The sequence below is a fragment of the Pezoporus flaviventris genome, unplaced genomic scaffold (assembly GCF_033815535.1).
Source record: "Pezoporus flaviventris isolate CSIRO_AGI_PZ_B2104156 unplaced genomic scaffold, CSIRO_AGI_Pfla_v1 ptg000054l, whole genome shotgun sequence".
NCBI classification, from domain to species: domain Eukaryota; kingdom Metazoa; phylum Chordata; class Aves; order Psittaciformes; family Psittacidae; genus Pezoporus; species Pezoporus flaviventris.
Window position 1 is genome coordinate 3,096,434 of NW_026892602.1, and position 72,089 is coordinate 3,168,522.

The 72,089-nt window shown below is 39.7% G+C and overlaps 1 long non-coding RNA gene across 1 annotated transcript; it reads left to right on the forward strand.

The window, feature by feature from the left end:
- The first annotated feature begins 12,810 nt into the window (after window positions 1–12,810).
- On the forward strand, window positions 12,811–51,401 carry LOC133277213 (uncharacterized). The gene is made up of 3 exons (XR_009746121.1): window positions 12,811–12,916; window positions 14,914–15,035; window positions 50,943–51,401. It is a non-coding gene; the product is annotated as an uncharacterized LOC133277213 (long non-coding RNA).
- The last annotated feature ends 20,688 nt before the right edge of the window (window positions 51,402–72,089 follow it).

Here is a 72,089-nt window from a genome sequence, read left to right on the forward strand (position 1 = left end):
CAGGTTTTGCTAGTATTGAGACTAAAATGTAACTATATTGCTATGTTTTAATGAAAGGTTTCTTGGCTTCATGGGAGCATTGATTTCACAGGGAAGATTCATAGATCTAGTCATCCTTGAAAAAGACCATTAGTCATTCAGGCTTAAAAACTGCTTAAGAGAGTAGGGACTTCATGCACAAGCCCCTTCAGATGGCTGTAATGATTCCTCAGTATTATAATTCCAGTAGAAATGCCAAGTGTAAGCATAGAAAAATGCCTTTTGCAAGCCACAAATGTTAATGCTGACATAGAGAACTTTGTCCAAAACAGTAATGATTTACGTAAGTATTGGAGAACAGCGATATCATTTACTTTGATGCCACTTACATATACTTCAAGTAGCTAATACTTCTAAAACATATCCGCAGTTATTACTTATGCATGTGGTTATACTCTGAGAGTTTCAAAATATTTTAGCCAAGATCAGGACTCCATGTCTCTCTTAATGAAGAGGAAGATGCCTGCCTAAAGCAGTATTTCATTCAAATATGTTGATGTTAGAGAAATGCAGCCAATGCTGTTCAAACATGCCTCAAAATTGAGGGAGATTTTCTGTGTTACCCTGACTCTGTCGAACTTGTACCATTATGACCAACTAACTCAGATGTAGGTTGATTTTCTTGTGGTTTGGGAAATCCCTTTTTAGTTCTCTATTAACAATTTCCAGAAAACCCACTTAGGAAATACATTCGCATCCAGGACACTCTCAATGGAAACAGAGAGTATTTTAGATGGGGACTTTTCAGTGGGAGCAGCGGGACCTCTTTCTTCACAGATCCTTCCTCTGCTTGCAGTGTGCAATGTGGGTTACAGTCCTGACCCATGTGCGAGGAGCAGTAGTTGGAACATAGCCATTGGCTTTGGTGCAAGCAGAGACAGGCCTGCGATGATTTAAAAAATGGTCAGGTTGGAAGGGAGCAATCAACTAATAAAAGTTCATAACCGTGCAATTATGGCACAGCAACTGTGCAAGCTGAAATTCATTGGCCATTTGAGGCTCTCCAAGACACATACCAGCCTCTAGGAATTTCTTGTTGTTAATTTTTAATTTATTTCAGTCTCTTACTGAAGGTTCAGCTTTTGGCATGTCTAACTCTACAGCACAGAGCTTCAAAGAGCACACAGTGAGAAACTTTACTGGGTTGCCCAAGACTTCCACTATATATGTTCATGTATGTGCATACAAATTCACTCAGCTTGTAGCACATGCACTTCAACTTTCTAAATTAATTCATTTGACAAATAGTGGATTTTCATGTAAGAGTCTGGAACATAACTATCATGAGGAAGAGAAATGCACAGTCATGAACATCATAGCTGCAAACTTATCTCGCTGACCCAGCTTATTCTAGACACTGGTGGGAGCTGAAAATAATATGGGAAGAATTGTTAGTTTTGGGAAAGGCAGAAGTGGCACCCCCAGTACCAGCAGAGCCTAACAGGATCTTTATAACATGAAGTTAGTGTTGAAAATTGTGTCTTACAGGTGGTAATAGAAAGGAATTTAGGAACAGAGAGAAAGAATAAGAGCAGGAAAAGGCATTCATGGTGATTACTTCTTCACCTCTCAGCCTTGTATGAGCGGCTTCAAAATACTACACTGCATGCTGCATTTTTTTAACTTTCTCAAACTCTACATAAATCTTGAATTATCTTTCAGGCACAGAAAAACCACTGAGATCTTGACAGGACTGTTTGTTTTAAAAATCAGAAAGTGAAAGAGAAAAAGCTTCCAGACTACCTTATTGACATTTTATTTGGGATACCTTTTTGACTTTTTTTAATGCAATGTCCTGCACTCTGCCTGAGCAGTAGCAGAAGAATCAAAGGAAGCAGCTAATAGGTACTGGCTTACGCGGCTTCATCTGGGCCCCATGCTGTTCAACCTGTGCTTACTGATTGAGCACCAGGATGTGTGGGAGTACCTGTCACTTGGATTTACTGTTACATTCACATTTGTAGAAAGAGAATAGAAAGGCTGAAACATTTCTGTCATGTTGTTGATGTTCAGTACCAAAACACAGCTCAGCCACAACAAAACCATACTGGTAATGAATAATGCCTACTGTACAACAGAAGGAAATTGTGTTTATTTTATCAGCCTTAAAGTTATTCTGTCTGCTCGGTATGAGACACCCTAAATTCTCAGTATTTTCTTTTTATTGTCATTTGTGCTGACTCTCAAATTCTAGCTTTGGTACTAAAGCAAGCAGGTGCTGTTCTTTCACTCAGGCATTTGTGATGTATACTGTAGAAAACAGTTCTTCTGATACAGAAGGTAATGAAAAGTCTCCCAACACTGAAACCAAAATGCGTTACTAGAAACAATGACAGCTTGTCAGAGTGAAAAGTAGGAGAACTTTCAGAGATGTGAAAGAGCAAATGCCATGTGAATTGAAATATTTATGACTTGACTTAGTGCTGGAAATATACTTGGTGACTTGGTTTTTTGTTTTGCTGCTTTGTTCAATATTATAAAGCTGCATTTGCATGGCCATGGGGATTTTGTGAGAAATTTAAGCAAAAAAAAAGTATCAACTGAAAGATAACCATACTTAAGATTAAGTTATAGGAAGCCTTTCCCAATACCAGACGCACTGACCCTGGAGAACAGTTTGAAACTTTGATACAGCAGGTTAGATCCCATCAACTCTGAATCTTCAGGAAAGGAATCTCTTACAGCAGCACTTTTTCAGTCTGGGCAAAGGCAACTTTAAAGCCACCATTTTTTTAATGAGTGACCTTGAAGCTCACCGTGCAAGAATCTACCTTCATCTACTGACCTAGTTGGCTGTGAGCAAGGCATGAAACTCACAAGCTTTTCCAAGCCTCCTTCCAGAAGTCCTGTTGATAAGAGGAAAAGATAACTCCCCATCAAATATCACCTTGAACATCCCAGTTGCCCTCTGGCAGGTTTTCTGTTATGAAAACTCTTACAATTAGTCACTGTAGGAATAACAATTAACCCTTAGAATTGACCAGCCTGGGCTCAGTAGCCTGCAAGATCAGTGTAGTCTGAGGAAAAGAAGACATTCTCAGGTGTCTTTTCAAAACCATGACAGGTCATAAGCTTGTCTCCCACCGCTGGTCTCTTACTTTCCATGAGGGCCCATACTGGCTGCAAAGGCCAAATCCATGTTTATATATATTCTTAATGAACAATATAGTGCTGATACCTAGTGTCCTTCTTGTCTGGCTGGGCTGACATCCTTCACCCCTTCTTCCACTGCAATGCTGTACCCCTTGGGGAGAAGGAAACTGAGGCTATCACCAGAAACAGAAAACTGCACTAACTGTTCATGTTGATGATGGTTTTGATTCTACCATTCTTTCCCATTTTCTGTTGAGAGGAACCATCTTCATGCTTTACCCGTTAAAATGAATGGAGGTTAAGTTTGCAGAAGGCTTCCTACATGCTAGTTTTGATAAGGGTGTTTTTACATTATCCACCAAGCCCCACAGCAGCTTGTATTCTGCCATCAGCTCTGAAGCATTGTAACAGGTGACAAGCTAAGCCCTAAACCATTATGTCAAAATGTACAGCAAATTTAGTCTCTCTACAAGCAGAATTTGAGAGTTGTAATCGCACTGAAACCTTTGGTTCTTTAAGTCACATTCTATAACGTACAGTTCAATGAACAGCATGTTAATGTTCTGTTTTCTAAATGTTGTTTTGACGTTTAAGTGTTCAAAATTATCTTGAGTTAATTAAATGCAGAGGCTTCTAAGTGAATGGATTGTGCTGACAACTCATCATCTAATTACCCATAATTAGGAGTAGAACAACATTAGCTAATAAAAATAATAAATAATGGTGATAGGGAAGAAAATTCAAACGTGTTGTCCAGCAGCACAGCAATTTTTCTCCCAAGCAGAATTCATACATGAAAGCCCTGAATACAGTTGTATTTTAATCACAGGCTGTACAAGTATAGGCATTATTCAGTGAATGGTTCAAGTTAATAAGAGCTGGTCTGAGGATAGAAAAGACTAAATAATGTTTTAGGCTGATGAATTCCAGAAGCTGGGATATGCTTGTTGGAACAAAATAATAAAGACAAGTAGATCAACAAGGGGTTTGAAGAGCCAGAAAGATATTTTTGCATCATCTACTAGTCTTGTCAACACCATTAAAAGAGGAGAAAAAAAAAAATCAAAGTAGCTAATAAGTCAATTTGGTTTGATTTTTATCATGTTCTTTGCCAGTTGTTAGCTGGCAGATTTTAAACTTGGAGAACTCAAGTGTGGGCAAGTTCAGATTGCTCACTTTACCTTCAGGACAGTTGTTTTCAGTCATTTTGCCTGAAAGTTTATCAGCAGGAGCAGTTTTATTTACTTATGGAAATGTTAAATGAAAAACATCTGTTTCTTGATGACCTAGAAAATAGTGTAGTTGAAACCTAGTTTTCTGTTTGTGTTTAAAGCTAGGAAAAACTTTGAATTTCTGTGCTTTCTTCAGATCCGTAGTTACTAAAGGGTTTGTCTTACCTCAGTCTAATGAGGTATAGACTCTTTGCAGGAATGCGTTCCTTACCACAGGCATCAGTAGTTGCTGCCAATCTTTTTATATGCAGTACTTTATTTATTTTTTTTTAAGAAATGAATTATTTATCCATACCTTAGCTCCAGTTCTTTTATGTTTATTATTGCTATATATGTAATTTTTTCATGTATATATTAGTGTGCTTTGGAATAATGAAAGTTAAAACAAATACTGTGTTTTTAAGCAAGTAATGCATTTAGTTATTTTCTACATTACTCTACATACATTATTCTACATACATTAGCTCATTTCAATGTGCATGCATTTACTATAATTGCTTGCACATAGAGAATTGGGAATAGAAATACAAATGAAAAGCAACTATTGTAGTTATGGCTAATGCCCAGCTTGGGACTACATGTAGAAAAAAAACTTTTAGATTTGTTCAGGGAGATGTAGAGGTAGACGTGACAACAATCTTGGTATGAACACAAGACAATGAATATATAAAAGCACAAATGATAGATGCATATTCAACAGGCTTTCTGGACTGAGAAACAGACCACAAAGAACCTACAGAAAAACTGGTGGTAAAGAAAAAGAAGAAGTGAGTAGAAACATAATATTTTTTATTTTTAAAACTGATTTTAATAAGGAATCTATGTTTGTGGTCACCTTTGTTGTATTTCCATAATTATTCGGGTTATTATTTTTTGCAAAAAAAAAGGAGAATAATTATTATAAAGTATTCAAGTTGTAAGGTTTGAAGACAGCCTTTCATAATTATGTTTCTATTTCCTTTACAACTTTTCATTTTCCAAGATCAATTTTTACTTCAAGAGGTGATCCATAGATACTTCCATGAATATTTATATTTAGAGAAAGAAGTAGGAGCATTTGTAAATCCTTATACCCTTAATTAATGCCAGTCTTCAAGGTTATGTTTCCTAGTGATTGATAATAAAAAGGTTTCAGTATGGCATGGTATCCTTTGCAGCATGAATCATACAAGACCGTAAAATTGTTAGCTACATCATTATGGCTGAGTGTATTGTACTAAACGAGCACATAGCAGAAAATGAAATGAATGTTTTATGTGTTCTCTCAGCTAGATTCAGATAGTGTGCAAAACGTACCTCTCTGCACAATTCATATCCCTAAATGTGTTTTTTAAAGTTTGCATAATTAATTTGAGTTCACTTGTTACTGACTGAACACAATGTACTTAATTCCATGTCTTTATTTTATGCGCTGACTAGCTGGGACCTAATAGCGCAGTCATATTAATAGAGATAGAAACATTCATGTTTTCCTGATTTCAGTAGCATTATTTGTACATGTAAGGATCTATGAAAGCACTGATTAGGCAAGCAATTTTCCAGGCCACCTATCATTAGAGAAGAAAAAAGGTAGACTTTCAAGTATATTGATTTTGTTTCTAAAACAAGTCAGCACTGGGGGGGGAGGGAGGGAGACCCAGAAACCTTTGGTTAGAAAAAAACTGCAGTAGTGTCTCACAGTAATTGCTTTTTTTTTTTTTTTTGATTTCATGCTTACATATACTCCTTTAGTGACTAGACCTCCTGGTCAGACATCTTGCATGATGCATTATTATTTTTCTTTTCCAAATGATGAGGCCCTGTTGCAAGATGGGAGATATCACCCAGGCCAAAAGTGTATTTGCAACATAGGTGAATACAGAGTACAGATAATCCAACACATTATCCATTAAATATGTGAGTGCCACAGCACAGAGGACAATCTTGCTACCTTTTGGAGCACTTTCCTCGGAGTCTGATCCTGGGACCAATACAAGCAAGACCTGTATAAAGCAAGCAGGAATAATCTTAGTGAGATAAGTGAAAAACTGGATAACCACCAAGAATCCTTTTGCCTATTAGTGTCTGATCAGGTAAAAGTGCCCGTGCACACAACTTTTACAAAGGTAATTCTAATAAAAGGTGTAGCTGTGCTGATCTCTTCGTTACTTGTCGGTTTCTCCTGCTGCATCTTTTCTTTACTTCAATGTTCATGTAGGATCTTTAACCATGAGAAGCTAAGAATGGGACTCCTCAACTTTTCTGATGATTAGGTGAAAATTTTTCTCTGTATGCTAGACCTGATGATGGCTGATCCTGACCCTTACAGTATCATAGGAGTAGATCTAGGCCAGCAGATGTGAGACTTCTTTGCTTAATCTGCTGTGCTCTCAGTTCTGCAGAGCCAGTACCTCAAAATTTGCAGCCTCAAGGGATTTGCATTGCTTTTTCTCGTGAGATGGAAGGGTCTAAATGTGAATCTAGAGCTGAATCCTAGAGGTAGTATGAAATGAAACCTTCCCAAATCCTGAGTTATACACTATGAAAACAATAATCATCTATGCTGCATGTGCTAAGCTAAAATTATTTCTGGTGTGACACTTTAGTGTAATCAACTATCAGCCATCAGTCCTCTTTTTGTTCTGAGCAATAATACACCCAGATGGACAATATTCCATTTTATCAACGTTGAAAAAATGAAAATAATTCTGCATAGTTATACTGCATTTTGCAGGGGAACATAAGAAAAAAAATTCACAAAGATCCGAGCATATGGAGAAGGGCCAACTGTGTTGAGAGTAAAATAAATCAGTTTACCCAGTCTAGTGGGATTGGCCCATAGTCACTGTGGGTGCTGTTAAATACTGTGATAAGTATTCCCTCTGTGACTATGGAAACAGGTGCTACGAAAATCCCTCAGATCACTTGTTTGACCTGTTAATTAAGTTTCACTGTTTACCTATGGAAAATTCTGTGTTTTACTTGGTACTACGAGTACCAACATGTTTGGATCCCTCCTGTTCCAAATCGCCATGACTTAAAACCTCCTTAATCTTGAAAGGATTGATGGAGGAAGAATTGCAGAATTATATTGGAGATTTTATTTTTGCAGTGTAATCCAATCTGCTATAGCAGAATCCTCTGGATAGATATTGTTAACTTCCTGTTACTGTACAGGGTTTTTAATAACATCTTGTGTATCATTGTTCCTACTTTTCATTTGGTAGCCAGCAATTTATAATTAGTACATTAGCAAGAACTGTAAGATATTCATTCCCTTGTATTTGTCTTGAATATGAAAGGAGCAGATTAGTACAGAAGGACTGCTTGTCCCTTTAAAACAGAGAGAGGATTTAATTATCATATAATTTTTTTCCTCCCTGGGTTTTGCTTTGCCAAACAGAGAAGCAGAGGAGACTGAGAGCTGTTGGGGTTTTCTGAGGAAAGGCAATCTGCAGATTAATACAGATTTTATGAATGGCAGCAGCAATACGAGTGCAGCTAGGCTGGTACAGGCCTGTTGTAAACAGAGGTGGGGAATTGTTGTTACTCCTTTTTTTGCCTGAGCCAGCTAATTTATTCTTGACAAGCTTACTGAATTGTTTGACAAATTAAAGTAACTCCCAAAACACAGGTCTACTAGAACAACTGTCAGGAAGAAACACAAAGTTTGGATGAACAAGGTTGCCTAAAGTGAGATTTATGCACTGAAGAGCTTGTCTATTTTTCCAACTGTATTAGTCCAGTATAATATTTCACATTTGTCCTTGTGCCTTGCTTTGCTTGGCCTTGGACCACTACAGACGAAGTAGTGGTAGTGCTGAAAAAGTCCAAGTATTCATTATTCACGATTTCAGGAAAGTGTTTTGGAGTGGAGGAATTGCCCTTGCAGGATCCTGGGAAGAGGGAATTGCCACCAATATCATGAGTGCTACAGAAACAGAACGAGAGTGTTGGGCTGGGGAGAAGCTGCTGGGTATCAGAACACTTCTGCCTGTCCCTGGCAGGGAAACAGAAACCTCTTACTTGTGGGGAGAAAGAGGCTTTTAAAAAAGGGATATTAAATCAGGCTTTGGGGATTAAAATCAGAAACTTCTTCACCAGAAGCACTTTAAGGAATTACCAGCAAGGTTTTAGGAGTGCTCTGTAGGCAGCCCTGAAAGTAATTGATTTTGCTTTGGGGCTGTAGGGGAAGAAGAGGAGAATACTTTTCCAGGGCAATTGGCAGAGACATGCAGGGCTGGTTTCTCCATTCCTGGCTCTGGCAGCAACAGGGCTGTTCAGCCTCTCCCAGTTTTACACCTGGGATGGGCAGCAGATTTTCATCTTCACCAGGCTGGAAATGAGAATGGAGGAAATGGATGAAGTTAGTGCCTCAGGCCCTCATGTGTGTGGCGTCCAAGCTAAGCAATCAGGTCATGCAGCCCTGTGTTAGAATTGCCGTACCTGATCAGGCAAGAGATATGTCTCCCCAGTATCTCTCTCAGATACTGTCTGCCATGAGTACCATGGGGAGTTTGTTTCATGAGTTTCCTAAGCAATTCTTAATTTAATTGTGCTGGTTGCACATTTTTTTCTTCTAAGAATTCATCCATTTGCTTTTTGAAGCAATGGAAACTGTTATCATTCATACTGTTCTGTCACAGGCAGTTGTATGACTGAAATGGGTGTTGCATGTCGGGTGTCTCCATCAATCACTGTGAGCATGCTGCATGCCTGATAGCTGCATTCTGTGTCCCTTGCTCATGGGCTGGTGGAAATCACAGATGCTCAGTTCCTGCTCGGTCTGGCCACTACCTCTTCATTTTATCACACTGTCAAGCATCCTCACCAAAAGAAAGCTGATGTTTGTCTTTTACAGAAGTAAAACTAAAATGGGGAGAAGTAGATGCTTTACCATAAAGAATGTAGAGTTCTGAGATAAGAGGGGGATTTCCCTTGTAAAAAATGCTCCTGTTTCAGATTAACTCTTTTCCAGCTACCTATGAGTTCATTGGAAATGTGAACAGTTGCTATTTTTTTTAAATGAAATATGCACTTATCTTGGCGTTTGTATACACCCAAATTAAGCTAACTTAGAATTTGGCAAATTACCATGTACTTTCTTTTTCCTTACCATGTTTCTTGAATATATTTTCTTTTACCTTGCACATGTTTAATGCTTGAAGAAAAGGGTCACTTTCTTATAACAGCCATGTAGAGGTGCCTTTCATGAAGTGATTGATTCACCTTCTATTGGGGACAGTCTCAGAGAGTCCAATTGAATAAGGAGGAGGAGAGTTTCTAGTTTATAGAAGATAGGGCTGTGATTTGAAAATTAATGAACTTATTTTCTTGCTAATACACGAACAGGATTCCCATTGATAGCAATGGAAACTGTGCATCTAATTTTCTTTAGAGGGGTAAACCAAGCTATAGGGGTATTGTCTTAAATGTATTTACATACCATTGATAGCACTCTACAGGCAGCTGTGCAAACCTCAAAGTGTGTTTCATAGGGTGCATTTTTATGCATATGAAATTACAGCAATTACACCACCTTTTAAACTTTTTTTTTTCCTAATTTTAAAGAAGATGGGCCACACCACTATAAATCTTGTAATCCAGAGTGTAACCTCATTGAACAGAGGTGTTAATCTTTCAGGGACCCTCAAGGTTGATGCTCTGGGACCAGCATGTCACCCTCTTGTTCTGTGGTCCCGCATGGGCTCTCCATGTAGCTTTAGGCTGGGGACCAAGAGAGCTATCTGCTTGCTGCTTGCTGCTCCTGAGTCAGAAGATGTAGTGCTGGACTCCTAGCACTAAATAACAGTGTAGGATTCATCTTTGCTCGTTCTTTTTTAATTCAGAGTCTTGTTATATTTAGTGATGTTCTTTGGGACTGGGTCTTGGAATGAAGTAAATGTGACAATTCCAATTTATTTTTCTCTTTCTAAAGAGAAGGCAGGAGAAGAGGAGTGAAATTAAATGATAGTTTCTACCCATCCTGAATGCAGCAAAGATTCAGCATAGGAGGGCAAAAAGCTGTTCCCCTGAAGATAACTTCTCTAATTTAAGTGTTCAGATTTTTTTCTCAGTAGTAATATAAAGGCAGAGAGGAAGTTTCCTACTCTTCTTTTTTTTTTTTTTTCCCTTCCCTCTGGGCCATGATGACTTCTAATTACACAAAAACCCCTAGTATTGACTTCTGCCTGCCTACATGGCTGCTGTATGCAGGAGGCTGAAACATATCAAATCATCACAATGTGAAGGAGCTATTCTTTGAAGGAACTTCCGAGATGTTGGACCAAGATAATGGGCTGCACCAAAAGAAACATAACTGTCAGGTTGAAGGAGGTGGTCCTGTCACTTTACTCTGCTCTTGTGAGACCTCACTTGGAGCACTGTGTGCAGTTCTGGTGTCCTCAACATAAGAAGGACATGAAGCTGTGGGAGCAAGTACAGAGGACACCATGAGGATGATCAGGGGGCTGGAGCATCTCCCATACAAAACCAGGCTGAAAAAATTGGGGCTGTTCAGTCTGGAGAAGAGAAGGCTGTGTGAAGACCTCATAGAGCCTTCCGATATATGAAGGGAGCCTACAAGCGTGCTGGAGAGGGGTTCTTCATCAGGGACTGTAGCGATAGGACAGGGGGCAATGGGTTTAAACTTAAACAGGGAAGTTTAGGTTAGATATAAGGAAGAAGTTCTTTACTGGCAGGGGGGTGAGGCACCGGAACAGGTTGCTCAAAGAAGTGGCAAATGCTCCACCCCTGGCTGTGTTGAAGGCCAAGCTGGAAGGAGTCTTGGGTGACGTGATGTAGCGTGAAGTGTCCCTGCCCATGGCAGGGGTGTTGGAACTAGATGATCTTAAGGTCCTTTCCAACCCCAACTATTCTATGATTCTATGATTTTCTAACTTTGACCAGTGTGGAAGTTTCATAAGAATGAATATTTTGTTCAGGTTAATTTCTCTGCTGCTCTTTTCTGTGTTGCCAGCAGAGTGAACACTATTACAGTACTTTCTTAACAGGAGCACTCTGTGCCAAAGGTTTTAAAGTGTTTTATTTTAATGTCACAGATGATTAAATGCTTTAGTGTGACTGACAAGCTTTAGTAAATTTGTACAAATTAGATATACTAGCTCTTAGTAAAATAGATTTTTTAAACTTGTTTTGTGTGAGAGGAGAAGTAGCAGCTAATGATAGTAAAATACATTAGGATGCTGGCAAATTAAAAAAAAAAAACACATGCAGCTTAGCAGTAGCGATATGGCAGCTCTTTGTGAGAGTGAGGCTGGAGACTACCAGTACAACAGAAACACCCACAGGGCTTGCTGCAATATCATTTTTATTGTTCAGCAATCTAAACTGATGTTTCCTCAGGATTAGAATACTCTCTGAGACTTGCTAGTAGGGCAAAGCCACTGCTCTGCTCTTCTCTTGTCACTTTTCAGGATGCTGGTACCCCTGGAGACACCAGCTGCCAGCAATCTTGGTGTCCAGACTGGGACTCTATGTAGGCCATAGTAAAGCATCAGAAGATACAAGAAGGAAAATTCTGTTACAGGCCCAAATAAAGCTTCTCTGGTATGATTCTTGAGGAGGGAGGAGAATGGGGAAAAAAAACCCAAAGAATCCCAGCACTAATGGTACAAGCTATGCACACGTTTGGGTGCTTTGGCAGTAGGTGTATTACAGCTAATGAAGTTGAATGCTCATGTTCTGCCTGGTAACACATGAATGGCTTTAGGTTTTCCAGGCTCCTAATTGAGCTTTTTTAGAAAGAATCTCAGAAATGCCAGCTTCTAGCCTATGCAACTATTTGATTTCCTACAAAGAGACAGTATAGGGGACTTGCTGGTGTGAGCCTGAGTTGGTTCTGTATGGTTGTAGTTGCACAAGTGTGTATGAAGGAGTGTTTAGGATCTCTTGGTGCTGAGGCATACAGAGCCATGGCTTGAATCCTTTCGGCCTACAAAGGCAGACATAGCTGGGGTCTCATTCTAGTAGTGGGTCCTGCTATTCAACAGGAGGAAAGGGAACAGGCATTTCAACAGCCTTCATATTTTTAACACAATGCTCTGGCTGCTGTATGTGGCAGGGAGCTGAATCTCTCAGTTGGGTACCACATTATGTGATGGAGGATTATGGGAGACAGATTGAGGAGATACCTCAGTTGAACAGATTAGTTTGGGCTTTTTTGTTTATTTGTTTGTTTGTTTGTTACTTTTGAAAAAAGGTGTTGGGTTAATCCTGTCTATGTTGTACCTCTGTTTTCCAACCTTTGTGTGTGAAAGGTGAAACAGAAGCTCCTCACAGAGGAAGCTTTTTATTAGGTGTTTGTACTACGTCCAGTCTTAACAGTGCTTCCATCTGCAGCCACAATTGCTGTACTAATAATAACATATGGCTGATACATGTCAAGCTTGAGCATTAATAATAGCAATGTTATCATCTTATGTTTATATATCATTATGGTGCCAGTCATTTATATTTTCTTTCAATGATAAGCATTTGCCTTAAAAATCACACGTTTTTAAAGAAGCATTTTAAAGTTAACAAAGTCTCTGAATCTCCCTTCAGGATGAAAGGTAGGGAGTGCATTTTATCATTAAATTATGGTCTAATAAAAAGAATAAAGGATTCTTAAGAAAAGAGTGTTATAAACAACATTGTCTTTTTGATCTATGGAAAGATAAGTGTCCTGTAGTTGAAGGTAGTACCCTCTTCTTCTTCTCTTATAAACCTTTGTTCTCTTCTGATGCATATTAAGCACCAGGTGAAAAATTCTGTTTGTCTGTGGTCTAACAATGAAATACCTTGTAGGAAATGAAAAGGTCAGGCTTTCCCTGTCAGTGATTTATTATAAACAGTACCTCCTTCTTTTATTTCCTGATACTTTGCATTTGGATTAGTGATGATACATCACCAGCTGCTAGATAAAATATGAAGTTGGGAAACTATGGTCAAACATTTCTGCTGAGGAATGACCCTGTAATCAGCTCCCAGCACACACAGGTCTCACTTGATTTATCAACCCAAACCTGGGATTCTAAAGAGGGATGAATTAGTTTAAAGATATCTAAGGGATAATAGCTAAAGCCAAAAGCGCTGTAGGAAAGCCGTTTGTCACTGGTCTGCCCTGCCCTCCTTAATTGCAGAAGAATTGAGAGTGGATACGTTAGGCACCTGATATAAATCATTGGTCAAGTAACCAGCAATGTATCAAGCTGGGGAGTAGCCGTCCTTTTTCTTTCGCTCTTTGCAGTCAGGACACTTGCAGTTTTGACACCAGAGGGCTGTTGGGCCAGCGTGGTTTAATGTGCATCTCTCTCTGTGCCGAATTCACCTTGGCTTCATGCATTTTGTTGTTCATTGCAGTTTCCAATGTGCTATTTTAAATGTCACTTTCTGTAGTTTTGCATTTGGGGACAATTTGTCCTACTTTGTCTTTTTTTTAACTGAGGGTGTTACAAAAAAGGAATGCGCAATCGCCCAACACATGTTGTAAATGCTCACTTATTGAAGAACATATTTGAAAGCTCAGTGCTTGTAGAAGCAGTATTACCAAATGAATAAAATATCTGCATCTCACATTCATATTTTTCTTATTCTCCATCTCTTTAACTATGTTTACCTCCCCAGGAAATGCATGTGCTTAACTTTACTAACTTTATACACAGATTAGGTAGAGCTTAATGATAACTGATTTCTAAAATCATGCCCATGGTCTATGAAGTTTAAGCACATGCATGTACACAAATTCACACGATTGTGAAACCTTCTGCTATGAGAATCTTGCCTTCCAGTGCACATCAGGGAACAATTAGGAATTAATTCAGTCCATGTAATCTGTACATTTGAAAAAAAAACTGAAAGGGAATAACAACACATTTTTGTCTGCCTCAATCTAACTGCAGTTGTGAGATTTTTCAGATATATGGTCCAAAGCATGCATACTGGTATGTCCCCTCTGCCAATATTTATTCTCATTCCATGTGGCTGTGCTTGTGTGTCCTGTTTCCTATATGACTTAACGTTGCTAAAAATAAATTTTGCAGTCTCAGTAAAAATCCCCTTGGTTGCTTCTCTGTGAACTTATTTGTCACTTGGATAATGTTGTAGTGACCATGGTGCAAAACCTGTTGTAATCCTATAAACCAATTGGTGTACTGCAAATTCTCTCAAGTGAGCAGGTAGCAGAGCACATAGAATGGGAGAAGAGTGAAGGATAGAGAGGACCTCTGCAGGTCACAGCCCCTTCTTCTGGACCTGGTTAACACTGAGCACATATTTTATATGGCCTTGGCTAGACGGAACACTGGAACAGGCTGCCCAGGGAGGTGGTGGAGTCTCCTTCCCTGGAGACATTCAAAACCCGCCTGGACACATTCCTGTGTAACATTATCTAGGTGTTCCTGCTCCGGCAGTGGGATTGGACTAGATGATCTTTCGAGGTCCCTTCCAATCTCTAGCATACTGTGATACTGTGAAACTACAAAAACATTAAGGAATCAGGCACTTTATTTCTACCCACTTCTAGTCAGTTAGACACTTAACTGCCTTCCATTGCAGTTGTTTTTTCTAGTTTTAAATTTCACCATTATGCTGAAAAGTGGAATATGCTTTAGGAAATTGCTGATTATGGATCAAAATGTCTTCAGAATTGGGCTTTAGTGAATAAAACATGAAAAATATTACTTGCTCAATGTAAGTGTGATTTTTTAAGGGTAAGTTATAGTAACAAAATTTATGATTAAATTGTGTTGTAATTCTTTTAAGCTAATGTATGAAAATGACCTCAAAATCTAGTTAAGAAGGTGATTATGTAAGTCCCTAAATGTTTTTCATCCAGAAGCTCTGAAAGAATAAGACTTCATCCAATCTAGAGAACATGGGCATCATAACTTTAACAACAAAGAAAACCAATCTAAGTAAAAAAAAAGAGAGGGAAACCAACAAAAAACATTTGTCCATGTTAAGTGACTTTTGCCCACCCTTATTAGCATATGTTTTGTGGTGTACTGAGCACTTACTTCCCTGCATGAAGGTGAAGCACTACTGCAAATTGCTACACCAGGAGGAGATTTTTTTAAGATTGAATCACGGGGCACTGAAATTTTTAGTTGAAAATGCTTGTCAACATGCTGTAAAGGATAATGGAATTTGATTTCACAAAGCATATTTCATACTCAAGGTGTCCCAAACCACTCTACAGATGAATGAGTTGAATGCTGGAGAAGTGATGACTGTGTAGGTAAATGTGGTGCCTATTATGTACTTGGTGATAGCTTACACACAGCTGTGGACAATGGAAACAGGTTTTCTCTTTTATTACTGAAGGTCACCCGGGTTAGCCCCTGTTCCTTTTGAAAAGCACTCTGGGATTTCTAATTTCCACCTGGATGATCACTAGAGACAAGCAGAAAAGGCCACAGTTTAATGCTTCACCGAAAGGATGGCTGAACGATTGTTGGATGATTAATGGCTGCTCTGTGCTGAAAGATGACAGCCTGTTATAATGGAGGTAGCTAACGCGTAATTTTCTGCATACTGCAGTTTAACAGCCTCAGCATTCCCATACAGTGGGTGTTGCATGTGGATAAAAGACACAACAATGAAGAAGCAGTTTTTGGTTAGAGCTTGTCCCCTTCTCAACAGAGAGCAATGCGTGTGGTAAAACACACTCCACTCTGCTTGTGTTGGGGTTTGCAACAGACTGATGCTGAGGAGTGCTTTGCAGCAGCTGGTAAATGAATTGGCTTATAAGTGAGCACATCATCAATGAGAATTATTTCAGAGGGGACAGAGGTATCTTTTATCACTGTCGTGGTTTAAACCCAGTCAGGTAACTTGTTCACTCACTCCCAGTGAGTGGTGCCAAGCTGACAACAATCAAGGTCCGTGTTCGTCTCCCCCCCCCTCCCTGCACCGGGGCTCTCCCCTTCCCCGCTCCCGGAGGAACGGGGAGGAGGATCGAGAGAGTGCAACTCCTACGGGTTGAGACAAGAACAGTCCAGCAACAAATCACCACCGCTACTATCAGCTAAAACAATGATAAGGGAAAATAACAAGGGAAGAGAATACGATACCACCGGCCAAGAAAACGAGTTCCACCCGGAAGCTCCTGTCCTTCCGGGTAACTCCCAGTTACCCCTCACCCCGGGCATGACGTGCTGTGGTATGGAATACCTCCCCGGCTAGCCCGGGTCAGGCGCCCCGTCTCTGCTTCCTCACAGCTTCCCCTCCTCCCTGGCAGAGCATGAGCCTCACAGAGTCCTTGGTCAGGGTAAACATCACTTAGCAACAACCGAAAACATCGGCTTCACCAACGCTGTTCTCAAAACTAGAAGTCAAAACACAGCACTGCACCAGCTAACACAAAGGAAAAAACATGACTGCTACTGCTGAACCCAGGACATTATCCACCCCTTATTCCATACCATTCACGTCGTGCTCAGATCCCACATTTTCAATACACCATCGCTCTCCCACATATATACATCCATATACATACAGACCAAGAGGAAAAAAATCATTTTCTTAGTGCATGGACCAATCCCTATAATGCTGCCGAGTCCATTCGGTCCATGATGTTCCAAGTTCATTCTCTGTTGGGATGATGGCTGGAGGGAAGTCAGGGCCAGTCGCTGGTGACCTGGAGACATCTAGTTGATGGGCTATAAAAGCATTACACAGCAGGCAACAGCATACAATTGAGTTCACTAGCTGTTTTCCCCTAAAATCAAATCCCCTTGAGGTATACATCGGACTTCCCCATCTTCCCGCATTACCCACCAAGTATATCCAGGTCCCTGAGCAAAAGCAATCCCACGAGTGGGTTTGCCTTTACCTGAAGCAGGAATAACCCAGACTGTCTTCCCCAGCAAATTCTTCATATGCACCACGGGAACTTTGTCCCCCTCTACAATATGTAAAAGTTCTGACTGGGCTGGGCCGGCCCTGTTGGCAGATCCTCTGGTGTTGACCAACCAGGTGGCCTTTGGTAAATGTGTATCCCAATGCTTGAAAGTTCCCCCACCCATCGCTCTCAGTGTAGTTTTTAACAGCCCATTGTACCGTTCGATTTTCCCAGAGGCTGGTGCATGGTAGGGGATGTGATATACCCACTCAATGCCATGCTCTTTGGCCCAAATATCTATAAGGTTATTCCGGAAATGAGTCCCATTGTCTGACTCAATTCTCTCTGGGGTGCCGTGTCGCCACAAAATCTGTTTCTCAAGGCCCAGGATGGTGTTCCGGGCAGTGGCATGGGGCACAGCGTATGTTTCCAGCCACCCGGTGGTTGCTTCCACCATGGTAAGCACATGGCGCTTGCCTTGGCGGGTTGGTGGCAGTGTGATATAGTCAATCTGCCAGGCCTCCCCATATTTATACTTCAACCATCGTCCTCCATACCAAAGAGGCTTTAACCGCTTGGCTTGTTTAATTGCAGCACATGTTTCACACTCATGAATAACCTGGGCAATAGTGTCCATTGTTAAGTCCACCCCTCGGTCACGGGCCCATCTATATGTTGCATCTCTGCCTTGATGGCCTGAAGTGTCATGGGCCCACCGGGCCAAAAATAATTCACCTTTATGTTGCCAATCTAAGTCCATCTGAGCCACTTCAATCTTAGCCGCTTTATCCACTTGTTGGTTGTTCTGGTGTTCCTCAGTGGCCCGACTCTTGGGTACATGGGCATCTACATGACGTACCTTCACCACCAGATTCTGCACCCGGGCAGCAATATCTTTCCACAGTGCAGCAGCCCAGATGGGTTTACCTCTGCGTTGCCAGTTGCTCTGCTTCCATTGCTTCAACCACCCCCACAGGGCATTTGCCACCATCCATGAGTCAGTATAGAGATAAAGTACTGGCCACTTTTCTCGTTCAGCAATGTCCAGGGCCAGCTGGATGGCTTTCACCTCGGCAAATTGACTCGATTCACCCTCTCCTTCAGCAGTTTCTGCAACTTGTCGTCCAGGACTCCATACAGCTGCCTTCCATCTCCGATGCTTTCCCACAATACGGCAAGAGCCATCAGTAAACAAGGCATACTGCTTTTCACTTTCTGACAGTTTATTATATGGTGGGGCCTCTTCAGCACGCACCACCTCCTCCTCTGGTGACATTCCGAAATCTTTGCCCTCTGGCCAGTCCATGATGACTTCTAGAATGCCTGGACGACTGGGATTTCCTATTCGAGTTCGTTGTGTAATTAGTGCAGCCCATTTACTCCATGTAGCATCAGTTGCATGATGTGTAGAGGAGACCCTGCCTTTGAACATCCAGCCCAGCACGGGCAGCCGGGGTGCCAGGAGGAGCTGTGCTTCAGTGCCAATCACTTCCGAAGCAGCTCGAACCCCTTCATAGGCTGCCAGTATCTCTTTCTCAGTTGGGGTATAGCTGGCCTCAGATCCTTTGTATCCCCGACTCCAAAAGCCGAGGGGTCGACCTCGAGTCTCCCCTGGAGCTTTCTGCCAGAGGCTCCAGGTAGGACCGTTCTCCCCAGCTGCAGTGTACAGCACATTTTTTACATCTGGTCCGGTTCGGACTGGTCCAAGGGCTACTGCATGAACTATCTCGCGTTTAATTTGCTCAAAGGCTTGTTGCTGCTCAGGGCCCCATTTAAAATCATTCTTCTTCCGGGTCACATGATAGAGAGGGCTTACAATCGAACTGTAATTTGGGATGTGCATTCTCCAGAACCCCACTGCACCCAAGAAAGCTTGCGTTTCTTTCTTATTAGTTGGTGGAGACATTGCTGTTATCTTGTTGATCACATCTGTGGGGATCTGTCTACGTCCATCATGCCATTTTATTCCCAAAAATTGTATCTCCTGTGCAGGTCCCTTGACCTTACTCCGTTTTATGGCAAAACCGGCTTTCAGCAGGATTTGGATTATTTTCCTCCCTTTCTCAAAGACTTCTTCCGCTGTATCGCCCCACACAATAATGTCATCAATGTATTGCAGGTGTTCTGGAGCTTGCCCCTGTTCCAGTGCAGTCTGGATCAGTCCATGGCAAATGGTAGGGCTGTGTTTCCACCCCTGGGGCAGTCGGTTCCAAGTGAACTGGACACCCCTCCAAGTAAAAGCAAACTGTGGCCTGCACTCTGCTGCCAAAGGAATGGAGAAAAATGCATTGGCAATATCAATCGTGGCATACCACTTGGCTGCTTTTGACTCTAGCTCATACTGAAGTTCTAGCATGTCCGGTACGGCAGCACTCAATGGTGGTGTGACTTCATTCAGGCCACGATAGTCTACTGTTAGTCTCCATTCTCCATTAGACTTTCGCACTGGCCATATGGGGCTATTGAAGGGTGAGCGGGTCCTGCTGATCACCCCCTGACTCTCCAGTCTACGGATCAGCTGATGGATGGGAATCAGGGAGTCTCGGTTGGTGCGATATTGCCGCCGGTGCACTGTTGTGGTCGCAATTGGCACTTGTTGTTCTTCAACTTTCAGCAACCCCACAGCAGAGGGATCTTCTGAGAGACCAGGCAAGGTGGACAGCTGCTCAATTTCCTCAGTCTCCAAAGCAGCAATACCAAAAGCCCACCGGTACCCTTTTGGGTCTTTGAAGTACCCTCTCTTGAGGTAGTCTATGCCGAGGATGCATGGAGCCTCTGGACCAGTCACAATAGGGTGCTTTTGCCACTCCCTCCCAGTCAGGCTGATTTCAGCCTCCAGCACAGTCAACTCTTGGGATCCTCCTGTTACTCCAGAAATATAGATGGGTTCCAGCCCTTGACAGCTTGATGGCATCAGGGTACACTGTGCACCGGTATCTACTAGAGCCTTATACTTCTGTGGGACTGATGTGCCAGGCCATCTGATCCACACAGTCCAGTAAATCCGATTGTCCCCTACCTCCACCTGGCTGGAGGCAGGGCCCCTCTAATGGTCGTCACAGCATTGGACACTTAAGTCGTGTTGAAAGGGATTATTCTTCGTTATCACAGGAGCTGGAGTAAAATCAGCTCTTCCACTCCATCTGGGAAACTGCTCACCAGAAACTGAAGCCGTAGCTCTCATGGGACGATCAGTCTTGGCCCTTGCTCCCCTCTTCAGTTCACTCACCCGTTCCTCCAAAGCTGAAGTAGGTTTTCCATCCCACTTTGTCATGTCTTCTCCGTGATCCAGCAGGTAAAACCATAGGGTACCCCGTGGCGTATACCTTCTGTATCTCCTCTCTTGAACAATAGGACGTCTTTTGTTAATAGCTGAGACGCGTGTTGGTACACGTGAGGAGCTGGATAAATCAGATACATCGTCCCTCAATTTGTCGAGGTCCTGGGACAGTTTTTTCACAGCTGAGATGATGGAAGGAGTGAGATTGTCTTCGAACTCTCGGAGTTTATGAACCATTTCATCCACTGTTAGTGGTACTATGTCATTCCAGGTCACTGTTGCCAATGAATGGGCATATGATGACGGTGCATTCCGTGTAAGTTTTCGCCACATGGGTCGTGTACATTCAACTTCATCTGGATCTATAGGTGTATCCCCGTTATTCGGCTTGATGTGATAGATCATCTCTACGATGGCCGATTCCCTCAGAGACTGGATGCCTTTGTCTATAGTAGTCCACTTGGCCGAACGACTCGTAACATCGTCCTTGTACGGAAACCTTTCTTTCACAGCTGCCAAGAGCCTCCTCCAAAGGCTGAGGGACTTTTTCTCTCTTGCAATTGCTTTGTCAATTCCCCCTTCTCTAGCAAGTGATCCCAGCTGCTTGGCTTCTGTACCTTCTAGTTCGTGACCATCGGCCCCATTGTCCCAGCATCGGAGTAACCAGGTGATGATGTGCTCCCCTGGTTGACGGGTAAAATCTTTTCGCATATTCCGCAGCTCGGTTGAGGTCCGAGGTCGAGAAGTTACCTCTTCTTCTTCTTCTTCGTCATGTGAGGATGACTCCTGATCAGATTCTGGACCGGGTGGTGAATTCATTGGTTCTTCATCTCGCTTCACCCTTTTTGCCTCCTTTTTGCTTGTTCTCTTGCGTACAGGGGCAACCGATATTGGTACGAATTGGTCCTCTGGTTTGGCTGCAGTGATTATCACTGTGGTTTGAGTAGCGACTGTACTTGTTGCTGGGGGTGGTGTAGCTACCGTGCTTGGAGCTGGGGTAACCGCGCTGTCTGTTGCAGTTGAAGTTTGAGCAGCTGCTGTACTTGCCACTGGGGTAGCTGCGCAGTTCATTGCAGCCAAAGTTTGAGTAGCGACTGTCGCTTTGCCCTCAAATCCGCCGACATTCTTTTCCTTTTGAAGGTGCTGGATAGTGTTGAACAAGGCCCTGTAAGCATAGGCCAAGCCCCAGCACGTTGCCGTGATTTGTCCATCTCTGGTATGGCCAGAATGACCACACACCTCATTTAAGTGTTTTACTAATTCTTCTGGATTTTGCAGTTGTTCGGTAGTGAAATTCCAAAATACTGGGGGGGCCCACTGACCTAGATACTTGCCCATACTATCCCACACACCCTGCCACTCATGGCTGTCCAGCCTCTGGGAAAATCTCTCGGTCCTCCTACATCGTCGTTTGACCCCAGACAAGACCCAAACCTGAATCTGCTTAACTCTTGAAATCAGTAGTGGGCAAAACACACTCTGTATGCGTGTTAGCATGGTGATTCCCATCACCATCAGCAAACAAGTCTCAAGAGCATTAAAAGGCCATTTAAAAAATTCGAAACTCTCAAATGTAAATGGTCTGGGGGGACGACTAGGAGGGTAAAAGGATGTCTCCTTCACAGGTTGAGCACCTGAGAAGGAGAAAAAAGATGTGTAATTGCTAAGCACCTCCATCATATACCTCCCAAAGTATAAAGGTGGTGACCACACTGGGAACATAAGCCAGATCAGTTTCATGATCAATGATTCTATTGTATTACAAGTCATTACCATAAAGTACAATGGGATAAAAACCTTAGCCCAAGCCCCACACTTGAAAAACACTAATACAGCCAATACCGGATGGACGTAAGATATGGTATACTGAAACTGTGAGATCAAGAGGAAAAACCTTGAGAGCCAATAAATCAGCATTGTGACGAGTGACTATCAATCCAGTCAGATCTGTTCTTATCTCAACCCCTAGTGCCCCACGTTGGGCGCCAAAAAGAACTGTCGTGGTTTAAACCCAGTCAGGTAACTTGTTCACTCACTCCCAGTGAGTGGTGCCAAGCTGACAACAATCAAGGTCCGTGTTCGTCTCCCCCCCCCTCCCTGCACCGGGGCTCTCCCCTTCCCCGCTCCCGGAGGAACGGGGAGGAGGATCGAGAGAGTGCAACTCCTACGGGTTGAGACAAGAACAGTCCAGCAACAAATCACCACCGCTACTATCAGCTAAAACAATGATAAGGGAAAATAACAAGGGAAGAGAATACGATACCACCGGCCAAGAAAACGAGTTCCACCCGGAAGCTCCTGTCCTTCCGGGTAACTCCCAGTTACCCCTCACCCCGGGCATGACGTGCTGTGGTATGGAATACCTCCCCGGCTAGCCCGGGTCAGGCGCCCCGTCTCTGCTTCCTCACAGCTTCCCCTCCTCCCTGGCAGAGCATGAGCCTCACAGAGTCCTTGGTCAGGGTAAACATCACTTAGCAACAACCGAAAACATCGGCTTCACCAACGCTGTTCTCAAAACTAGAAGTCAAAACACAGCACTGCACCAGCTAACACAAAGGAAAAAACATGACTGCTACTGCTGAACCCAGGACAATCACATATACATTTTTGCTCCCTGGCCATGTGACAATTAGGACACCATTTATCACAAGCAGGCCTGAGGTTTGCTGACAGTGTGATGCAGCTGGCTTTGCAGCCACTGAGCCATGCAGGGAGTGCGGACACCCAAATCACCACCCTTGGTAGGGCTGGTGTTCCGTCACCTTCTTGCATCCTTGAACAAGACCCTGAGGTTTTGATAATTAGACCACTAACAGAATGGTTATTATGGAAAACAAACTCCAACAACCAAATTTTGCAAGTTGTTTGCTTGATTTGAATATATTCTTTTTTCCACTTCAATATTTTTTTCCCATTTGGTTGATCCAGACCATATTCATACCCAAGTTCTACTATGCACTTGCTTACAGAAAGGCAGTCTCAGTTGTACCCAAAACTGATTTTTAGAACCAAAGTCATAATTTCAGATGTGTGCACATTACTGTAAAAGTGTTCTATGGGTGAGGGCAGAGAAATAAATTCTGGTGGTTTTGTGTCATTTTCACAATCATTAACTCTAGACCTGGGCACTGTTGCATCACCCGTAAGGTCTACTTTGACCTGGGTTTGGTGTGATCTTGTTGCTGTTGAGTTAGTCAAAGCACATTAGACAGGTTTTGTCCTGGCTTTATGCTTTCTTGGTGACTGTAGAAGGACACGCTGTACTTTATCTGGCATAAAATCTGAGTAGTACAGACAGATGATACCTGACCCAGTATGTGCTTGGTAGCACAAAATTATGCCATCAAACAATTTTGATCAAATCTGAACTGGCAGAGTAGGGTTGTACCAGACAAACGCTTTATACCAGGTGGCTATGGCAGTTTTTAGCTGGTAATAAATTGATGTATACTCCTTACAATGGGTTGCCTATTGGAAAACTTGTGTTGAAAATAGCATCAAAAAGTTTTTCTACGTACCTACAGCTATTTATAATCTGCCAAGCTTGGAAAATCAGTTTCTGTATATTTCTCTTATCTAAGGAGTTTTTTGATTATAGAAGAGTCATGTGAATTTTATTTTTAATTTAAGATAATAGATTGTTCAGTGGTATTGATTATTGCTATCTTCGGGTGTTAAAATGAGAGCACAGCAGAACTGATCCTGTTGTCTTAGTTCAGTCAAAGTTTAGTGGCTTTTGAGAAGTGGAAAGAAAAGATAACTTGGCTAACAAGGCTTGATCCTATTGTCACATATATACACAGAGCCATAGGAAATAAAAATACTGAAGCATTGTTTGGAGGCAGAGGCCTAGCAGAGGTTGCTCCATGTGAGTGTTTTTACCTTAGCATGAAGTGAAGGATTCATCGTTTGTAGAAAGATGAGATCTCGGTATTGATGGATTGTGTGTTTCATTTTATTATTTTATTAGTGTTTCTTGGTATTTTGCGGTGTTTCCCTTAGTAGATAAGAACCAAAAAAGGTTAAATTTTTAAAACTGTGCTATTAACTTGAACAAAACAGTTACGATTTAAGAGAGTTCTCTGACTTTTTCTTCTCTTGTAAATTTTAAGTATCTTTCTTGACTAATGGCATCTGATATATATTTTCATTTAATTGAAAAGATTGTGAAGTGCTTTGTATACTTAAAGATGTACTTTCAAATCACTTCCTGTAATGAAGTTTCTCCAGTTGTCTGTGCAGAAAAACAGAAGCTTGGGACACGAGACCAAGACCAGTGCAGGCATTAAGACTGCACCAATAATGCAGGTCAGTAGGATGAAAATTTGTAACCTGACTGAAGCTCCAGAGTTAATATCTCAAATATTCCTAGGGCACTGGAAGGCATGTCAGGTCTTTAACACAGAAGCGTACTGCCATCTAACATCACGTAAAGTGTAAGTTCACTTCATCTTCACTACAGATCAGTCAAGGAATTTTTCCCATATTTTAGACTGTCCATCTAAAGTACTTAAATGTATTTGGTGGGGATCAGAGTTGCTTTTACAAGGGCTAGAGCCAAGCAAACCATTCTGATAGAGGGAATCCTTCTGGGAGCAAACAAGCTCTGAAATTGATTAAATTGTCTCAAAAAGATTCTTAGATCATCTTACTGAGAAGACCTGCAAGACATGTTTCCCTGCCTTGCCACAGACACCCAAGTACCCAGTAATGACAGGCATTCCATCTGGGATGCAGCTGAAGAGGTTGTTGTCTCCCTGTGGCTACTTTGCCTTAAATCTAATAGCAGACTTATTGGTGCATTCTTTTCCTATGTCCCAGGGTTGTTTGCTGGTTTAAGTAATTCAGAAAATAAGTCTTTGGTGAGAAACCTCATCCTGATGGAAAAGGAATAGGGTCTGTTTGTGGGAGCAGCTTGCCCAGCTGAATATGAGGGAGAAGGATAGCAGTCTTCAGAAGTGTAACCTAAAGAAGACTTAAGAGACATCAAAAGGCATGAATGGAAGAAATTACACACTTTACCCTTCTATGAGTGGAAATCTCTCTTGGGGTTCTTGCACTATAGCTAAGGTAATGGGAATGTTTGGGCCTAAGTGGACATCATTCAGGTAAAACCCTTAAGGGATATGCTCCAAAAGTGATGCTTATGATGGTACCAGCACCTCTTCCTTCACACATTTAGAGGTTGTTTGACAATCTCCCGTCTGCTTATTGACACATCTTGACCTGTTTACTTGTAGGATCTAACAGGATCACAGAACTAATGTGACAGGCTGCAACACATTCAAGATAGAAATAGATTCACATTTCTACTTCAGCGCTCAGGTCAATGGAGTCACTTCAGAATTACATTTATGTTGCTGAGAGAAGAATTTGGCCAATTGCCCACTCTGTCCAGCACATTAAATTTAAAAATAATTTCGCTAGCAATTGTGAATACCTGTTTCCTGCCAATAACCTTAGAGTACCACATTGCCAGGAGGTATTTCTGACCCTACTTTGCAAGTCTCACCTCGTAATGGTACTAGCCAGTCAGCCTTTCCTGTGCTTCGTCATTAGCACTTGACATACCAGCTTTACCCATCATGGATTTAGTCATATGCATGATAGAGAAAATTAAAATTAGCCCTTTTAAATATATGCTGTTTGTAAAAAGCGAGTTTGCAGTAATGGGAGATTCTCAAGCTCTTGGATTTTTGGCTGATTGTTTTAGAAGTAGGTTTTAAATATGTTTGAAACTTAAAAGGAAGTTGAAAAATAGCATCTAATTGAACTAAGAATTGGTGTCCCGTGTACATACTCAAAAACATACTAATTTGAAGACATGATTATTTAAGAACAAACAAGCAAGCAAAAGCTCAGAGTCCTTACTCCAATTTTCATCATTGATCATAGATTTGTGCTTGAATTCAGTGGTAGGAGTCTTACCCCAAGGTAAGGTAAGGACCTTACTCTAAACAAGATCAGGGAGCAAAGACTTTGACTTCTGGATCAATGACAAAACTCCTTGCTAAAATACTTCAGAATTAGAACTGGTCCATAATGAAACTCTCTGTGAAGCTGACTGAAAGTTTTAAAATCAGGTAATATGATTGAATTATTTATATAGCAGCTTTTATGTTGTTTTTTTTATCTATGGATTTATTAGTGTGCCAGTTTGTGTGCTGGAAGCCAGATTTGTCTGTATATAGTACACTGCTCAACAGGACCCCTGCTTGGACTCTCAAATCAGAACTTGGCGTGCAACCCTCAGTAGGATTCATAGCATTTTCTTTCCAAACTGTCCAGATTTATAATCTAAGTTTCCTTTTTCAGACTGATGCATTCAGTAGAGGTAATTTCTTCTTTAGGGACTCAGCACAGTGTTCTTCATGTAGCATAGGCAAGAGTTGAGTTCATACATCTAAAATGTTGTCTGGCATCTTCAAGCAATCTATTAGGCTTGTCCGTATTCTTCTATGCTTGGGGGTTTCAGGTCTGGGATGTGACAAAACTTTTACATTCAGAGCAAACTGTTAACATGCCATTTGTTCAAGGGAAACTGCCTGTGACTGTGCAGTCTAACTAAACAAGAGATAAAGGTATCAGTCTGTGTAAGTACAAGTCTGTGTGAGTCGAAGTCCCTTGTCTGCAAAAAAAAATACAGGGATCTTCTCTAGCAGAGACAATGTGCTCCTTACTGCAGAAAGAAGACATGCATATCATAGAGAGAGCTTAAACATGATCCAATGTTATTTTTGTGGGTACTATGACCTAGGAAAGCTTTGACTGAAAATGAAGTCATAGAATGATAGAATGGTTTGGGTTGGAAGGGACCTTGAAGAGTGCCTTGTTCCAACCCACACTGCCACAGAAACGGACACCTTCTACTAGGCCACATTCCTCAAAGCACAGTCCAACCTGGCCTTGAAAGTCCCCAGTGTGACATTTCTTCAATGGGTAAATTGCTCTAGGGTGGGGTTTTTTTTGTGTTTTTCTTCTAAATCTTTCTTTGCCACTTCTTGAGTTATCTGATATGGTGTAGCCTTCATCAACTTTTTTCCCTTATGCTACATCTGTTTCACCCATAGCAATCACAACTCATGTGGCATGGTTGTCCCAGAATGCCTGCTATAATTTTCTATTCTCATTTATTAAAGCTACAAGCAAGTATGTGAATGTATCATTAACGCCACTTTATAAAAATAGTGAAGTCAAATCTCTGCTCTTTGACTTTGGGTTTAGGTCTGACTGGTAAGTCTGACAGATCTACAAATAGATATCTAAGCAACACTGTGATCTTCAAGGTAATCTTCGGTCCAGCTGATATCACTACGACTCTTTCAATCCCTAAAGCCAGGAAGAGAACTGGGGCTTTTTTAATTCTTACTATTTGCTCACTAAGCTGCTTAAGGGTTATGAAAAAATCTTTTTGGGTATTAAACTAGTTGTCAAGCAGCTGAAACACCGAACTGCAAGCAAGATGTCAAACTATTGAGAAACAATGGCACTGCTAGATGTTACCAGCTTGGAAATCTGTCAGCCCATATCAGTAAGTCAAGTGTCTTCATCACTCACAAGATGGTAGTTACGATGATCACACAGTTACAGTAGATTCTACAGTTATGATGGTACAAAATATTATTATTTGAGCATCTTCCTGAATTAATTTTGTCTGTTCTACCTTACTTACTAGAGAGAGTGGAATCCATGGATTAGTTTCTCTTATCCTTTCTGAGAATTGACGGAGTGGATAGAATAAAAATTTTGTTTAGGAAAAGAGGCAGTGTCTGTGGCTTGCAGGCCTTCATCTAATGAAAGAATAGCTGCACTGTGGTGACCAGCAGGTCTGACTGTGTCTGGGTTTCAGAGAATTGTTGATTTTCTAATAGAATATATAATCTTTCACATTATCACCTTGGCTTCACCCACTCAGATGTTTGCCAATAAATTATGGGTAGATGACTTGCTTATATTGGGATAATTTTTTAAAGGTTTGCAAATTTTGAATGTAAATATCCCTATATGTCAATCCTGCATTACACAACATACATTTTGCCACACTACTGATCTGCCCATTTGTATTCTTAATTATACATTTTCCAGGACCACATTTTTCTGTAAATTGTTCATGGCTGTGAATTACATATGCCTCATTCTGTGGAGAGAATATGCTACATTCCTTTCCAGATGCAGCATGAATTCTTTTAATTTGCAATTTCCCATCTGGTTCATTGGGAACTAAAAATTTTAAAACCAAAATCAAACATACTGTTTTAAATGTGGGTTCATAAACTCAGTAGCAATATCTTTATGCTCTTCTAATAAACAATTCCTGCCACCTCAGGAGATAATGTATTTTAAATTTTGTTATAAATATAAATATTGCATGCAAATATGTTTTAAATGTCTTAATCTTATTACTGATGACTTACAAGCTTATTATTTAAAAGAAGATGCAAAACTAAGAGGCATTATAAACGGACTTAGAATTATCACAGCTTTTATGTTTAATGGTGAGATCCTGTGCGTTACAAAGTTTCAGTCATTTGTCTAGGGAAATTATGTTCCTTTGAAGTCTGCTTTCCTGATGTCAAAGGTTGTATGTTGCTTGTTTCTTGAGGATTTCAGACACAAGCATTGCATGATTCAACTATTGTAAAGATTAGATGAAGAACTGACTATCATCCACATTGCTTCTGATGCCAGGTTTACTTCTCATAGGGCATCTTACTCAGTGTTAGCCAGACCCATTTCTTTCCACTCTAAAATAATCAAAGATTGTACCTCTCCTTTGATGAGCACAGGCAGATTATGTATTATACATTCAAGCTCATGGTTGACCTTTGGATATGCATAAATGAAAAAAAGCAGCTCTTTGAATTGCACTTTCGAGTCCCTTAGGATTTGAAATTGGGATGCCATTTAATACATGTTTATTTAGTGGCTGTGATTTGTTAGGCCCTTTCTAAACACTGAAGACAAGAGAATCCTTCTAGAGGATCTTGCAAGCTCTGAGAAGAAAAAGGAGGTAGGTAGAGGTAGAGAGACCAGGAAAAAACAACGGAGACAATCATGTATGATTGAAAAAATCACTGAATATGTGCGCATTAGCGTGTGCATAGAATCATAGAATAGTTAGGTTTGGAAAGGACCTTAAGATCACCCAGTTCCAACCCCCCTACCATGGGCAGGGACACCTGCCACTAAACCATGCCACCCAAGTCTCTGTCCAGCCTGGCCTTGAACACTGCCAGGGATGGAGCATTCACAACTTCCCTGGGCAACCCATTCCAGTGCCTCACCACCCTTACAGTAAAGAACTTCTGCCTTATATCCAATCTAAACTCCCGCTGTTTAAGTTTTAACCCATCACCCCTTGTCCTGTCACTGCAGTCCCTAATGAAGTGTCTCTCTCCAGCATCCTTGTAGGCCCCCTTCAGATCCTGGAAGGCTGCTATGAGGTCTCCATGCAGCCTTCTCTTTTCCAGGCTGAACAGCCCCAACTTTCTCAGCCTAACAATGACTTTAAGTGCTTCCTGCTATTTCTTGTGCTCTCTAGTTCTGACAGATTCCAGATATTTGCAAAGTTTTGTAGGGCTACTCCCTATATATACATGCAACCATTCTGTAAATATTTCAATAGGAAATGTCACTAATGGGTTACATGCCCTCTTTTTTCAACTGTGAAGGTGCTTGTGAGAGCTAATCTGGAAGACCCTGCAAGGCTGGATATAGCAGTGCCATGTGGCAGGTCTGCATTGACGTTTTCTTTGTGTTCTGTGATTCTGTGTTGCTGGGGCTGCAGGGCACCCAGTTCTTCCTGGCATGAGGAGAGCTGCTCAGGGCTTGGTACTACAGTAAAAATAAGTACTGTGGGGGAATTCAGGTGTCTCATCCGAGAGGCTTGGAACAGGACAGGCTGAAGTGGTTAGAAGAGGGTAACTAAAGAAAAGTGAAATACTGCTGAGTTTGTTCCCATATACAAAGGACCCATTTAGCCTGCTGTGTTATATAACATTGCTAAATAATCCTCCTTGCTGTCCCAAACAAGTGTTACTGGGGACTTGTGATCTGATCGCTGGATTTGCCCATCCTGGAAACACAGCGGGGTGGTGTCTGACCTTTATTTCCCAATGACATAGCACAAATGTTTATTTAAATGCCATTTTTATGCTGAAAATAGGACAGCTTGTTGTGGTGGAACATGTAAAGTTAGCACTGCTCACACATTGCCTTCATAATGCGGATATGTTAAGCAAACAGGGCTGGAGACACTGGTGATGGTTCACAGTCACGTAAGTGTCTGATGCACCTTTGTGAGGAAAAGTGGGTTTTGTGGGCTCTAGTTTTGGGTTTTTTTTTTAGTCTCATACAGTAACATTCTCAGTGGATCATTTTACAGAAGTGCAAAGGTTAGAAACCCAGTGAAACCATTTGACTTTTTCCAAAGGTACATTACAGAGCCTCCTAAGCTATAATAATAAGAATCTGAAAACATGGGAGGGTGACCAATTATACTTAAATCTGGTCAATGTTTTATTTTATGTGGTTGTACTCTGGCTATTTTTTGACTTGTTTGGATCATACTGGCTAAGTGTTCCTGTCCAGTAATACTCATTTTACCCCAACCAGCAATTTAAACCAAGTATATGCTGGTTTTGCTATTGAATAGAAGGACAAGCATTTCGATTATGGTTAGTTGTTTTGTGGATTTTGGTTCCCACCCATTTATTTTGGTTTGTCCTAATCTATATTTATCTGTGAATGACAAGATGAACTTGAAAAAAGAACATGTTTAAGGTTGCATACCAGCTTCCAGGATATAAATCAAACTGGGCTTTCAGCTCTTTCAAGCTTTCATGGACAGTGCTTGCTGAAGGACTGAGACATATTTTTCTGTGACTTTAGTTCATGTCAAACATTTAATTTTTAACAACAGTGGTCAGTTTCCTGTTGTGAACACATGATGCTGGCCCCAGAGACTTCAGCTTTCTTTAGGTGTTATCATAACAATTTTTCTTTTTAAAGATATACTCACAGCAAAATTAAAACTGGGTTAAAGGCTTTGAAAGTAGTTCAGATCACAGCGGTCCTAAAGCAATGGTCTCCTTGCAATGAGAGTGGAAACTGTGGACTGAGCCCTGCTCAGCTTGTTTAAAAAACGAAAAATAAGCTAACACATTACTCAGTGGCATACCACTCTGGGCAGTGGCAATACAAAGACTGACCTCTTCTACACTGTTTGAAGGACTAGATCGTCACCTGTTTGTATTAAAACTTACTGTAGAGACATAACAAGAGCTGGTGAAGAGCATGCTCTGAGATCCAGTGCCTGATGGGAAAACTGAAATGATGCAAGGATTTCATTGTGGAGTCCTCCTCCACCTTCTCCCCTTAGGAAAAGCAAAACTCTAACTCAAGCAGGAATTATTTCAGGCAGGACTTGCAGTGTCTGTTGCACAGGGAGGTCAGGCTAGTATATTACAGAGGTTCCTTCTAGCCCTATGTTTAAATATACAAAAGGGAACACAGGAATACATTAAACCTGTTTGATTGCCAGATCTCTCCATTACTTCTAAGGCCCCCTTGCAAATTCCCATTTGCCCCTGCATTTTATGACTATCTGAGAATCAATTCTAAAACTCTCTCCCCATGTTTTCCAATTAGGTTATGCAGAGCTGAGAAGGAAATGGCATTTTACTCCTTCACATACCAAAGGCCTATTTGGAATTCCCTCTCCTCTAGGGAAAAGGGCCAGGCAAGGCACCCTTCTTATTCCCCACCTCTTCCTTCATCAATGCAGCTTCAAAAATGAAGGTAAACAAAATATAAATGGGTGTTAACCATTGATTTGGGGGATTTAGTCATTAAACTCACTGTTTTGGTTTGTTTTTTTTTTCCATTTGAGTCACAAAGCCAATAATGGGCTTTACTAAGAATTTAATACAAAAATCTGTTGAAATTGATTGAAAGATGCCCAGTGGCTCTGAGATGTATCACACCTCAAATGACTGCAGAGTATTGGCAGCTTGCTTGACTTCAAAAAACAAGCAAACCCTCAAACAAACAAAAAACCCACCCTAGCTGAAAATCAGTATCAACTTCTTAACTTTTTATACTTCCAATATCATTGGATTCACTGTAATTGTTTAGGATTTGGATTTTTTTTGGAGAAAGAAATCTTATAAATGTATATAAATGGCAGTAAGTCTTACGTCCAGCTTGAGCTTTTACAAAATGTTGCTGTTTCTCCCAGTGAGTGAAGAAACTCAAGTATAATTTTGCATTATTATATTTTTGTGATTATTCCTTTACAAGCTGGAAAGACGAAGCCCATATCATATGTGCATTTATGTTATGCGTATTTCTCTAATCTTACACTCCTCGCTCATAATTCAGACTTCTCGGTTTGATTTCATGGTAATTTAGACTTCCAACTTTCTATATTTTGTCAATGTTGAAACCATTACTGTAAGTGACATGGAGCCAGATTTACCCTCTTCCAATTCCAAAGTGACTTCAGTAAATCACTGGATTTGTTTTGGTGTCTATGCAGGAAAAGCGTTTACCTTATAATATAGAGTTTTCAGTTTGAGAGCTATCATAATAGTAACTAATCTGCCTCTTCGTGAGGAGGTGGATTTATTTTGAGCGGGTGAAAGGACACCAGTACAGAGAAGAGCTTTTGGCCAGTATATAAATAGATGTAGCTTGGCAGCATAACAATACCTCTGACTTCGCTTTTGCTAAGGGACACCAATATGGGAGAGAGAAGACTGAATTTCTCCAGTACACTTATTTAGTAATCAAACATCCATATAAAGACATCTCACTTTATTTTGAAGTCACGTCTTACACTTATTTAGTAATCAAACATCCATATAAAGACATCTCACTTTATTTTGAAGTCACGTCTTTACATCTTTTTTTGGTCTCTTTAGAACAGTTTTTTCAACAGTTTTGTGCTTGTTGTCTTTTCATCTAAGGCTCACTCCAAATGCTGTGAGGTGCACTGAAGAGTTCAGCAGTTCCCTTCACCAACATTGCATTAACAGATTTCTTTCTCAAAACAATTACTTGGGAGCATGTGGCAACAGAGTCATATCTGAAACCTTTTGTCACTAAGTGGGCTTGTCAGAGACAGTCACTTCTGATCTTCACTTTAACACTGTATTTTGCATTTGAAAGTGTGAGTGTTGGTCTTTTTTTTATTTTTTTTTTCTTAATTCTAACTGTGCAGCCAAAGATTTGATTGTGGCATTTTGATGGTTTTGAAGAGTTATTTTCAGTATGGTAAATTCACAATGATAATTCCACATCCAGGCATTTAAACTGTTAGTTTGGGGGGCAGGGTTGGTTTTGGGTAAGTTTTGGTTTTTCGTTTTTGTGGGTTTTTTTGTTGTTGTTGTGTTTTATTTGCTTGTTTGTTTCTCTTTATTTTTTTTTTAATTCTTTATTTCTGTTTGAGAAAAAAGAAAATAAATAAATAAACTAAACAAAAAACAAACAAACAAACAAACAATACAAACCCAAAAACTTACAAAATTGTCCAAGACACTTTTCTGGTTAATACTAGAAATACTGAACTTTGTGAACTTTATGCTACTGCCCAACATGGGACTTATATTTTCTTGTGACTATTTGATGAAGTTAATCTTGAAAATGACACTGGTGATTTGGCATACCTCCTCTTATTCATCAGTATATGCTATTTCCCCACCACCCAGGAGATCTGTGGAAACAGGGACCCCACATTTCCCACAGATTTAATTTTCTGTGAGTGCTTGAGAAACTGTTTTGTCTTTATTTGTTCTCTGCATCTTTTCAAGGCTCTGTGAGCAGGAAACCTGCTAGCACAGGTATGGGGAACTGGGTAGTTTTAGGAACTACACAGAGGCATTTGCAGCAGATTGGTGCATGTAGTCCTTGAATTCAAGCCTCGTGGCTCAGCAACAGGACTGCTGTGGGGCAAGCAATCACAGGTAAATGGGCAAGCAGGCAAGGCAGGTAAGCTAGCGGGCAACTGAGATTTCCGTTGGAAATCTGTTGTCGGGTTGTGGTCCTTCACCATTCTTTTGAAATTAATGTCCATGCCCTCAGAATGCTTTATTAGTGATAAATTGGCATTTTTGCCCAGAAACATGTTTTGCAGGAAAATTTCTGAGCAACTATCATTATGATTTATAAAGCCCTCAAACCAGGCTACCCAGGAGAGCACCTATGCATTTATACCACAACTGATATAAATGGAAACACCTGACCTGCTCAACCTTGGTTACTGTGTCTCTCCCTTGCACCTCTGTTCACCTGTCCCAGGATGCTGACATCCATCAACCTTCTGGGCATGTTATGCATTTGAATGAGTGCTGGTGGAAGCTTGCACATTGCCTGAGAAATGCGGAATTTGAACTGTAGTGGGTTTCTGGGTGAACATCAAGCAAAATGTGGGAGAAAAAGCTAAGGGTTTGTATTTTCAGGCTACTGTGTAAGTCAAGTGGCTTTGTCTTTTCAGTGTGAATTAAGGCTGTTGCTAGAGAAGGTTTTATGTGTGTATGCATACATAATTCATAAAGACATATAAAATCCTGCTAGTGTGGTATAGAACCTTATAATGAAAATAATTTTTCTGTAGCTCCTGTAGGGGCTGAACATGAAGGATCAGCCCTAGGAAGCAGATCTGTTGAGTAAGCGTGCATCACTTTTCAATAGTCTGCTTTCATGTAACAAGGCAAAATAAACAAGAGTTACCACAAATTGGTCACTCTGTCTCTCTGTTTAATTTTGTTGAGGTAATGCACTTTCCAGCCTTGCACTTCCTTCCACTTTTGATCTTCTTTCAGTTAACGTCCAGTTTTGATATGGAAAAATGGTCCTTCTCCATAGATGGCCACCCACAACTTGCTGTGCATAGACCAGCAGAGCAGGTCATTTCACAGAGGTCGCCCATCCCTCAAGTATAGCCTCCTCTGGGGTCAGAGCAGTTACTCTCCAGTAGCTCTATGCAGAATGATTTGAACCTAGCACATGAACTAGGCTATTACGGCTATGATGCTGTACATGATTACAGTGTTGAGATAAGTATTTTTCTTTGTGGAAAAACATCACAAGCCTGTTTATGGCTGTAAGAGGTTGGCATTTGGGTTCAGAACTGCACCAAAAATTACCTCTAATTACAGAGTGCCCCCTGCTGAGATCCTGCTTATTGATAAGGCAGAGTAGAGAGTGCCATCTGCTGCTCCTTACCTATAAAATAAATTATTCTCCATTTGTGTTTGCAGCGTCTTAGTGTTGCTGTTACCAGTGTTGGAGTTGGGGGACAGTGGCTGGACTGTGTGCTTGCCAGCCTTTAATCTCTGCACTGGGATGTGGAGCTTGCATCATCACTGAAGGCAAAGGATGTGTTATTCGTTGGAGACCAAAGCACCAATGAATAACTAGTCAGCAGTGCTTTGTAGATGTGGGAAAGCTGATGCCCTGCATAAAATGGCATTATCACCATCCATTATAACATACTACAGGCAGCTGTCAGTGATGTCATTGATAGTTCTTCAATCTGGTTTCCTGTAGCTAGCAGTTGGCCTGCTGTGGGTATCAGGGAGGCTGAGTAACTCCTCAGTGTGTCCATTGGGACTAAACACTGGTGGAAAGACCAGAGATCTTGGAAGGAAGATGTGTGTAAATTCAGGGTTGAACAGAAAAGAAAACACGATCTACCATTACCAGTCCCAGAGGTTAGAGCCTCAAAAGTTACTTTAGTGGTTGCTATTCATGTATCTGCAATGCAGAACAAACTACTCTGGTATAAATTGTACACCTCAGGTTGTGTATTCCTCAGCTGTAAATAGATGTATCATGGATTCTTGGTTTTTATCAAACAGGAAAGTTTGTCTCTTTCCTAATCCTTTCCTCACCAATCTAAACACCAGCTTTGCAATCGCGTCCCTCTAGAATGGAACTGTGATGCCAACAGCTTGCAGCACCTTGTAAAATCTTTCCCAGCTTTTCCAAGCAGGGAGCTTTTATCTACTTGCCTGCCACTTGAGCAAGGACTTCAGCTACTTGAACTGGCTGCTTGTCAAATATAGCTTAAGAAAAAAGCAGGACAGAGTTCAGCTTGTGTGAGAGGTTTTCTTGGTTCTTTCACTAAAGTAAAAAAAGAATATTTTATGCTGTAATATTGAATCACTGATTTGGTGGGGTTCACATTGCACATCACATTAGGTGTCTCTCTGCATACATGTGGGATTAGAATATATTAGAAAGTGCTTTATCTCAGTTTAAGTAAGCCTAGAAATTAAATAGAGAAAAATTTTGGTTGGACATTCACAAATGTGCACTGCTAAGAGTTTTTCTTGATACACAGTTTTGAATTCTTTGTCTTATCCCTTTACTGCTCTTGATAGCCTTAGTCTTTGCTTTTAAATGGGGAACAGCAATATACTGATTTCCATGGCAAAAGCCCATTGTCACTGATATTTAAACAATGGTTTTCCTAGACCAAGGAAGAAGGAGAGTAGTGACTGTAAATTGCAATAAGTGGTTTTGCACCATAAATCAAGCAATCAATGAAATTGAATTCTTGCCTTGAAAAGCCAAAAGGTGGGCTCACTTTCCTGAAATGTATTGCTACAGACACCAGAGGTGTAAATCTTCATCATGTTACATTGCAGTGGAACCAGTGGGACATGGGATAAGAGACACCCATCACAAAAAAAGGAGCTCTGTCTTGTCCTTCATGGCCTAATAGGAGAATGTTGTCCTTGCTCAGTCCGGGAAACTGATTTATACTTGCATCCAAATCTGCTGTTCACTATTGTGTTAGTAAAACAATATAATTTTTTCTGTTATTTTAATCTCACAAATATTGGAACCCAGTTTCTCCTCTTTGAATAGAGTTTGAGGTAATTGGTTATTTTTCCATATTTTGCATGAAGTAGGTTGGTTTTGGTTTTGTGTAATACATAAGAAATCCAGAAAGGATGTATATTAGTCTAAAGCTCTAGATATCTGTATGAATGAACACAGGGAAGACTGAAGACAGCATTTAAAGAACACCCAGAAATCAGACTTTTAATTATGTCTTCACATATTCAGCAAAACCTACATTTGTGTTGTGTTGCTATATCACTGTAGAGCTGTTGATATTTAAATGTTACACTGCATACCGCTACCTCTTTGCTGTTTGTTATAATGTGAAATTGTGCTTTAAAGCTGCAGTAATACAGCAGTCCTTTCCTTTTATTTGTGTATTTAAAGTAAATTTCATTGAATGTGTATTTTACTACTTCTGCTGTACTTAACACTATGTGTAATCTAAAAGTAGAATAGTACTCTTCAGCTGATAATTCTTGAAATAAGAGTAAGATCTACCTCGTGTTCAGTCATGTGAAACAAAGACCATTTTATTTTACATGCATTAGAATGATCATAGATATTTAATTTTGATTTTTCTTCTTTCCTAAGGTATACCATGTTTTGCATGTATTCCTAAGTGCATACAGTTATAAACAACTATGATGAAGCTGAAACGCGCTGTTACAAATGCTGTGGCCTTTTTTTTTCTCATTCTGTTTTGTTACACAATGCATATGACTGGCCAGAAAATGATCCTTTGTCCTAAAACAATCAAGCTTTTGAAATTTCTATTATGATGCCAAGGTATGAATGAAAGAGCAGGTGCATGCAAGTGCATCTCAACCTCTTCTGTTGGAATTGTTCCACTTGGTATAAATAACTGAATGTTCAACTGGCGATGGCAGAGAGAGGAGGAATAGAGCCAGTGAGCAAGAATGACCATATAGCCGACTGACCAGAACAGTCATCTGGGCTACAGAGGAGCACAAGTTCAGTTCCTTCCTCTGCATCTTGCAAATATATCCATGATTCTTGCAGGAATGTCCTAATCATTAGGATACGGACTATTTTGGAACCACTTTCACTCGCTTGCATGTGTCTGATAATTGGTATAAGGGCTAACATTTCCTCAGAAGTTAGTGTCTTTTATTTAGGAAAAAGATTTTGGCCACCTCCCATAATATATAGCATTTATAACATTAGTTTGTCATGCTTTCTGATGTATATTGGCGTTAGTCAAGTCTAAGATAAATACAGTGAAATAACTTGTAGGGAACTAGAACCTGAAAATTAAATTTGCAAGAGTAGGGTATATCATCTGTTTCTTACAGCTGCTTAGTTTCTAAATTTAATATCTTAAAACTGTTGGAGTTGTTATAACTTCAGATAAAATGTCTTCCCACAGGCAAAAGATAATTTTTCATAAGCTTTTAAAAAAAACTAATAAAGTAGTAATCTACAGTATTTTATTATTTAGAACCCCAACCTTGGGGATATGATTTGCAACGATTTTTTTTTTTAGATCTAAATTGAGGGTATACTTGGGAGGCGCCTCTGTGAATGTATCTGTTACTCTTTTCTATGGTTTGTTCTTTCTACCAAATGCTGTCTCCATTCGGTCGATAGGAACACTACCACCTCTTTAAGTGGTAATGCTCCCTGCAGAGTTTTTAGCCTGCAAGAGATATGATTAGGGGGTGATAGTGTTAAGCACTCCTCCTGTATCTCCTGGCCCACTATGATAACCTTAGGGTTACAATGCGTGTCTGACAAATACAATTCCATTGTGACTAGCGCCTTATGGCAATTTAGGAGGCTTATTCATCATTTTACAACAGACTTATGTCAGGGATTTTGCTTATTTGCCCTTCACTGGTGTACAGTAGTTGTAGGTTTATCTCTAGGAGTCCAGCCCTAATAACCAGTAACAAAGTGCTTAAGCTCTAAGCTTGTGAGGAATGGACTTGCATTATACTCCAACTGCACCTTCTCTCTTCACTGATAAGACAATGTGTCTTTGAGAGAATGAAGGATTTGTACAAACTGATCCTTTACAATATAGTGTATGCGTTGGAAGAAGATACAGGGAAGTACATTGTTGTTTAACCATTGAGATCCTAGATTTTTACATAAAAAACACATCCTTGCTGTCATTAGCAATGTTTCTTTTAAAATATGAAAATGAAGAGATATCTTGCCTTGGAAATTGCACTACAAAGTTGTTTGTAATGATGATGTGGGATTTGGAAGAACTGAGTTACTTTTGATGAAATCCCCATGATTATGGTTTAAATTACACAGATTTATTCAAGGAACAACAAAAGTGTTTTTTTTTTTTTTTATTATTATTCAGATTCCTGCTGGGTTCTGGATATTAATTAGGTAGTGGCTCCAGATGAAATCCAGGAGAGAGGAAAAAAATGCTACTCACATTTTAATAACCGAGAGAATTTTAAGTGGCTAACCATATTGTTTACTATATATCAGTCTGAAGAATAAAGAATAAAAGCTCATGAATAGACAGGCACACAGCATGGAAGAATAGCACCATACACCCTAGCTACAGTGCATTGTATATTCAAGGTTTAGATCTTCCACCCAGCAGATTTAGAGCATGAGGGGGCAGCATTTGAGAAGTGTGTACTGAACAAACACAAACATGAGGATTGCCTTTTTTCAGTTTTAAGTGTGAAAACATTAGCTCTCCTTCTATGCCTTTGAAGTCTTCTCTTTCTAGCAAAGCTCTGGCAGGAGGGAGGTCTTTCAATTAGTTTCTCACCCATAATGATTTCTTTGAGAAATTTTAATCAGGTTTTCCATCGCAGAGTGCATTTGTTGCTGGTACTTGATCTCTTGGCCAGCTGAAGCTTCTGTGGTCCTTTGTCTCTTGAGCAGTTGGGCCTTTTATAAACTTTCTGGCATAGCTGTTAATCACAGAACTTTTCTACCTTTTTTTGAGGTGCAAAACTGTGCACAGAGGAAAATACCAGTGTACTGACATGAGCTAATTATCTGCAAGGTTTTCAAGATAAGAGATAGCGTGTTAGCAGTAATGCCTACAACGGTGTAATTACTTTCTGTTTCCATTATTTTGTAGTAACCATGTAATTAGCTCACTGTACCAGAAGCTGTCTGCTTTTCATGACAACCTGTACTGCTAATCACTAGAAAAGTTGTGTAAGTGATCTGTAGCCTTTATGCTCATACAGTAGCAGCAGGTAATTTGAAGGGGCAGCTATATGCTAGCCACTTCTGTAGGGGTACGGAGTGAGAAAGACTGGCAAAACTGTAGTTGCAGAAGAACTGAAACCTTTGTTATAACATCACAGAAATATTTAGTAAAGTGTTAGCCACACCATGCAATTTCCTCTGGATTATAATATACGTGTCTGTCCTTATTCTGTTGAACCTGGTCTATATTAAGGAATTTTGAATGATTTGGTAATGGTTGATTCCCTTAAACAATATAATTTATTTTGACTCTCTGATCTTCAAAAGGGATGCCTTCTTATAAAAGCAGAACTTCAGGCAGGAAAGGGCTCAGCATGGTCAGATTATTCACTATGAAAGGGGCATTCTTCTGTGGGGCATTTCTCAGGAATGGTGTCCTCTTGTGAGGAGTTTCTCTCCGTTGCGTGACTTGCCCACTGCTGCCTATGGCAGTTCCCAATGTCAGTGAAAAGAGAGGTCATGGTTGCACCAGTGGTCTCTCAGAGGTGGGGCTACTGTACCCACTAGGCACCAAGTTCAGGCTGATGCTTGGGAGAAGTTGCTGTAAGGAAGAGGAAGGGCAGACCCAAACCAGGTCCCTACAGAGCTGCCTGCTGCCTACCCAAGGTCACAGCCATTGAATCAGTTTAGGACAATGGCACTGCAGGTGATGGAGAAGAGCAAAAAACATCTGGCACTTTTATACTAAATTGTTTCTGCTCTTTCTGCTTCATAAAAGCTGTCTTTCTTGGAGGTGAGTGAAGTCTCCCACATGCACAGTACTTTAGAGTAGAAGAAAGAAGAAGTACCAGTCTTGTACACATTTAGAAGTTCAATTGGGATTTTTTTTGCTGCTCTATCCTCCGACCCCCCCTCAGCTTAAGTGCAAATTCACTAAATATGGGGGATAGAGAGCATGCTATTTATCACCATTCCCTCCTACTTAATTCTAATGCTGTTGTCAGTTAATTATAGATGCTACTTTCTCAGATAATATTGCATAATTCAATGGAAAACAAAAAATACTCTGTAAAAAGTGGTTATTAAATTCAGCTTTAGATATTTGATACCGTTTCCAAGTACCTCTTTATTTGTTTGAAAAAAGGAATCCTCTTGAAATGTGCTGTTTCTTCTTCCCTCTGTGGCCTTGGAGCTGGTCCCTCTGAGCACTGCTTGTACATTAATTATTATGGTAAGTAGGGAAGATCAGGTGATAACATCAATCCTCTTAAAGCACACTACCAAGACTTTAAGGCAGGCAGCAGTGCTACATGGTTGTAAGCTATATGCTGCCTGATTTATTTATTTTTTAATGCATCAGTAAAAACAAGGCATTCTTTAGCTCCTGTTTCATTCTTCATCCTGGTCCTGTCTTTGCAGATAGCTCCTCTTGTTGTGGTTGCTATTCCTTGTGCTCAGTGAATTGCTTTGTTGTGTGCAGGAGGCAGCAAAATCAGGACCTCAGAATAAAAACCTCTGCACTGATAGACTGGTTGTGCCAAAAGCCACCTCTGTTTAATTCCACTGAAATCAGTGAAGTTAGGCTAGGCATTATTTGGGGTCCACTCTAAACCATTGCATTGCTCACTGCTTTAAAAAAGTGTTTAGCATGTGTTTTCAGTTCCCTAGGAGCTGTGTGTGTTTGAGCAGTTCTGTGAGTGCAAGGAAAGGAGAGGCCACCAGTGTGAGCTACTCAATCTTCTTTCCTCTCAAGTACTAGCAGTAAGACACGCTGCTTTAGCAAACAGAGGGGATCCTATTACTGGCACAAAGGGGTAGCACATGAAGACTAAGTAATTTAGTCTTTATAAGGAAGATTATTAATATTCCAAACACTTTAGGGTGTCCCAAAACTTCAGCAGATCATGATATATACAAGACACATCTTTTTCACTGGCACCATTAAGAAGTTTTAACTGGATGTCACAAGATCAAGTAGTGCTGTAATAGAAAATTTATTCCCAACACTTCCTTATCATCCAGGGATTAAAACAGATTCCTCACAGCTAGAAGGTTCAGACTGTAGTTTGTTGTTGGATGAAACATCTAGGCTGTCCTAACTTGGTTACATGGACTATGATCTCTATTTTTGTTCCTTTGAAGTTCAGTTTCAATATAGTTCTAACATAGCAAAATTTTTCATTGAGTAAAAAAATTTAAAAGCCAGTTGATGTTTTTATCAAGTTTCTCTTTATATCAACACAGTGCTGGGACTCCAGGTCAGGTTCTGTTCTCAGTGCCATCTGTTGTCAGTGATCTAGTGATGTGGAATAGATAAAACCCTACAAGTTCTCCCATGCTTGGTTTGAAGGGTGTCACATACCAATGTGGCTGCTTTTCTTTGCCTTCTTACCTGCTTTCTAGATAAAATGCTATGCAAAAGCAAAACAGAGAAGGTAAACATGCTGAAACCTCCATGACGAGTCCAATCTTCTGAAGACCAGGACAATAAGCTCCAGTAATGCTGGGGGTTTTGATATTCATTAGCTGCCATTCAAACTGCCATGCAGCTGTGTTGGTATCTTATATTGTATCTCCCCATTGAATTAAAAAAAATAAAAATAATTTGGCAGAGCAGTAGAAAAATGTCAACAAAATCCATGGGGTTTAAAAGGTAAAATATTTACAAACAGTTTGTAGCTGGTGACTTGAATACTGCAAATATTTGCTCTAATTGCAAACTGGCTACCTGAATACTCAGCATAAAACCACACAGAATTACATAAAACATGGGAGAATGCAACAGTCTGATGTATTTTGTTGCATCTGTAAACTTGAAAATTTTATTTTGGATAGCAAAAGAGATGAAGCCATAAATGGCCGTCCTTTTTTTCTCATTTCAACTGATTTAGCATCAGATTCAAGAGGGCTGGGTTTGGTGGACAATGTATATAGACTGCATTGACCTCTTGTCCTGTGTTCAGCAGTAGCAGTCATTTTTCTCCTTCTTAGTAGTTAGTGCAGTGCTGTGTTTTTGATTTTAGGCCTGGGAACAGTGCCGATAACACCGATGCTTTTAATTGTTGCTAAGTCATGTTTAGTCTGACCAAGGACTTTCTGAGTCTCATGCTCTGCTGGGGAGGAGGGGAAGCTGGGAGGAAGCAGAGACAGGACACCTGACCCAAACTAGCCAAAGAGATATTCTATACCACAGCACATCATGCCCAGGATATAAAACTGGAGGCAGTTACCCAGAAGGGCTAGATCACTGTTCGGTCGGGCTGGGTATCAGTTGGCTGGTGGTGAGCAGCTGTATTTTCTTCCCTTGTTATTTCCCTTATCATTATTATTACCGGTAGCAGCAGTAGTAGCTTCGTGTTATACCTTAGTTACTGGACAGTTCTTATCTCAACCCGTGGGAGTTACATTCTTTCAATTCTCCTCCCCCTCCTTCCGGGAGTTGGGGGAGGGAGAGGTGGGAGTGAGTGAACGGCTGTGTGGTTCTGCATTGCTGACTGGACTTAAACCACAACGCCTCTGCATGCTCCAGTGCTGAGTGCATGATGGATGTGTGCTCTACCACATTTCTGCTTGTCCTAGTTACTTGTCACTCCATGAAGATATTATAGAAAATTTACGTATTTGAGGTGGGAAAGGGATTAAATGAGTTTTGAGCCATCTCTATGTAATAGTTTTGACCATCTACTGTACATTTAATCATCAAAACAAGAAAAGAGGTGTACTTCAAACAATCAAAGCTGCCACAAAAAGGGTTAGTTATCTCCAGTTTATCTTTGTATTAACTTTATAGAGCTGGAGTAATGCTAGTCTCATTTACAGTCCTGGAAGAGATAATTTGCTTTTCAGTATGATATTTTAAACCAATAGATCCTGTGGATGTTGATAGCTTAACACTTCTGCAGTACTTCATACCACACTTACGCCATTATATGGGCAGAATGACTTACCCATTTACAGGAATATTGCTACCTTATAAACTGATATAGTTCTTCATTTGCCTTACCTTGTGTAACTAAGAAAAAGGAAAGTAAGAAGGAAAAGTATTGTTTCTCACACTTGGGGAAAAATGATCAATGAATGTTATAGCTGCAAAGAACACTGTATTTTTTATTTTTTTTTTCTGAAGAGATACTTGAAAATTACAACAATAGCTGCTTTTGAAGTATCTATCTGTGGGTGTTAAAACACCTTGCTTGCATACTAGTAGATGTTCCTTCTATAGGGCACAAAGCCAATGATCAGACCTACTAACAAAGTGAGATTAATTTCAATGTCTGGTTTTGGGGAGTAGTTTAATTGCAAAGTTGACTCCTATTAAAAGAGAACAATGAGAAAACAGGTAAGTTATATCTGTGGTCTTGCTGGTCCTTCTCCTAAATCAGCAGTTATACCACTGCTGGCACATTAAGCTGACCTGCATTTTTAATTTGTGTTTTTGAAAAGAACATATTTGGTTCTGGGACACTTGTCAATGTGTGCCTAACTGTGGCTTGGCAGAGAGTGCCTAGCATGGCTGTTGTGCAAATTAATTGGCTCCATAGGACACAAAGGTGGTGGCAGCCTCTTTGGCCTCAGTGACTGTTCCCCCTCTCACAGGCCATTCAGGCACTGCCTGCCTCAATGGGAAAAGTTTGCTGCCTCTAGTAGGTGCAGAACAGCAGAGGGTAACAGAGACCAGGAACTTCCAAAGCTCAAGTTTGTCTGTAATTCCACCCAGCTTTCTGGAGCTAGTCCTGTGGCATGTCTGGAGATCAGTTCTAGAAGGCACAAACCTTCTTTGTCACTTTTCTTAGCAGCAAGTATTATATGAAAGTCTTCGTCACCACCACTTATGCCTTACAACCCTTTGTTGTCCTGGTAGAACAAGAAAATGGTACTAAATGAGGATCTATCAGACAATTAACTTTTTGGTGATGACTGAGGCCAGTCAGGGAGGGCAATGCACATATCAGGCTCAAGAGTTCTCCTAGTGAATCAATAGCACTGGCCTTGAGAAGAGTGGGATTTGATTTAGCTCTATGACAGAAGCCACCTGTAGAGTGCCAGTGTTTTTGTTGCTGACACATGAAGCACATCCTCATAAAGAGGTGGAGCGGAGGAACTGCAACATGAGGGTTTTAGTAGTTCTTAATTGACTTCCTGGTTTGGGAGCTGAAATAGATAAACTTCTGTGCTAAAGGCAAGGTGACTTAAAAGCTGTTGTCTTGATGGTTGTGGGGATGCAAGGAAAGAGCTAAGTACACAGTTATATAGCTCTGTGTCTATTACTGTTGTACTATACACCTGAAGGTATACATATGGATTAGAACAAAGGCTGTAGTGTAGACTGGAAATGACACAGAAATCTTTTGAGAAACTGTGAAATTTCACATGAGGAGCTCCCCTCTAAAAGTGAAAATGAAAACGAGAAAAAGGTTAACCCCCAACTTTTCCTAAAAGATGTGTAAAGAAGATTACACAAAGCACTTTCATCAGGAATCCTTCTAAGATGCAAATATGTTTAGAATAAGTATTAGGTAAAAGAAAAGTTTGATTAATGGAACCTGTCCTTTCTAGTTCTCTTGCAATGTGGAAGGCTCTGTGTTGTGCTGTGTGTGCGCACATTTCAGCAGTAGCATAAGCATGCTGGCAAAAGCCACTGCCAAGTCTCATTAGTTGCAACTCCCGCAGACTTATTCAGCCATAGAACTTTTATTTGTGTAGTTTTACATTAATTTGGGACTTGGGTTTCCTTGAAATTTCAAACTGCATAGAGCAAAGTGTATCCTGTTTAAAGGAAGACAAAAACAGAAGAAGGGTAGATCTTAGGGGAGAAGCAAGATGATCTGCCCCTTCAGTTCATTAGGATTACTATATGTTCTCCTTTTTGTTGACAAGTCCAAACCCCCCAATAAGTGAGAAATTTCTTACCCAGCATACTGTTTCAGCCAATGTTGTGTAATTGCCCAGTATCATAGGCATAAACAGCAGGAGGGCAAAGGAGTTCAGTCAGGACCCCCCAGTGTTTGTGTTTGGTATGAAACACTCCATACGAAAATAATGATTTTGGCTCCTTGAGCCTCGCTCCAGTAGTATTTTCAAAAACTTTGCCAGTTGCTGTTGTACTTTGTTCTTCAAGACTACACTGTAGAAAATGCAGCTTCACTAAAGAGTGGCCAAAGGTTAGACATTTGTGGGGAAATAAAGGAATTTTTTATATATCAAAGACTTGTGCAAATACATGAATTTATTTTGGATAATATTTGGTGTGTTTCCAACAGGGCTGAGCTGTCCACCACTTCTAAAATTGCCAGGATTCTGCCTGGCTTTAATTTTTGCTACCATTCTCTGAATAACCATGGCTGCTGAAGACATTTGTTGAAAGTCACTAATGATAATTTTACACATGAAAAAAGAATCCAATCAAGCACTTCTGCAGATTCTTACCATTAAGTTAATATTACGGACTTTCAATGGATGTTTTAATTAAGCTTTCCTATTAATCGGAAGATTTCTCAAATTAAGACTAGATCCTTTGTGGCCAGTATTTCCTTTTGCACTTTTAAATTAAAACTTGGAAATATTAACCAGTGACAGGCAAGTCATAAATGCAGGCAAGGAAAAGCTTTGCTTTTTATGTTGGTGTCAGCTGGAGATGAGCTATTCTGGTGGCAGGACATTTTCCAAGCACACTGGGGAGACAAAACAAAAAGTTTATATGGTAGGAAAAAAATGTATTTATTGAACCTTCCATCTGTTATATATGTATACTGTATATCAAATCAGCCATCTCCCAGGAATTTCAATATCCTGAAAGTGGACACCAAAGTGCCTTTAATTAAAATACTTCTCTGAATATATTTTGCTTACTATTCATACTTAAACTATTAAAATGTGGCAGAATGGAGCTGATGGACATCAAAATACTTCAAAAGATCCATCATTTCTCAGTCCAGTGATGTAAATTCTTATATTATTTTATGCATGAGAAAAGCAAGACAAAGTTCTTTTAAGTATGTTATCTACAGGTTTGAGAACAGATTTTGACTCAGTCCCCTGAACTAACTGCTAAAAATACATACTTCCTAAGAAAACCAAAAGCAGATACAATTCAAACATGCAGGAGAAAGAAAGGGGCGACTGAAGCTATGACATGACTTTGAACTTTCAAGTCCCTCAAATTGTGGCTCAGACTATTGTCAAACACAGCTGCACAAAGGCATGTTGAAAAGCTGTTGGGAAGGTTTGGGGTGGCAGTCTGCATTTATCAGTTCTCAGGTCTGCATTTGAGTTTTATATGTGTATATCATGCATGTTTTATATCATAGATAAATATCACAAATATCTTTTACATGTAAGGAACATATATAAATACAAAAGATTGGATATTGCTGAGGTTAGGAAATAAGAACTGTTAATCTGGGGTCAGCCCAATGGCCTCTGTAGGCAGATGTCCTGTTTTAAACAGTGGCTGCTATTCCAATGATCCAGCAAGTGTTATCCCACTTAATGGAAAAATTAAGTAATTACACAATGATGCAAAACTTTTTTCTAACCCCATGAAGATGTTTGCTGCCCTCCAGTTTAGAGCATGTGCATTGGTACCCTATGTGTCTGTTTGTCTTGTTGAAAGTTGCTTAAGTTTTGAGAACAGAAAATAACTCCAAGGATCTTGAGCTGAATTCATCCCAAATGTAACTTGATTAGGAAAAATCTTTTCAAGAGATTAATACCATCTTTATATATTCAAGAGGGGACTTGTACAGGCGTATGCCCTTCAACAGGCTTCTATGCAATTTTATCTGAAATCTTTTCAGCTTCAGTGTGGAAAACTTCACATCTTACAGAGCACCTCTGGGAGCCCCCCCTTGGGTAGACTCCTTAGCGAATGCAGGTTTTGGGTAAGAGGCAGAGGGCAAGGAATCCACAAAGTTAAATCCCTGTCTTGGCACACAGAAGAGGTCAACAGTGTCATCCTGGGTGCTCTTTGTGTGCAGAGTGTTGGGTCTTCCCCTTCAGAGGGCTTTACCACTGGTGTGTTTCCAGAAGGGAAGATATTACAGTCCTTCTGTTCAAGCTGCAGCAGGCTAGGTGTAGTTTTACTGAAGCCAGCAAACTTCGGTCTGAACCTGTACATTTTTGTCTTTTGAGGTATGGCTCGTTAAAAGAGCTGAATATTATTTTCTTTTTTCTAATGGGCTCAGTGGCTTTGTAAAGTAGGGTCATTACCACACGAGAGATCAAGCTTTTTCACCCTATTGGTCTTTTTTGATCTTGAAAAAGGTCAGAAGAATAGAAGTCTTAAGAGAAGTTCCTTAGCAGCAATTTTTGATGTTAGTATCTTCACCCTTTCTTTCCCCCATCACTGTTGTCCAGCTTAAGCATAAGGAAGAATAGCTTTAGTTAGGTTTGGGGTTTTTTATATAGTCATACTTGAGAGCAGACCTGAAAGCTACATCTTTGTTTTCTGCTGGCTATGTATTTCTTCCAAGGTCCCAGCTCAAGTGACTGATATCCTTGTGGCTGTAAAACCTTAAAGGGGACCCCTGCATACACTCAGAAACACAATTGCAAAAAGCTCATTCCTTTATACAGCGGATTACTTTTAGATTTAATTCGATGTGATCTGTACAGATTCCCTTCATCTAAGGGGAGGTCTGATTCTCTTAGCTGACTTACACAGCCACACACCAAGAGAGCCTTATTTTGTGGAAGCCAAATCTTATTAATGGCAATCTGCTGCCCATCTTTTAATTAGCCAGAGAAGCAGTGACATTTCACAACCACAGCAGTGGCAATAATGTAGCATTGTAATATAAAATAAGGTGAAGTGTCCACCAGGATTGAAAGCCTCCATTTATCCACATTAGTCTACAGACTGGATTCTCATTTTATAGGGGGAATTGATGTATCTATTTTTGTTATGTCACAAATACACAAAAAGCTAACATTTTTAACTTCTGAAAGGTCTTCAGAGTTGGCTTACTTGGAGATTTGGAAATGGTACAGTTTTCAAACGAAGTGTGAAACCTTATTCCGCAGTCTGAATTCCTTCGGTATGATGTAAATACTAACTGATCCTTTAATGAAGCCACAAACCTTAATAAGATTTATCAAAATATTTCCAATATTTAAAGTTTAAAGCTACTACCTTTTTTTGACAGAATTTTCAGGCCCTTACACTGTGGATATGCATGGCTTCATATTAACTTAATTACAAACTTTGTGGCATATTCTTTCTATCTGTGAGTTGATTTTATCAGGAAAACTTTTATTATTTAGATTGTAGCTGCTTGGTATAAGGACTTCTCTCTCTTGTGGTTTATATGGTCTTGTGTTCTATAATGATTCATAAACAATTTGTGCTGCAATAATTTTCCGCTTATTTTTCTTTGTTTTATAAAATACATTTTATGCTGCAGTTTCAGCGTATGTCTTTATGATTCAGTAAACTTAGTTCAGAAGCAATACTTACATTTCCTTCCCCATCTTAGTAAAGGACATATGAAATGCATGAGACAAAGTAAGCTCTTTCTAAAGATATGGACTGAAATTGAAGCTGCACTTAGCAATGTGAAAAGCTGAATGAAGAGTTTTGAGTTTGGGAAGTGATACAGAGGAAAAATACTGAGGACTGTCAAAGCGTATCAGAGCACCATGGAAGCAGCACTAACCAGTGCCACTGCCCTACTTTTTCAGTTTGCAAACTGAAATAACTGCTTATTTTGTGTACCGTTAATCCTAAAAGTCTTTTATTGTGAGCAGCAGAGAACAAAATTTACTTAGAAGACATTTAAGTCAGTGGCAAGTGCTCTTATTCCAAGATGGGAAACACGAACTGGAGGAGGAACACTACCCTGTTTTGCAGGTGTTTTCCATGAACCATAAATTATGAACAAACATACCATTAATGGCATTGAGAGCTCTAAGTCCACAATATATGCTCAGCTAATAGAATCTGAACTGGGGATTGGGGGTATTATGGTGATTCATATTACTGCTACCATGGTTCACCTGTGTTTACAGTACAGATAGGATAGTTACTCTTCCTGAATTTTTGACTCACCCTACAATACAACAATGAAGATAGATATTTGGTTTGGAAAACTGTAAGGGAAATTTGTGGAGTGAAGACATGCATGTCTTTAGAAGGTGTCATATGGTAAAACTTCTGATTCTTTCCTGCTTAGCATCCATTGTAAGTATTCGCAAAATAATAGGTATGGTCATGACAGTCAGATATACTGGGATACAACTCCATAATGGACGTTTTACATCATCCTTTTGAACTTTGTTTTGTACCTAATAAAAAAATAAGAGATTAGATGGCAAAGATACACATTACAAAATAATAGAAGTATCACAAGACAAAAACATGTTCTAAAAGCTGTGCATTTTGTGTTTACAATACTGGATTGACAGCTGTGGTTCTTATTGGCTGTGTGACTGCGCTTACTTGTAAGGAAATCTTATTTTGTTCCCATTACAGGAATTAAAAGGAAACTGGGGCTACTAGAAATGTTGTGTATGCATGAGCTATATAAAGGCTGGCTTGTACAGAGGAGAAAATTCTTGGAAAGGGAACTAAAGCACAGTTCTGTGGACATGACGAAGATGATTGCTGAGCTGAAGACATGCATGCTGGTATAAATCAAGGTTTTTCTGCAGTCACCAGAGTTAGTGTTGTTCCATTAAAAGTACCCCAAAACAGCAGTCCTCATCTTTAATTGAATGCTGTAGATTATGACAACTAAGTCATTGAAGCAATTGCTTTTCTAGCTTATGACCATGATCAAAATCTTTCTTTTCTCAAGTCAAATACACGCATAGGCAACTATTAATTTTGCCTGTGTCAAGCCCTCGCCAATATGATTAAAGAAACCAGGCCATAGCTTCAAACAGAGGCCAGTTAGAATAATTCCTTAAAACTACCATCATAACAGCTGTTCTTTTTTTTTTCTGTAAAGTTCAGGCCTAAACAGGCATGTTCTCATAAAACTTATCAACTATGTGTTAAGTCACAGAGAATGGTACTTTGCAGTCAAAATGGGGTATTTCCCCATGCACACACTTCTCTTCCATGTCCTACATGCTATGGTGTGGTATCGTCTTCCAGCATTACCTCTGATGGACAGGATTAGGGGAAATCCTTGTTTCTTTGGTGATTTTCAAACACTATCAGACAATGATGCCAACTAAGAGTGAATTAATGAGATATTGGAGCCTGGCAAGTAGAAAGTGGCTTTAAATAACCCTGATTAGCCTTTTCTCAGTTCCTTAGAGTGCAGGCAAGGCTTGAACAACAACAAAGACCCCACACTCACACTTTTTATTAGTTTGGTGGAAAAAGAGTGTGCTTTTCAGAGGGTGTTAATTAAAAGATTTAGGCTCCATTCACACTGCCCATATCCCTTGTTTCATCTTTCCCTCCTTTTTGTGTAGTTTGTTTGCAATGTGAGAGGTAGAACTGCTGTTATGACAGAAAATGTTGACTTTTAAAGAGTTTGCTCAGATCTTATCTGTGAGAAAAATATAAGCCCTAATTGAACATATGAGTTCCACTTTTTATGTGATGGCTTCATTAAACATGAACTTTTATTTTAAGTAATTTAAAATGTCTTTCACTCTTTCCAAAACAAGTTTTCACCTCTTTTCTGTCTTTCTCAAGGGATATGTCCCCTACATCTTTGTAGCTGCTACATTTGCCTTTTCAATGAATAAATAAAACAAAAAATCTTGAAACCCTTTAATCATAAAGTTGTGCTTCTATAAACCTTAAGCATATTAAAATCATTGCATCAGTTATATGTTCTAGTTCTACTTATATGAAATTCATACTGTGCAGACCATGGCATCAGCCAAGAAATTTTTCAGAATCTGAGAAATAGATATAAAAGTATTTTAAGTAGCTAAAACTTGAGTAAATTATTTAATCACAAAATCATGTAATCATGTGCTATATTTCATGACTATTTTATACAATATTTACATGTACACTTCTTTCCGAAGGAGACAGACTGATGTTTGCCTGATTAAGCCAAAAGCCTGCATCTTACCAAAGGTACCCCAAACAAAAATATGAAATAAGAAATAGAAAACTCAGATTGCTTTTAGTGACAGTCAAATTATGAATCTCAATTGTACCCAATAAAACCACAGAGGTAGGTCTGAATGAAAAATAAGTGAGATTTCACTGTAATTTTTGGATAATAAATTTATTTCTTTTAAGGCTAGATTTTAGATATGTGTGAAGCATCTCTTAATTCTACTGTCAAACTCATAGAACATTTACAGAACATGACTTGGTGCTGATAAAAATCTTTGTGCTCACCTTTAAAGTGATATTATACAAAATGAGAGGTAAAAAGGTAAATAAGACCTTGTTCCTTCTTGGGAATTGCATGTGCCATATGCAAGACTGCTCTGCTGCAGTGAAATGCGTAGTTCCTCTCTAATAGCTTTGAAATATTGTTCATAAAATTGTTTGATCTCATCTCCAGTATGGGAAGGGGAAGATACTGGTGGAGCATTTGGGAGGAAGAAAGGGAATCCTGTTTTTTTATAAAAAGCTAATAGTTGATTATATTGCTGCATGCTTTCACTGGCAAACATCTACAGCACACTTTAAAAAGGAAAAAAAAAAGGAACCAGGAGATTGCTGCTTATTAATGGACTCTGCTATTTTACAGCACTGTAGTCAAGCAGCCACCTACAGTTCATCCTTATGTTAATACTAACGTTACCAATTTTAACATTATATGCCTCTTTCCACTGGCCCCTGTTGGTACCAACAGCCTACGGCAAGTGCTGTACTGCCTTTTACTTAATTGCTTCTTAAAGCTAGCAGTGAATTACATTAAGTGTAATTTCATTGTCGTTGGATCTTGGTGAGTTTGAGGTGGCACGTTTGCCATGGGAGTTCTTTTTCTCTGGTTCAGTGGCTATATCCGGATGGGATGCATTTCTCCTGGAGTAATCCAGGAGAATCTTTCCTTTGAAGAGGAACAGATGTAGATTTACATATCTGGAGGTCTCTGGCCTCTGATGAGATTAGTTGGTGTTTTTAAACCCTACTGGAAGGTGCATATTTAATAAATGCCTAAAGCAAGCCTCTGTGAAATGGCTGGGCCCTGGGAGACTTTGAATGAGAGGAGAGGAGGAGATGTCAAGTTGCACATTGTGGTACCATCATAATCACCGCTGAAAGTAGGCCAACACTTGAAATAACATGAATTCTGATTCTGCTGTAAAAGTAGTAAAGAAAAAATGGACAAGGTAACCTCCTTAAAAGCATTTAGGTTTTAATTTCAGCTGATAGGTTTGTTTCTAATTTCCTAATAATCAGAGAGAGATGGAAATACACAGGTTTAAAAACTGGCAACCCTCCCTGCCTCTGCCAAATAATCTGTGCTTTTCTAGCATGCTTATTTGAGGTAACTGCATGCCCTGCAATAGAAAGTAGTATTTTTGTTTTACTGAATGTATTTTGAGATGGAGGGGAAGGGCTTGTGGTAAAACTAGAGATTAAATAAATTTCCATGGGAAAGACTAAGCTTTTTCGACAGCCTGCATTTTCTTTTAATGGAAAATAAGTATGAAACAGAAGTTAAAAATTCTACATCAAATACTTCTTTTGGTGTGCTGTTCCTCTTGCTATAGCTACGGCATAAATGATATCATTGTAAAACTACAGAACACATTCTTGTTACTGCTGTTTTGGAGCCAGATCCCACAATGATTTTGCATTGTACTCACAGCATTTGAAATTGTGCAGGGGTTTGTAAATGCCTTATACTTGCATCCCCCTTCCTCCCCTTTCACCCCCTTTCAGTTTGTCGTGAGATTTTTGTTTTTCCTTAGCAGCTCACCATTTGTGTCATACTCTGCTGCCTGTCTGTTGCAGCCCATGTTGCACAGCAGGTTGTACGATACCTGATCCCCAGCCACCTTCATCTCCTATAGCATTCCTCCTCTGCTTACCCTACCACTGACAGCATCCCTCTTTCATGCTGTATGTGACTACACCTTGTCAGGCAGCTCTCTTTTCCCACACTGGGCCCCACTGTAGCCCCTGTCCTGCTAGTGCCCACAACATCAGTCTGCTGCCGCCACAAACACCATTCTTAACGCGCCCGCTTGTTGCTCCTGTCCCCACCATCAGGCAGAGATTTAGATGCCGTCCTCTGCTATGTACATCTGTCCCTCACCTCACTATTGCCACTAATGTGTCAGTGTAGATGAAAATTTCTTGGGCTTGGGGTGTTGTATTACTTAAGGAGGCCTTGTAAAACCTAGGTGCTGTACTTGCAGGGGTAGCACCTCCTCAGAGCTGCACACAGGTCTCAACCAAAGCCTGCAAGGGACAGTGTTAATCCCTCCTGTGAAAGGGCAAAAAGCTAAAAGAATACAGGACTCTGCTGAGATTAACAGAGAAACAAACAGAGAGCAGTGTAACAAAAGAAGGTGCTCAGATCTGTAGATAAGGAGCTTTCAGAGGCCTATGAGCAAGGACCCTGTTTAACTCCCTGTGGAGCACCAAAGGCTCCGCAAGGATCAGGAATGGAGCGGCAGGAGAAATGAAACAGCAGGAGTTAAGACCACTGTTCCCTAACTGAGCTGCATTTTTCAATTCTAGCTGAATTTTATTATGCGGTTAGAACTAGTTCCTGTTCTGGACCTATTTCATTCTGGAAAAGCTACCATCTACTTTGCAGACATACTATTATTACTTTCCAGCATCTAGTGATAATTGCCCAGATGGGTACAAAACAATGTTTTATTGTTACTTTTATTTGGTTAAAGTTAGGAGAGGGACTGCTTGCCATCAGGCTCAGAGCAGGAAAGCACTTTATAGTGTTTGTAAGCGGTGTCTTTGCCAGTGATGATGAAAGCAACATAAAATTGCTTTCGTAGGAAATCTACTAGCGGGTTGAGGCTCAGCACAAGGCCTATATATCACTTATGTCCTTTTAAGCTTTGTTTTTGAGGCCTAGTGAGACTGATGGTGTGCTGGTGTGACTTCATGTGGTGGAAAATATTGCTCTGAGGGTTAAGACTTTGGCTATTTTTCAGGCAAAACTCATAATTGTTTTGAATGTGCAAATACCACAAACGCCCTATTTTGAGTTCTCTCTCATTAGATTGCAAAACTGTTTCAATTATGTCCTATGGATTTCACAGGCATGGAATTTTCTGAACACCCATAGCGAGGAAAGAAAGGTTTCACATTTGGGTCTCTGTTTTGCTAACATACCAGCAAACAAAACCCCACAGAACCACATAGGACAGCTACAAAATAAGTATTATTTTAAGAAATAGTCAAAATTTATCAGCCCTGACCACATGGTGACATCTGTATTTAGTACACTTTTCTCTGTCCTCGCAATGAAAAGATACCTAAGGAAGGCTCAGTTAGTAACTGGTTGTTGACTTCACCCTTTTTCTAAACTTTCTTATTATGGACAACTTGCCAGGCAGGAAAAAAAAAAACAAAAACCAAACCTCTGATATAAAAGCAATTATAAAGTTAAACAAAGTGAGTAGAATAAATTAAAAAAGCCTCTGCTATCAGCATGGTGATACTAGATTTCCAGCTATATAGCAAACCAGCATGAATAAGTACCAGATATAAGGAGTGCCATTGACAGTACTTGTCAAATGGACTATGCAGGAGTAGGAACACAAGGTGGTAAAACACCTCTGTAGTATGTGGTCTCAACTACAGATGTTCTAATAGTTTGCTGAAGTACTGTTTAAGTACTTCAAAGAACCTTTAATTATTCCTGCACTGGTAAAAAAGTCTGTGATACAGATAGTCCCATATCATTCCCTCTTCAGTATTGCTAAAAGCAACTTGATGGACAAGATGTTCTTCCTTTGCACTGTCGGAAGAGAAGTGTTATTTTCACCTCATTATTTCAGGGAAGTATAATTTTTCCAGATTTTTATCCTGGCCCTATTTATTCCTGCAGCTAGATTACTCTCTTCTGATAACACCAAGAAGAAAATAGATGCCTGCCACCATTTTCTTATGTAGATTTTTTTCTTAAGATAACAAAGAAGTGAATGTTGATATACTATTTAACCTGCAAGATTTGCTTTTTGGAAACTTCTGAATTGCTACCTTTAAAAGTTTCTAGTTTAAGCTATCCTGGCCTTGCTGCTCGTCTGTAGTATTTCTAGCTCTTCTTTTGTTACATGCAAGCAATGTTGTCTTGTTCCTCGCTAGTAACATACACCATGTATCTGCAGAGTGATGTGGCTGAGTTAGTTTTGACAGAACAGCTTCTTTTTTTGATATTTCTTGTCTGTCTTTGGGATTTTTTTTAGGCCATGTCTCTTGCATTTAATATTCTCATGCCCCATTACTAGAGAATGCTTTGCTCTCTGTATGCCGTCCTGCTGACATTTCCTTGAGGTGCTCCTTAATCAAATCACTGGGACATATTACAGGATAAGACTTTGGTTTTCCCCTGAACATAAGTTATAAAATTTTTACCTTGAATAAGTTTCACTTTTTAAAATTCGTATTTGTGTTTGTGTGTCTTGTCCTTTTTTCCCTTTTAAATTCATTGTTGGTTGTAATTAGGTGCTCTCCAGCTTTGCAGAATTTTTAAATGAAAAAGCCATGTTTGCTTGCACTGAACACAACACAGTGCTCAGTTCCTGTGAATTTATCATGTGCTTTACTTATGAAGTCACCACATGTGTCTGTCTACACTAACCCTTCTTATGAGTATATATGTATCTAAGGATGTCCAAAATACATGTATTTAACAGCCTTTTACTATGAAATCTCTATTATTCTATTGAAAATTGTATGCAAACATAGCCCTTTGAGTCCCTCACTGCAGATCACCCCCTTGCCCAGGACTGTGAGGCTGTGCCCAAGCAGTGGGGCAATGAGCACTGCCCACCAGGGCAGGCGAACTGAACACAACAACACTGTTCAGGACAGTGCTCTGTATTGCTATGAGAAGCTGATTCTGCCAGCTGAAAATCTCACCTACTGGAGCTTAAAGATGCTTTCTCAGGACTGAATTCACATGGGAAAGCAAGAGCTGTAGATTTCTCCTTCCTCCCTGCTTAACAGCATACCCGCCTTCAGACTGGCCTGGTTTGTTACTTGGGACAAGGTTAGGTCCATGTTCTTAAGAGTTGGGGAGGAACAGTTTGATTTTATAATTATTCCATCTGAACTTTAACTCCAGTCATACAGTCTGCTCTATTATTTTCTTGCCTACAAAGTGGTGGTGAACTTGATCCATATGAGTATAGTAACGAATAATATCTGTTTGTGTTACATATGCCTATTGGCTTTCTTTCTCCTCAAAAGGGGTCATCCAAAAAGGCACTTCTTTGTGCTGAAACTGTGAATGGTGACAGGGCTTCCACATTATTCTTGAAACAGGTCCTTTGGTCTCTTTTTTTTTTTAATTTTTAATTGCCATTTTGGTTCTTAGTAAACAAAAGAGAAAAGTGAATTTCCACTTAAAAAATATTTTTTTTCTCTGATTTAAAGAAAAACAACAACCAAAAAACAGAAAAGGAAGGATTAGAATAAAATAAAGTTTTTGTAGGACTTCAATAATATTTTTCACTACCTGTGAAACAAATGTGCCGGAAATAGTCATCATGGTGGTTGATGGCAGTTGCTGAACACTACATGGCAGCTTGCTCACTTCCCCATCATTGCCCCCAGTGGGATGGAGGAAAGAACCGGGGGAAAAAAAAGGTAAAATTCATGGGTTGAGATAAAGACAGTTTACTAGGACAAAAAATGAAGGGATAATAATAATAATAGTAGTGAAATAATTTGAATATACAAAAAAAGTGATGCAGAAGACAATTGCTCCCTACCTGCTGATCTGTGCCCAGCCCAGTTTTCCCCCTACTTTATGTACAGCACATGATGTTGTATGGTCTGCAATACCCCTTGGGTGAGTTGGGGTCAGCTGTCCTGGCTTCTTGTCCCCTCATAGTTTCTTGTGCCCCCCAGCCTATTTGCTGGTGGGGTGGGAAACTGAAAAGTCCTTGACACTGTGTAAGCACTGCTCAGAATGGACTAAACCAGCAGTGTGTTATCAGAATCATTCTCATCCTCAACCCAAAACACAGCACTGTAGCAACTACTGGGAAGAAAATTAAGTATATCCTAGCTGAAATCAGTACAACACTACTTTAGCTAAGCTATTTATCCCATTTTTACTGATAAAACTCCTCTCTTCCTAATGTCAGCTCACACTATCATCATTTAATGAGTGTCCCTGCGTGGCCCACTGAGTCATCTTGTTACTAATGCATGTTCTTGTTTTTTACATCCTACTGAAATTACTATAAATTGAAAAATTTAACATTAGTTTATGGAAATTCCTTTCAGCTGTCCCATTATGTTCCTTTTTTACCTGGCAGTCTCTTTCATAAGACAGCTATTTCCGTGTGTTGAGTTATTGAGTTTTTTTAATATTTTGCACTGAAAGATATGTGGAAATGATCTCAGGTCTCTAATTTAAAAGCTTCTTGGTTTGTATTTGCTGGAAGTCATGTACAAATGGTAACTAGTGCCATAGCCGTCAGTGGCAAAAGTATTTTCAGACAGAGCCTTACAGAGAATCCATAAAATTACTGTCAAAAATAAATACTCAAATAGAAGAGAGGTGTTTGTGCTTTCTTTAAAATCAGTTGAAATTTATTTTGTAATTACAGTGGGGACAGGATTGGGCATGAAGATCATCAGATGAGATTGTTGCTGTTATCTGTGTGTCATGGTTTAACCCCAGCCAGCACCTAGGCCCCACAGAACCACTCTCTCACTCCCCTGTTGTGAGGTGGGGGAAAGAGTCGGAAGAGTTAAAGGGAGAAAACTCATGAACTGAGATACAGACAGTTTCATAGGTAAAGCAAAAGCCATGTGCACAAGGAAACAGAATTCATCCACCACTTCCCATGGTCAGGCAGCTGTCCAGGCATTTCCAGGAAAGCAGAGCTCTCCATCATGTTGAACAGCTACTTGGGAAGACAACCACCACCATATCCTCCCCTTCTTCCTTCTTCCTCCAGGTTTGTATGCTAAACGTGACGGTATGGAACATGATGTCACATTCAGCTTGGGTCAGCTGGAGTCAGTTGTGTCCCCCCCCCAGGTTCTTGTGCGCACCCAGCCTGTTCCCTGGTGAGATGGTGTGAAGAGCAGAAAAGGCCTTTACTCTGTGTAAGCACTACTCAGCAATAACAAAAACATCCCTAAATGATCAGCTTATTTGTGTTTTCAGCACAAACCAAAACGTAGCCACATACCAACTACTGTAAAGACTATTAACTCTGTCCTAGCCCAAACCAGCACATTGTGAAATCTGCAATGAATCATATTGTCAAAGACATTAGTCCTTTTCTGTTCTTCCTGCTGGAGACCTGTGCTGTGCAGCTGCCCACCACCAAGAGCTGGCCCCAGTTCCCACCTGCAGCCTCACTAACGTGTTCTGCTGTTATACTCAGAAGACCTGCCTCACGTAAATCAGGAAAAACATCTGGAAATTATGTTTCAGCAGGCATGATTCAGAGTACCCTTTGAAAGCAGAATAAACAGGAGCAAATTCACAGCATGGCAAGAGAAATTACATCAACCCTGAGGGAAGGTGGCAGTGCCATGATGAGCACCTGCCTTATGGACAGGTCTCTGGACACCCAGGTTTTGAGAGACACTTGAAACTTTTCAAGGCGTTTACTAAACCAGTGCGTAAGGTTTGCATGGCCTTTATCCACCCCCTGCCTTATCTGTCTGGGTGGCAGGATGCCCTGGGGTGGATGGTTTCTCTGAGGGACAGATGTGCTGTTCCAAATACACTTTGCAAGTGCATTTCTTCTGGTGGGAATTGCTCTATGGTGATAGTTTAAAGGATGAGTGCTCTCTGCTGATAACACCTATGCGTTAACAAGACATGTTTAGTAAAAATGGTAAAGCAGAAGTGTTTGGGTCTATTAATAAGATCACCTATATATACTTGAATGAAATTTAGTCAGACACAAAGCCATCACAAGAGCAATGGATCTTTTAAGTCTTCTAAATAGGTCTTGAGTTCCATTTCCATGCATCTTTTTGGAAAATCTGAAGCCATATGATGGAATGTACCTGAATAAATCATACGTGAAAAGTGGCACTGGTTGCCATCTTAGAAGCATCTGCATTTTTAATCCAATTCAAACTTCTTGGATTCATGAAGAGTAATTTTGTATTCAGTTACATGAGTAAATGCAAATTAATCATATTTTTGCTGTGTTCATTCAAACATCTAACAATCTTTGCTCCTCAAAAGAAGAGCAGTGCTGACTATTTGCAGGCTTAGAGTTAGGAAGCCCTTTTTTAAATTAAGGATGTTAGAGTTGGAGCTACCCTGAATAGCACATGGATAACCTCTTCTCATGTCTCACTCTTGTTTTCCATTCTTACAAGCAACTTGGATTGGAGTGATGTAAAGAAAGAACTGCAAACATGTCATTCAAAGTTGAAATGCAGAATTTATGCAGTCATTCATGAATTCATTCTGCAACGGAATACTCATTAGTACCTGTGAATCCATAACACACTTAAATGAAAGGTTATAAAATCTATAAAAATATAAAAGCAAGATATATCTTATTCTTATAGTTTGTTTTCATTATCAGTCCTATAAATAAATGTAAATCCAATGAAGACTTATAAAGAAATATAAACCTGAAGTAACCGAAACATTATGTTAATGCATGGGAGATGTTTTTCTAATTTTATGCCAAATAGCATGTATCTAATTGAACCCCAAGTATTTGTAATTTATCATTGATAAGAAATTCTATTAGTAATTTTTCTGCTGCTGTTTTGTATTTCAGTATTAGTTTTATGTGTTTTGTCAGTGATTCCTTGGACTGTAATTCAGATGAAGAATAGCCAAGCTCTCCTTTAGTCACCGAGCACAGATGATTTCCTACAATTGCTGTTTCTCCAGTGCAAGGAGATGTCGAAGCTCTTGTGCTATTTTAAGATGTACTGTTTTTCCAGAAAACAAGTTGTTAGATTCCAGGAATGAATGAGTTAAAGGCAGTATTTGGATCAGTGTTGTGAAACTATATATTATCTATTGTATTTCCTTGGCCTTAAGTGGATTGTAGCATGGGATGAATTAGGTTGGCTAGATATTTTCTGCTGACTGTGATATCCCTGTTGAGCAGCTTTCCCAGTACGAATATATTTGGCCCTTCTTTTTTTTCCCCACAAGCTATATCCCTGTATAAAACCAGCTTTATCTCTAAAGAGCAAATAACACCCAGTGCTCATAACAGATGCCAAGAAATGTTTCTGTTTTGATTTTTGAAAATAAAAATTCAACTGTGTTCAATAAAATTCAGAAGCCGTTTTCCTCTGTGGAAATTAAAGGAATCCAAGGAAGTCTAGGAAGATAGCGACCTTCCTAATTAAAGCAGTAGCAACTGCAGGAATCCGGTTTTTACAACCACCTCTATCTCACTGTGCTGAGAACAAAGCAGTCCTCCATTAATATTTTATTTTCTCTTTTCTTCCACTATAACAATGCTCTATGTTCTGTGAGAGCCCTGGAAAGACATGCAGAGCTATGTTAATTATGGTTTAAATAATTGACACTCTGATTGTGTTGTACTTTCAGAATTGTATGTGGCGTGTCACTGGTTTTACATATAATTACATCTAGTCACTGCCATCATTTTTCCCACTTACATCACTGTATACAGTAGTCTACATTGCAAAATCATATGCAGTAACTAATAATGTCTTCACCAAATGACCTTTGTTTTTAAGCACATGAGTATGTGTAGGAGTGGAGGTCTGATTGCCATCAGAGCTAACTCATCCAGGAAGATCTATTATGAGGCAGTTAATGTCAGGGGAGCTGGGAGTCTGCATCAGAAGCACACTCAGAGTCTAAAGAGTGTAAGGAAATTTCCACTGTGGCCTGATGATAATTCCTTATTTAACATTGCATCTAGCTTTTCAGCTTCTGGGAACCCAGATATTTATATTTTGCTGTTTTATGGATATGTGCGTTAACTACTGGGATTATTAAGTACAACCAGCTACAGGATGTGCACTACCATGCAGCAATGCAAACAGGCTTTCAAGACTCATCTTCAGGTGTTGACTGAGTCATTGTGAAAGCTTGAGTGTATATACATGTTTGGAGAGTGAGTAACCAGATACTGCTTGGAGTACCTCATTAGTCGACTTGACTGCAGCACAGCTGTTTCCAGGTCAGTGTTTGTCCTGTAAGCAGCTAACTTGAAAATTAAATCCTATCCCTTACAGCCTTAAAGAACTAAAAATTATTTATGCCGTCTTTGAAAACCTACATCCTTGTGTGTGATTGCAGAGTGTGTGCATTTTCTCAGAAATAGTGTAACTCCCTCGTAAAATGTACACCCTTTGGAGTTGTTTCTGTCTGCCTTGCGTGTTTGTTCTGCTGCTTGCAAATAACCTTCTGCCCACTGGAACTGATAAGGGAGAGTGATTAGTGTTTGGAAAGGCTACAAGCAAAAGTTATCCTCAGGCAACCTGGGAGGTTTGCACTGATAATCGCTCTGTAACAATCACTCCATCTGTGTCCTTAATTCCAAGTCTAAGTGAAGTGGCTTTACCCATCAGTGGAGGTGGGAAGATACACAACTTCATGTTTGCTGTGGAATAAGGATATGTGCAAATGAAGGTATTGCAGGGTAGCTACAGTATGCTTAGAAATCCATACCTTCACTTACATTGTAGTAACTTCCATAGAACCAAACCTTTAGTGTTTTTATGATTCATATACTAGCAGTGATTAACTGATACATACAGAGGATCAGTAGAAACTGATCTGGGACAAGCAATGAGCTCCAGGGCTCTGTTCAAAGTAATAGCAAAGGACTCAGTAAGGTCAGCATGTGCTTCAGAGTCTTCTGGAATTTAGGGCCTTTGCTCAGTTGTTGTGGATGGGTGGAAGAAGGATACAGTGTGTCAGGTACACCTTCAGACAAATACGGAGCAATTGGATACCCCTGACAAAATATTTTTGAATTTTTAAACAGAAAAAGAATAAAACCACTAAGATTTGTGTCAGGTATAAGAAACATGATGGTAAAGTCCTGAAAGTACTGCAGGATACAAGTATTTGTAGTAGAAATAGCTTTTGCTCTTGTATATAAAAACTAAAAAAAGAGCCACATTTGCTTCTTGCTCTTTGGCCTGGAAGATTATTCAAAATGTAGGAAAATCAGGAACTGTAACATTTTATGTGAGGCATTAACACATTGAATGCTGTTTGGATAAAAAAAGTTTTCTAGGGCAGAGAACACTGGAAGCAGGTATCTAAAAGTGCTCTGGAAGATGGATCTCACGTATTAGGCTGCATACATAAGACATCCCAGAAACCTGAACATTTTACCAGTGAGAGAAGAGAAATGGAAAAGAAAAGCATTCTCTAGAAATGTCAGATGGGATTTTGAGCAGTATTTAGTGATTGTTGTCTGGCCCCGATCAAAAAGCTGTCCCTGTTTAGGACATCACTTGAACGTGTGGTTCTATGCTGCTGATGCTGATGGAGCAGAAGTGTTACATGAAGCTGAGCATCCCGCATATGGATGGGCTTAGGAATGTATGGAAATTGTTCGTCTGAATAAGGACCCTATTTAGAGGCTTCCACACACTGGCGGAAGTTGAAAAGGTTTGTCTTGAAAATAAGGAATGTAACTTTTTACATTGTTTTCGGTTGGTTTGTTTTTTTTTTGTGTGTTTGTTTTAAAAGTAATGTTAGTCATATTAGGAAAAAAAAGGCGCAAAGTATTGTCCTTATTTTCCAATGCTGTGTTAGAGGTTATATCTGGAAGTGCTTTATGTAGGTATGTGTAGCTTTACACTTAGGAAAATGGTGAATTCTTTTAATCAGTGTAGACAATTGTGTGGAGGCACAAGAAGAATGGTGCTGGATTGAAAATATAATGGAGGTTTTTTGTATTTTACAAGTTTAGTGCACATTGAAAATTTCAGAACGAGAACTTGACAGGGCTTTCTCATATCAAAAATCAATGTAAAACTGCACTGTAAATGGAAAAAACCCATCTTGCTTGCATATCAGGGATAAGTGTAAGTCTTGTTTTCATCTTGTTTTCCCTCATGCCTTGGTGTCATTACCAAAACATGTATTTCAGTGCATTAGAAAATGTAATTTGAGGCAATTGATACCTGAATCAGTTCTGGGATATATATAATTTCCTGTGATGTTGAACAGAGAGAATTGATTTCCAATGTGTATTTTTTGGATTAAGGTGAAGGGATCAAACGAGAATCTAACTCTTAATTCTGATGACTGAATTTGACCTGCCGTACTATTGGAGCAGAATCCTGTAGAATGGTATCTGTGACATTAAATTACATGTCTGTGTATTAGTTTTGTCCCATTAAGGAGAGCTGGATGAGAAAGTGGTAAGTTAGTAACAATCAATATTCATGACACACATAAAGGCATTTCAGAAATTTGTGAGAAACCATTTCCCTACATGCTTTCCCTTATTTTGTACCTAGGGATAATAACTTCTGCTTAGCTGATTCAAGGGCAACACAGCACAGGGAAGGAACTTCCTGTTCACTGACTACTCCTGTGCTGCGAACTCATGATATGCTCCATGTCCTGGCTGGCTTCCCTAGGGAACCAGCCTGAGCTGTCACACCACTGCAATAGATCACTGTTCTTGCTGCTGTCATCTGTGATTGATACTTGCCAGTGTTTGCTTGAAGTGATGATCACAGGACCTATGAAATATTCTATATGGCTTAATTTTTGTTTTACTAGGGTGTTTAAGATTTTCTGGAGCAGAACCCGTGTTTGAGGCCTAAGACAAGATAACTCATGCTCTAGGTTAGGCTTTCCTGTGTAATGGAGGCTGAACGCTACTGGAAAATCTTCTTTTGGGTGACTTCAGATTACAAATCCATGTTATTAGAACTTACATATTTCAAAGCTTGTGACTTGTCTTTTAAATCTGGTTTCCCAAAGAAATTATATGCAGTTTTGTCTGCATGTTTTCCACTAGTAATTTTTGGACGATTTTGTTCATTACATTTGGCAGAAAAGTAAAGTCTGTAATATTAAATTTCACAAGAATAGGTGGCCCAGCAGGCAAAAGAGATGCTACTAATGCCTTTGGTCCAGAGAGGTAAGAGTGAGTATGCCTTTTCTGGGCAACAGAGATTTTGCACAAAAATGATGGAGGTGAGGGCTGGTGGGAAGAAATCCACATGTTGTGGAAATTGGGTTACAAAATAATTCCAGAAACAGCAACATAGATCTCCATGCTACCCCTCTGTAGGACCTGAGAAAGTTATATGTGTTAGGGTGTAATTCTCATAGATATTTCTGTATTCCAATTATGCTTGAAAGGAGGTCAGAGCTAATAGTCTGGACATGTGAGCAGGCAGTTCTCTACCACTAGTGCATATGTGTACAGACATATGTATTTATTGCTTATATTGTAGTGTTTGTGTATGTGTTTCACATAGAAATATTTTATAAGTATATTCTTATTTGCTGTGTGTCTGAAGTCTGTGGATGTATTATAAATATTGTCCATCTGGATTCACTATTGTCATCTTCTAGGGGAACAAACTTCCATTTCTTCTTTCCACTCCTCCCGCATCCTCCTCCACCTAGATAATCACCAGTCATGACTCAGAAAGTGTATGAGTAGCAAAGTACTCCTCAGAATGATCAGTGGATCACAAATGTTCTTTGATGTATCTTATCTTTAGTACTCCATATTTTCAGAAGAGATACAGTGATACCCTGGGCTGTGGAGACTTGAGAGATATGTGGTCTTTTAGGGCATAACCTCCACTCTGTGAAAATCAGTTTCATTTCAATGGCTTGTTTTTGGATTGCAGAATAAATGTGGCTGAGTAGTTGCTTTAAAAAATTTTAGAATGTGCCACTAATCAGATAATGAAATAGTAATTTTATTTACATTCCAGCATCCACTGTGGATGTTTCAGTCTCATATGCTGGTATCAATTGATACTTTAAAGCAATTTTTGCATACAAATCTTTCCATATAGTCATAATCAGAAGAACACTGAATTTCCTGAGTTTAGTCTAGCTGATCTAGATTAAGTTTTATTAATATTCAAATGAGTAACTGATGGTCTCTCATTTACTACAGTCTTCAATGAAAGCCTTCTAGACCAGCTTGGTATCTCTGCAAGTCCTGAAAAGTCTTTCTGTTCACTCAAATGTACTTTTCAGCGTTTGCTGTGAATATGCAAATGTTTTCTATTTTTATTGTTTTAATAGAGAAGCAGCCATGAGTGATGTGATTCTACATGGTCATTTTCATTTTCTGTGCAGCTGTTGCAAAATTAAAAAGCTATAAACTTACAAACGTCTTTGTATGAAGCAATACACAGCATGGAATTTCCTGCTAGTGGTTAAAATAATACAATGACTTTTAACAGATGAAAACAGTTAAGCAGGTCCCTACATAGAAAAAGAAACCCCCTTTCTTCTGAAAGTATCCTTATAAAACGTTTATTTGAGAACAAGGGAAAAGCAATCTTGGCATAGAATCTTTTTATTCTTTGGGGGTTTTGGCATACAAACACAGATCAAGAAGAATCATCACAGTGGCAGGTAAGAAGCTGGTAACAGAAAAGCTTCATCTGAGCACAATACACCAGACATACGTCTTAGTTTGTTCTTGTACCCATCTGCAGAGTAAACCAGCCATATGCTTAGAGACATCGTCTTTCTTTTTTTTTTTTTTTCCCTCCCCTGCACCAAAAAGAAAAGTCATCAGATTTGACAAGAATGGTACATGTCACAGAATTACCAGGGAGCACAAAACAAAACCAGGGCAAATTCACAATGTCCCTGAGCATACGTACGCACCAGAGAATGTTTGTGTGCTCTGTTAGGGGGAAGCTGCTTAATTGGTTCTTTGTAACTCCAAACTGAAGTTACAGTGTAACCTGGTTGTGCTCAGCAGAGGAAGCCTTTGGGAATGCCAAAGTTTGGACACGAGTCTGGGACATAGAGCCGTCCCAGTACTATTGTGTTCAGTGAGCTGTGAAAAGTCATTCAAAAGAGAAACACTCAGCATCCTTTATTTATTTGCATTGAAATATTTATCTGTGATGTGAGGCATTCATAATAGATTGTCAATCTCCTGTGCCTTGTGATGAATCTTGGTATCTTGCATTGAATTCTAAATATTTGCTTCTGTGTATAATTTCATAATTGTCACATTTCCTATCTATGCATGTTCCCTGACCTTTGAATCCAAATTATCTTTTTTTTTCTTTCCTTCTCTAGGAAGGGAAATACCAAACCTTTAATTTTCTGTTTAAAAAGAGCAACTCACCTAAATTATTTATTTTTGAACATAGAAATTAAAACTCAATCAACCTGAAAATTCATGTCTTTCTGCTCTTTCCTGATAATTGAAGGAAATTATTTATATAGCATAAATTAATATTGTTTTATGTTCTAGCTGACATTCCAGATTAAAGCATGGCTTTGAAATAGAGATGGATTGGGACTGAAATACCCTGTACAACCACTCCAGTATTTGGAAAACAATGTGTTTGGTTCTTAGTATCAAAGCTCACAAAGGAAGTAAATTTTCACTTCTGTCTTGTTACAAGCAGGATGGAATAGAGAGAGAAATGAACTTGGGAGAAAAAAAAAATAGAAAAAGAAAAAAGCATGGTAACAATAGCACTGTGCATCCTCGATCTTTAGCACTGACTTGCAGGGGAAGGGATGCTACAGAAGCTGTGGTTTTGCTTAACAGACAGGAAAGTCTCTTTTCAAGCTGCATCTAACACCATCGTAGCCCCCTTTCAGCTATACACTGACCTAGAGAAGGCTCTGTATTTTTTCACTCTTCTGGGACAAGCAAACACCCAGATAACATCTAGAGCAATGCTTAGCATTTCTGGCATAACCACAGGCAGTTTTCTGTAGAGTAAGAAGCTGTGCTAGCCCACCAGCACAGGAGAGTTTCTTCTGGCTTTTTTTGAGTGAGTTTCTCTCAGCCTTTTCTGTTCTTTCTGTTCCCTTCTTTTCCTTTCATCTCTGATGGAAAAAAGAGGTTGGAGACAAGAGGAAAGATGACAGTTTAAAGGAAGTTGAAGAATGCTAACCCAGAACACGAAGGGTGGAGGTGTATCTGTTCACTGCTGGTACGCAGCCATCATGGTTATCAGCTTAATAGCATAACTTAACAGGAAGAATTACACTCATGACCTTTTGCTCTAACAGCACAAGCTTCTATCACTTGAGCTAAAGGAGAATCTCCATTAGTAGTTGCTCATTGTCACAGGGCACGTATCCCTCTCTTGGGCCAACCGCTTATAATGACAAGATATCATAAACACTTGAACAGCTCTGATTTTGTCCAGTAGAGGGAAGTGGATAGACACAAACACTAACTCAATATGTTTGAGAGAGATATCATCAACATATTAACCTCATCATGCATGATTGGCAAAAGGCGTAACAATTGCAGGAGAACCTTGCTTTTCTCACCACTGCCAAAAGCTCTGTATTGACTAAGGATCATTTCCACTAGAATTGCTTCTTCTTGCACTGTCACTGTTCTTTTAATTACAGAGCTGCCAGAGATGAGTAATCTGGATCACCAATCAATTTACCCTGTTGCTGTGTTATGAGCAATGCTCATTAAAATAATTTTTTAAAAATCAAGCTCTTGAAGGCAGAGGGCTTTTGAAAATACCTTTAAGTGAGAGCTGGAAATAAGCTGCATTTCAAAGATAGGGTGCCTTTTTCTTTGGAAATAAGAAGGGAATAAGAAATTTGGTACTGCCACAAAACTCCTCCTAAGTGAGAACTCCAAAGCATTTAGATGCTGAACTTCCACTTTAGTGTCTGTCACTGTTTCTTGGGTAACATGATAAAAGCAAACTATTTCAGAACTAGGTCTTTTCTAGACCGCTATTTATTTGCTTACACTAGCCCTGTGGCTCCTCCCTGGGGAGAAAGACAGTTCCTGAATTTAGAATTGCCCTTAATCAGCTTTAGCTGTGCAGGTAATACCCACCCAGTAGGGAAAGGAAGAAAAGTGTTCTTCTGTTTTGGGGTCATGTATTTGGATTTTGAGTTCTTTTTCAAAAGGGACTTAAAGGAAATGATGTACCATTTAATAGTGATAATCATACTGCTGTACCATGGAAACATGACCAACCATATCAGATATTCCTGAGCATGTTGACAGGCAATCAGCAGTCCCAGCTTTCCTTGGAAAGCTTTCTGTCCCTTGAAGCAGTCCTCTCTTTTAATTCTGAATGATTCTCCAGAAGATCCACCAGCTCCTTTCCTCTCCACTGGGTTAGCTGGAGCATCCAAATTTTAAAGGATGCCAATTGGCTTGCAACCAGCCATTTATAGAGCAGGTCCTGTTCCAGAGCTGTTCTTTCCTCACCAACTTTGGCTGTGTCACATCTTCATCCTTTTCTTTACAGAACTCTGAAGTCCCTGTAGAGGTTTCATGATATCCTGAAGCCTTCATCAAATGGTAAATTGGTATTCTGTTAGGCTGTCAAAAAGGATTAGAAGGAGGGATCTATTCTTCTTATTATTCTCATTCTTTAATGACAAGTTACATTGCCAGCCTGTCCGCTAAATCACATTAGGCAAAGACTAATTTACTTCTTTAAACCAAAGTAGAGAGAAACTAGGGGCGGGGGGGGGGGGGGGGGGGGGGGAATCTCCCATTTAGGACATGTGTTGAGAATTCAGATAATTCCTGTCCTATTGTAGTTTTATTTTAAGGGTTAGCATTTTATTAGCATGAAAATGTCTACTACTCTCTGACTGCTTTTTTTCTTTTGTTTTGGAAATATGTACACCCACTTTCAGTAATTGTAAAGCTTAAAAACAATCCACATTTGAGAATTTCGTCAAAATAGTGAGAGCTAATGTTTTGACACATGTATTTTCATGGAGAAATTTTCAACTAGTTCTGTGAGAATCTTACATCGTTTTCACCCTCTTTCATCCTCTCAAAATGCATTTGAGTTTAGCTGGAAACTAAGAATGCTAGGTTTACTAGCGCTATTTTCACCTTTACACATATGTGTAGATCTCACATTGCGCTATTATCACTGCTCGTGGGTGTAAGCATGGAGACTGATACGCACATTCTCTAAGACAGTGTTCTTAGAGAGGGAAGAAATTAATATTGTAACATTAGAAATCTCATTCTGAAGCCAGTTCTGTTTGAGTGTGGACAACTGCCCATGTCTAGGGGCATGACTGGCCCACAAAGGAGGGAAAGGGGGATGCCCTGAAATGGGGGGGGAAAAAGGGGGGGGGCAGGGGTAATAATCGAATATCCACAACCAGCTTGATTCATCCCAAAATTCACCTTCTCACTTCCATGTTTGGAATGTTAGCAAAATGGCTTGGTTAATGCAGCTCATTGTATTTTGCCCTTATGAGGTTATATGTACTGATGGACAGATGTAATTGAATAGCAGGAAGCTGTGATTACAGTATCACAACTCAGAGCTAAGAGAGTTCAGTGAGTGTTAATGCTGTGCTGCATCCTGCAAGACCAGGATGAATGCCACATATTTCCAAGTATAAGAAATTCTGCATAAATAGGACATTCAATTATTTATGAATAGACTCTAAGTCAGTGATTAATTAGCATTTTAAATATGGTTGATTAACACATTAACCCTGTTTTATGAAAACTCTTTTAAAAGATACATATTACATGTGCTTGCATTTGAGTTTCACATTTCTGATGTCTTTCATCTGTTAGATTACTGTGTCCTATAAGACTTTCTAGAATGTTTAATTATTTACTTTACAAATGCAGGATGTTATAATGATATTTGTAAAGAAAAAGCTAGGATAATGAATATACAATACAGTATTAGCAGCTTTCGCAGCTGTTGACAGGAGGCTAGGGGGTTATGGGTGATGGAAGAAAGAAAATCAAAACATGATAATAATGTTGCACTAGATATATACAAGTGAATATGCAATAAGCATTGGGAATAGTGTACAAAAGCAATAACAATTTACCATTCTGTATGAAAGAACTATCTGAGGTGCTTTTGTCTGTATTGAAGGTAATGTTTGGTAGCCTTTGCTGGAAAGCATTATATAACCTAGGAACTGTTTGCATTATCGTTACAGAAGAAATCATTTACTTGTTTAATAATCAGTTATTTGTTTCTAGTATTAATTATTCATCCATCTCTCACCAATTACTAGCACACTAGCTATTGTACTAAGGGCTGGGATTTACCTGCCAGACCTAAAGATGAAGAGAATTTTCTAATATATAACCCTTATATTTAAATCTTACAAAGAGGTTAACCATATTTAAACCTTATAAAGGGAAAAGAAAGGAGGGAAAGCCCTCTGCCTTCATCAGTAGCTCAGTTAATTTAAACTGTCTTTTTGTGTGTAGATTGATTAAGTTCCAGAGTTGCCTAATAGGACATCTCTTTCCTGTATATTCAGCTAGCAATCTCTGTACTGTTCTTATGTAATGAAGTGAAATATGCTGGGAATGAAACTGTCAGAATTGGCCTTTTTTTGGAGGTCTTGCCTCTTGACATACAGAGTGCTGAAGA